The sequence below is a fragment of the Nelumbo lutea genome, chromosome 5, assembly GCF_056320005.1.
Source record: "Nelumbo lutea isolate HS-2025 chromosome 5, American lotus-T2T, whole genome shotgun sequence".
In the NCBI taxonomy this organism is placed as follows: Eukaryota; Viridiplantae; Streptophyta; class Magnoliopsida; order Proteales; family Nelumbonaceae; genus Nelumbo; species Nelumbo lutea.
In genome coordinates this window covers 24,430,469-24,502,557 of record NC_142688.1, presented here as the reverse complement: position 1 = coordinate 24,502,557, position 72,089 = coordinate 24,430,469, and the positions used below count along the sequence as shown (strand labels likewise).

Genomic DNA, 72,089 nt, shown 5'->3' with positions numbered 1-72,089 from the left:
AATTTATCGGTCAGAGAGTTTTGGGTTTAACCTGAATACCATATCCTACCATAGTAAATTCTTGAAACCTATTCCCACCCTAAATACCATATCCTACCATAGTAGGGATCCATGGCAGCCGGGAATTCAAATTTATTCCTCACAGAACATGCCTCACAGCAACCTGATAGTACATTGCAGCTAGCAATGAAAACATCTTCCTATAAACAATAACTAAGGGAGATGTTCTCAATTCATAGCTGCCATGCGCTGTGAGAATGGTGTGAGATACACTCTATGAGGAACAAATCTGATTTCAGCTGCAGGGTAGGGTGTAAAGCCATTCCTTGCCCTGGTTCTGGATGATACAGATGGCTTGTAGATGCTCTTTTATGTGTACATGATATATTAATTGCCATAGCAATTGAATTGAAAAGTCTACTTATAATATTCTAATCGAAGAGACAATGAGCCATGTTCGTCGAGGACTAATGCAACTAATGTGCATTATTGATGTGGAAATTGACATAAATAACCCTCAGCTTTAATAGCATTTGCTATGCTGCCAAAGGAAGCTTCCACTAAACTACTGATTGTGTTGTTAGCTGAAGAAACGCAATTCAAAAGAAGAAAAAGGAGAGGTCTTGATCCCTCTCTGTGTCTCTGCCCTCACTAGCTTCCTCAGAATATTTTTTTCTAAAAAAGAAAACGAAGATTGGGAGAATAACGATTCAACCCAGGATCAGAATTACAGGCCCAAAGTACTGTTGGGGTAGGTGTCAGTTTGGAATTGATGTCAATTCATGGGTGGGCATTGGTGCATAGAGTGTGGATTGTTAACATTTTGAATGTTTATAACTCTACAGTGAAAATTAGAAATCTGCATTGAATCTATTCATACTTTTCTCAAAAAATTCGAATATTAATGGATTTTTGACAAACTTGAAATTAAAATCACATCATTGGAAAAATTAAAGAAGCACCCAAAGCAGAAATGGTTAAAAAGGAAATATGCTTATTATACCCAAAATATACTTTTACCCACACCTTAGACTTTGGAGAAAGCTCAAATCAGTTGTTTTTACTGGTTTTGAGTCTTTTGACCCCATTGATGCATTGTTAATTAGGTATAGACAGGCCTAATACAAATTTCTGAATTTCATTGTAGAGTTATAAACATTCAAAATATCAAAAATTTCATTCCATACACTAATACCAGCCCATGAATTGACATTAATTTCTATTTGACACTTACCTCAACTATACTTACCTCAACTGAACCGTCTTATCATTTGGTTTTAAACACAAATTCTTTTTATAGACCCTTTTCTCAGTCACATCACTTTTTGACAACATTGCTCTGAAACTAAAGCAAGGGGTTGAGTTAATTAAACAAAATGCCAGCATGAATCAAATCCCATTGATCAAGTCAACCTGATCTGTTGAGAAAGCAGGTGGGTCAGCTTTGTCCTTAATGAAAACTTGAGAGACTCATGTTCGTTGGTATTTTAGTTTGGTTGAATCAGGTTGGATTGAAACGACCAACTCATTCCAACCTCATATTGGCAAATAGCAATTGGCTTTACGGTATACCAACAGAGAAAAGAAAGAAGCGTGATGATTGAACCCACTGCCTCCCCTTAATTACCTATATATCATGCTATCTACTGATGTCGATGTTACGCGAGATGATTTGTTAATGCCTTAAAAAGGCAAATTTCATTAAAAATTGCTTGGAATCCAGCTAAGTTGGACGAGATCATGAATTAGAATATCGGTATCACATTGCATATACAAAGTCGATTAGGAGGAGACTTGTAAGGATATGTGGGAAAACTGTAAAAGGATTAAGATTTAGGCAATTAGGAAACATGTGTGTGGCCTTTACAAACACCCCAAATTAATCAGTTCTGTGAAAGACAAATGTATCAGCCTTAAGAATCACTTCTATAATATAGATCCAAAACTGAACCAATTATTAATCAGGATAATCAGGTTCGACCCAATTATATTAGATATTGTTATGACTTTAACATAACAATAATTACAAAAAAAAAGAGACCTCTATGGGAAAATTCCCGATCAGAGTACCTTGTATTTTGGTTCGAGTGATAATTTCGTTCCCAAACTCTAAAATGTGACAATCAAGTATCTGAATTTTCAAAATATGACAATCTAATACCCGGACTTCCAAAATGTGACAATTTAGTACCTGTCGTTAATCAGTCCGTTATTTAGCTGTTAAGTGGCATTTGAAAAGTCAAAGATGCCCTTCAAATGCCATCTAACTGTCTTTGTCAACCATCCAAGCGTTGGCAAAAGACTGAACAACTCAAATCCTAGCCTCTTCTATTCAAAAAAATTGGTGACTGTTTAGAAGAATCTAGAATTTGGGACTGTTCATTTTATTATCAATGTTTGGATGGTTGATAAAGAGAATTAGATGGCATTCTTAAAGAATTTTTGACTTTTCAATCGTCATTTAATGGCTGATTAACAGACTAGTTAACTACATGTATTGGATTGTCACATTTTGAAAATCCAGGTACTAGATTGTCACATTTTGAAAGTTCGGGCACTGAATTATCACATTTTAAAGTTTGGGATCAAATTATCACTCAAGCCAAAGTACAGGGAACTAATTAGGAATTTTCCTTATTATTAACTATATAATCAGTTCGAATAGTTAAACTCGTCTTGATTCAATTATTTAATTGCATAAACCACATGACTAGAACCAACATAATTAAGCAGTTTGGCTGGTTTGGTTCAATCAAATTTGGCTTCATCAAGGAGGTGTTGCAAAGACTATACAACCTGCCATATAGAGGGATGATGATTGCTGATTCCAGAAAAAATTGAAATGATAAAAAATACCCCGACAAGATGCATTATCTGGATAAATTAAACAAAAAATAATATAGACAAGTGCACTTAACTGAAAAAATAGATTTCTGAAAGACAAACAGGGCCTTAACTATGATAAAACTGTATTTTTATTCATAGTGGGGAAGAATCATAGTTACAATGAACTGTTAGATAACATGCTGAAAAGAGGTTTAGCGGCATGGATTATTTCTTGATTTTAGTTTTATTTTTTATTCGAGTGCCCATATATTTGAGTTTGGATGTGTTGTCCATGAGAACCCTGCCCATGTCTACCCACAACATAGCATCGATGTATTGGGTGTTCCTAGTTTGTAATAATGGACCAGTCTGTAACACTATAGTGATGAGCCCGGAGATGAATGAATATATATCAGGGAAATTATACGACCACTATTCCGTATCCTCCCTATAAAAGATACAATATAATTCAGCCAATAGGAGCCAAAACTTACGGATGCCAATTGCCTCAATTGTCTGGTTAGTTATCTATCACTAGAAAAAAAAAAAGAACATCCACCTTCAACTCTCTACCAACATAATTTTACACTGTACATCTCATATATGACGAGTCCCAATCTCATAATGAGATGTATGGTGTTAGATCAAGAATTGATAGAAGGTTGGAAGATGTTTTATTGACACAAGATCTCAACTCCCTTACATAATGTCCACACACTATACTTACAGTACATCCAGCCGTGCAATGTCTGAGGAGTGCTCCTGAGTCTGCAATGTACTGTGAAGATCTCTGGGTCTTGAAACATGTTGATATTTTAGACCTTTTTGAGTCAGAGATAACATAAAATGGAACTAATGGTGACGTATTAATTGAAACCATGAGAGCCATCTTATGTAATAATTAAAGTGATGAATGAAATGGTTATGATGTACTAATAGTACAAGGGCACACATTGCATGTGAAATTTTTTTCCCAATGTTGGCTTTTGCATTAACAAAATTTAGCAATTGTAAATAAAGAGGTTTTAATTACTATGACCTTTTTAATAGTATGGCTTAAAACCGTGCCATTTAAATTAAAATGCAGAGCATCTAAAGTTAGATGTGTATATTAGGTGAACACTATGATTCAAGTGGTATTAGGTGACCAATATTCAAAACTAGAAGAAGAATATTGCTAGCTAGATTCACCACTGAAGTGGTTGGAAATGATTAAAGTCTTCTATAGAGCTAAACCCAAGTCCATTTGCATCATGGTTTCTCAAAAAGTGAAGGTTTAGCTCTATAGAAGACTTTAATCATTTCCAACCACTTCAGTGGTGAATCTAGCTAGCAATATTCTTCTTCTAGTTTTGAATATTGTTCACCTAATACCACTTGAATCATTGTGAATGGTAGCTTGAGTTGAGGGACCAATAGTTTAGAGAGCTGAAAATATTTGTATTTTTACAGTATAAATACAAATATATATAGTATAAATAATACAAAATAGGAGGCTTTGCACTCTACATATTTGTATTTGTATTCCTTTCAAGTTGAATATAGATATTAGGGATGGCAATTTTCCCCATCTCCGATCGATGGGGAACTGACTTCCCTAACCCGATGGGGTTGGGTATGGGGATTGTTTTAGCAGGCGGGGACGGAGATTAATAGGAATCCCCAATCAAGGTCAGGGTAGGGACAGGGATTATTTATAATTTAAAATTTTTATTTATTTTTCAAAAAATATTATTATCTAAAAAATTTTGGGGATTCAAGTCCCAATGGGGAACCCATCCCCGTTGGTGATCAGGGTTGGAGGACAAATTTTATCCCCAGCGGGGATCGGGAATGGGGATGGGAGTTAATTTTAGAATCGGGGGCAGGGACGGGGAATATGATCCCCATGCTGAATCCGCCTCGCTGCCATTCTTAATAGATACAATTACGTCTAGTGCAAAATCTTGTATATACATTGTATTATGAACCTTGTATTTCTACTGTACATATAAATTCAATCAAAGATTTCCCAAGTAAGACATGAAAGTTTCATTCAATGCAACTAAAGCCACATAAAAACAATTAAAAGCATCAATGACACTTTTTCATATTAACTAGTGAGTGTATACGTGCTTTGCACATGGCAATTCTACATGATGATAATGATAGTAATTATATATTTAAAATTTTTTATAAATTCATGTTTTTTTTTCATAATGATTAAATTCAAAAAATGAGTCTTTTAGTCAAAAGAAAGTTCAACAATGTTATTATATTTTTAATAGTAGTGTCAATATAGAATTATAGATGTGTTCAATTTTTTATAGTTTTGTATTCTATGTATGTAAAAATAATTATGATATGTCACACTTATTTTTTGTTTAATATGAAAATGTGCCTAAATGTTCTTCTATAAAATTCATGTGTTTTTTATTTTTGTGTTTTTAGTTTTTATTAATTTTCATTATTTAATTGTAACATTAAAGGTTGACACATTTGACCCAAAAGTTGAACTATTGATCTCTGGCGAATAGGAAAATAATTTCATTTTTGGTTAGTTTTAGATTATTATTTTATTTTCATCATCAATAAAAATAATTATTGTTTATTACACTTAATTTTAGTTTGACTAATAAATGTGTCTACTTTTTGTATATTTTATAGTTTTCTATATTTATTTCTATTTAAAAATTTTATTATCTGATTATGATTTCATGGATTGATCAATTTGATTCAGATGGTTGAATTGCTTAGTCATCACTTGAATAAAGAATGATTTAGTTTTTGAGTTGGTTTTAAAAGTAATAGGTCTATGTAGTTAAAAGTAATGGACATAAATCTAACTAATTAGTAGCATTTTAAATGTAGGATTTAATAAAAAAGAATGTGAGTTAATACATTAAATATAAAAATAAAGACTTAAGGAGAGGGGATTAAAAGAGTTAAAAAGCAATAACTGAAATTACATTTTCAACTCTCGTAATTAAATATGGACTAAACACACAAATATAAACATTTTAGTGAAAAAAAAGTTTTACACCCTCATTCTCATTCGTACTTTTAATAATAATAATAGTATAGATTATTATTACTGATGCATAATATATACACGAAAAAGAAAAGCAAAGGCATTCATTGATTTGGTTCTAAGTAATGAAACTATTGTATTTACTTATTGTTTTGCATTATGGGCTACACAAGGGAAATAGCCCATCCCCCTCCCTTAACCCCCACAGGGCCACAGCACCCCACCCGAGATCCCAGGTCTTTATACCAACAAGTTAGAGATGCTACCAAATGAGTCACCATCAGTTGGCATTTTTATCGTAATTTTGCCTTTCCTAAAAAGTAGTTATATGGTTGCAGTGTTGGATGTAACCTTTCAAAAAGTCATGATCTGGATTAGATGTAACCTTTTCAAAAAAGTTATGATCTGTACCAAAAGTCCAGTCCAGTAGTTGCAATCATCCTAACAAATACAGCCACTCTGGCTATGCAAATTTTCAAAGTTAACTTATAGCCTTGAGAGTCAGAAGAATCTCTTAGCTTCTATTTTACATTCACAAATATTTAATTCAGTTTATATAAACTATAAAGCACCAGGCCAAACCTCATAATTAACTTGTAAGCAAATCAAAACCCATTATCATTTATTTACAAAGTGTCATTTTTTTATGAATATACAAGGTTTGTAAAAGCTTTTCTATTTATATATATATATATATTTTTTTTCATTTTCCTACCTTTTCCTTTAAACCAAACACAGCCTTAAGGAATTAAGGAATAGGATATAGAATGGTGCATGTGAGATGTACTACTGAGAGCCGGTATTTAGATATTGTTTGGGTAATTAACTGGGCATGAGCCATACATAAAAAAACTAGGGACGTGCGCTAATCATCATCAGTTCCCAATAATAAACTTATTTCCAAACAGCTCCAAGGTTATACTGGACAAAAGTGAATTGGTTCTGCAAAAAAATATGTACACTGGCAGTTGTGTATAAGCTACCATTTGCTTATCAACAGGTGGTTGAAAACTCTACATACAGTACAAACCCCCCTCCAGAAGATTCTTCTCCTTCTCTTACCCAATTAAGTACGTTCATGTATCTGACTGTACATGATCATCCGCATAAACAGCCAAGTAGACTTTTGGGAAATAATTTTCAAAAAAACTAATAAATAAATATCAGAGTACTTTTCATCCTATAAATAAATAAAATAGTTCGTTAAGTTGTTTCCCTTAATAAAATAAACAATAAAATACAGTGGCAGGTAAAGCCGCTTATTTTATTAAATAGTTTTTTTGTTTTTTCCCGACATACTCTCAAGGGAGTCAGGTGATATAACTGGAGCGGTGGAGCCATCTGTTTATATATATTGAGAAAGTCCAACCAATATGTCATACGACAAAGTTACATTTTTGCCCTCCACACCATACTGGACTACTTGCAAAGCTGTCCCTCACTCCCTCTCATTCTTATATCCTATCTAAACCAAACAAACTATGAAATTTTCTTAGACCTCATTCCAATTCTGATTCTACTAGATTTTGGTTCTTTGCATTAATCGTTTTTGTGTATGGCTACCTCCATTCTTTATATGCATGTACCCACTCCAAAAGATTCCATTTAATTTGCATAGGTTAGTTTTATGCTAATTCTAAAGAAATATGTACCCAAGCACGGTCTGGACGCTGGACAAGATACCCAAGTGATTAGATTAATAAATGATTATAATTAATGGTGGTGGTGATGTTATATGAAATCAGACTGCAGATCAAAGTTTGTCCACTTTCATGTGATTTTCTCCCATCTAATATATAAGCCTTTCTGGCAACACTGGGATATAATATATAAATATATAACATAATCTATAAAGTTGACTTGAAATGCATGATTGAAGGTTTGTTCAATTATCAGTTTCTAAGAGTTAATGGACTAAAAATTTTGAATTTATAATTGTTTTGACGTGAGGCCAAGGCAAATAGATGCATGGTGGAAAATCCAGAGGATCCCATACCCATTAATCAGGTTCGATTAGATGGATTATATCCATCCACATGGCAAACTAGGGTACCTCTAACTCTAATGTAGCAAATCTCCCCCCACTGACCATATTAGGAAACGTACTTTTTCTATAGTAACACAACTTTGTAATAGTAGAAAACAATTTCAATGAACTTGGTAAAAGTAAAAGGGAAACAAAGAGATTGTGATTGCCAAGCATCAATCTATGTCATGCTTAACCAAAAAAAGTCTGTATCAATGTTTGTGTCACGATGCATGAATCCAAGAATAAAAGTAGTAAAAAAGTATTTGGCAGAGTACAACGTATCTGATTTTGGAAAATGACAACCAACTTGATCAAAAAATAACACCACACAGCTGCCAGCTCCGCCTTCTGCACCCGTGGGTGCATTAGACGCGTGAACACCCGCCAATCGTTTTCGATCACGTCGTTCATCCAAACGTTAACGGTTAAATGCATATTAACGTAAAACTAGCGCTTCAATTGGACACGAGCCAGCTACAACATGACCTATGATGCATCAAAAGTCTCTCAAACCTCATAATGCGGGATTTTTCTTTTCTCTTTCCTTTGTAAGTTTTCCTCCTTCCACCGGACCCTCCCTCCGTCGACCGGGCGGTGACAAGTTTTCATCATTGTTCTTCCTTTTTTTTTATGGAAATTTTTCAACATTATTCACTATTTTATGAAAACCCACAACGAAAACCTCTCATTCTTTCTAAATTTTCATCATGATTCCTTCAATGAAAGAAATTTTGAAAAGAAAAAAGCGATAGAGCATTTCTGAAAAAAAAAAAGTTATTTTGCAAAAAAGACCTCAACCATGTATATGATCTGTTTAAGTTGTAGGCTATCTGTTAATTATATGTTTAGTACTCTTCACTCTTGACTCATCTTTCAGCTTTCAAACCAGTGTCCTGAGGCTGAGGTTTTAAGCAAAGAACACCCTGAAAACCTTGCGAGTGGGTTAATCTAAAAACAAAGAAAAAAGACAAGAAACACTTGCAAACACACAAGAAATAGCCATGAGAACTGTAAATACCAGAAAGGAAAACAGCAGGAAAAAAGAGGAGTGGAAGATGGTTGCAACACTGATACAACCAAACCAACAATTAAGAGAAAATAGTTTCTAAGGGAGAGTTAGAATAAAAATAACTGCAGTCAATCATAGATTCAAACTAAAAGTGAGAAAATCCAGAGATGTGCATCTCATATTTCTTCTCTTCTATGATGTATATCAGATTTTAGTATGGAGGACGTGAGGTGGGAGGCCACGACAAGCCTTCAGGGGGGATCTGGCAATTCAAAGGGAGCAGAACTGTAACATTGTAAACAGACATGGACATGCTATTCGTGCAAGAATCACTTCCACTGACCATGTTACCAACTTTAACGTCTTCGCTTTCTTCGTCTTCACCACCAGGAAGACGATGGAAAGTAGGATCTGATGTAACCGTTCCTGGTCACGTATCAATTTTTTGGCTAAGTACCTCGTCAGTGACGTCTGCTCCCAAGTGGCCTGTGACTCAGAGGCTGAAGTGGAGCTCTCTAGTGGCGAACTACCTGGTGGTGAACTACCTTGATGAGATGCTTGGTGGTGAGCTACCTAGTGGCGAACTATCTTGCGGTGAGCTACCTTAACGGTGAGCTACCTGGTGGCGAAGCCTTGTGGTGAGCTACCTTGATGAGCTACTTGGTGGTGAGCCACCTGGTGGCGAACTGCCTTGTGGTGAGCTACTTGGTGGTGAACTACCTTGATGAGCTGCCTGGAGGTCAGCCTACCTTGATGAGCTGCCTAATGGTGAGCTACTTGGTGGCTTGTGGTGAGCTACCTAGTGGCGAACTACTTGGTAGGTGCCGAGCTGCCTGTGAGGTGTTGGGCAGGTATCGAACTGACCAGGTGCCGAGCTGGCTTGCTCTTTAGAATCCTGTAAGGAACCAAATGTTAGAGGACCCGGGGTGGCTAACCCAGCGATGTCGCTCCAATGTTTAAGTCAGTACTCTCATAGTAGACTGCGAACTAAAAATCATAAAGTATGAGAGCTAGAATATGATTACTTGCTTACTTGTCCTCTTGCTCTTGGGGTTGGTGCCTTTATATAGGCATTGTTTGGCATGGGCTTCACACATCATATCCGAGATTTCTACGAGATCGTCTAAGTGGTTCGAGATTCCTGGAGGTAACCGCCATGCACGTTGACCACCCTCCTAATTGTTCAGCACATGGGCCAACTTCCAAGGATCGTGAGAGTGTTAGGATATGCATGTCGAATTTGTTTGTGAGCACGTCTCGCAGGTCGCCAAGTCGGCGCCTGTGCCAGGCCGCTAGGTCGCGCCTGTGCCAGGCTGCCAGCTCGCGCCAAGGCCAGGTCGCGCCTGTGCCGAGCTGCCAACTCGCACTAGGGCCAGGTCACGCCTGTGCCGGGCTACAGCTCGTGCCTGTGCCAGGCTGCCGGCTCGCGCCAGGGCTAGGTCGTGCCTGTGCCAGGCTGCCGACTCGCGCCAGGGCTAGGTCGTGCCTGTGCCAGGCCGCCAGGTGGAACATCATCAACTTGGCTAAAGCAAGTTGTTGCTAAAATAGTTTCAGGTGTCATCTCTGAGGTGCCATATGTCACAATATCATTAGAGGGCCAAATATTAATAAAAGATGATGCAACTAGAACCATGGTGCTCCCGCGATGAATGACCCTACAAGAATCCCTCCAAACACCTGCCGGTAACCTCCTGCAAGAGAAATAGTAAACGAAGATGATTTCGTAAAGGAAGATGAAACGGTGACCTCGTGCAAAACATGGCGCAGTCGTTGTCTCTGGGTAATAACGATTGGTGGCTTGGGTTTGTTCTTCGACCCAGGTGGTCGGTTTCTCGATTTCCGAACAACTTCCACTGTCAAGTGTCAACCCAGCATCTCCCCCGGTTGAACCACCGAACCCACGTTAATGTGCATTTGATTTGACCGTTAACGTTTGGATGGACGACATGATCGAAGACCATTGGTGGGTTCAATCGTCCGGTGAACGCGGACTCCACAGGTGCAAACAACAGCATGCAGCTGCGAAATCCTATAATCTATATAGTCTATACCAGAAGAGGTTTGGGGTTGGGGGTTGAGTTACATATGTCCCCTAGTTCAGCACTCAGCAATGAAAACGATATGGCAGTTGAATATCCTAATTCCCGATGAAAGAGACCTCGGCCGTCAACGCTCGACAGTCTGCATGTGCTGTCTACAGTCTATAGCACATTAATCCCTATAGGCTATAGCCATGGCTGTGGAGTCTGTTTCTTGTAACCTGAGAATTTTCAATCAAAAACAGCCTTAATTTCAAAAAGTAAATCCAAGGATAAACAACAGTTAATTTGAGAATTCTTTTTGAATTTTAAGCCCTCAATGCTCAGTTTGAAAAAGAACATAAATACTTTGCATTCTACATATTTGTCTTTGTATTCCTACTCCTTCCAAACTGAGTCTTATACACAAAGATTTTTTTAATTATTTAGGGAAGTCACTAAAACAAGATGAATCAGAGTTCTGTGGGCTTCATTGTTAATTCCTGCCCAACCCAATCTTAAATAGGCCAGAATCCTTTGACATCCCTCTCTATGATCCTCTCTTTGTTCACACGTTAGTTAGGCATCCAATCCTCACCCTCTAGTCTTATGGGGAAGCGTGATGCGTATTAATTGCTTGGATGATGTCGAGATCCCAAAGAGAGATGTTAGATGATCCTATTCATCTAACTTATAGAATTGTTATTGAATTTAATTACATAGTAGGTGAATTGTCCTAACCCTATTGTCTGAAATACATATTTTTATACAGAAAATAAGCGTTGAATTGAAGTTTTGTTCGTAAAAAAAAATAAAAGAAAATTTTACTTTAGTGCCCATAGTGTCAAGTTAATATCTAAACTTTCGAATGTATCACTGTAATACCTAAATTTTTAAAAAATGTTAAGTTTGTCTCTTCCGTTAATCGACCTTCAGCTATTTATTGAAAATGTCAAAACTACCCTTCAAAAGAAGATACTGTTCATTATCTTCTACCTTGACACTAAACCGATTATCTTCAAAGAAAAAGAAAGAAAAAACACGAAATATGATATAAGGAAACAATAACTGAAAGCAAAGAAATAATTAAACAAGAATGTGTTTCCGATCTAAAAGTAGAAGACAATGACTTCATTAGTCTAGAATCTCAAACACCTCAACCAGTTCAGTCTCAAGACAGAAAACAATGACTAGTGTCTTCTTTTGAAGTATAGTTTTAACATTTTCAATAGATAACTGACAGTTGATTAACAGAAGAGACCAACTTAATACTTTTTAAAAGTTAAAAAACTGCAATGACATGTTTAAAAGTTAGAGTATTAACTTGACACTAGCCCTAAAGTTCAGGGTAGTAAAGTAGGATTTTCCCAAAAAAAAATGTTTTTTTGATAGGCTGCAAATGAATGGAATAGTATGGGATATATTTGGATCCAATTCTAATTCATTAATATTCGGATTCAAAGGGAATCTTATCCATCCAACTACTATAAGACTTGAATGTATGATTTTCACTGAGCATACAACATTTAAAATCTTCAAAAAAAAAAAAAAAGAACATATAACAGTCAAACCGGTTTTATTATTAGATATTATATAAAGTTTACGTAGTAAATGGACATAATCAAATTAGATCAGATAAGGGTGGGTCCCTATTCCACCCAATTATAAACCGATTCAATTTTGAATCATACCATTTGCACCCTGCTTGGTGGGGTATCAATATGGATTATAGTGTCTTAAAAGATCTTCAACCAACTTTATACTTCAATAAAATGAGAGTTGTGAAAAATTATTTTTGGTGGATAATAGCCTCTTTGGCAGCATATTTTGCAAAAGTTCTCCCACTCTTCCAAACTCAAACTCATTAGGTTGTGTTTGGTTTGAAGGAAAAAGTAGGGAAAGGTAGAGATATCTTTATAAACCTTGTATGAGTTTCTCTGCCATTCCCTTCCTTTCCCCACTTTTTCTTTCAAACCAAACATAGTCAAGGAAACTCAAGAAAGTTCCCTAACAGCTAAAGTAGCTAGCGTGATGTGGTAGGAATGGAATGTCTAGAATGAGACAAAATCCTCTTTCATATAGTTGATTTCGGATCTCAACAAGGAAAAAATTTACTATCTAGATTTTTCACTTTTCTTGTCAAGATAGAATTTTTCTTTTAAACCAAAGCCTTAAAGTAAATTATTAGGTATCTATTAGGGGTGAGAATGGGTCAGTTCGGTTTAGTTCTATGGCAAAACCTGGAAGTCTGGAATCTATCTTGTAGGGGTTAATTCCAAGTTTTATGACCAGAACCTACCCTGTGAAGGTTGGTTTTGGCATTGGTGCTTTTGGGGTCAGTTCCAGGGTCTACTTGTGGAACTTATTCTCCCCCCCCCCCTCAAAAAAAGAAACATGTTCTTTAAAAACTTGATTTTTAATAAATATAATATATAATTTAAATTTTCTATTATCTTTATTGATTAAATTGAATAACTTAATATGTAGATTATCATTATATGGTTCAAAACTTATAATTTAAATTTAAATTTTGTAAAAATTACTTTTTACATTATTTATTGTACACATTCAAATATTAAAATGAAAACAAATGATCAAATAACTTAACTCAATGGTTAAGTGAGACCATGGCCTTTGTAACCATGAATGCTTGGGTTCAAATCTTCACACCCCCAAAAGTATTTTAGGGTTATTTCAAGACAAGTTCAGTTCCAAGGCAGGTTCCACCAAGGCCAACCAAAGTCAGTTCATCGGGTCGGTTCAGATAAGGTAAACCCCTAGACCCTGGAACCAGCCTGGGTTGGGGTTGTTCCAAGAATTTGGAACCAAACCCTACCCTATAACAAATTGGGTAAGATTAGTTCAAGTCCGGTTTGAAGTTGGTTCCATTGGGTTCCAGGTAGAACTTAACCATTTGCTCACCCCTAGTAGTTATTATGCCAATGTAAGTCAATCGGTGGGATAAGATTAGTCTAAAAGCTTAAAGGTCCAGACTCGAACACTAAGGATAAGGGAGAACAAAAGGGGCTTGAATCTGAATGTCAAGGATTGAGGAAGAAGGAAAAGGTTCCTCGACAAAGGGTTTGGTTCCAGAATTATAGGAGGTTACCATGGAACGTGTATGGCTCAAACCTTTCTAGAATCTTCCTTGCTTTTAATGAACAAGTGGGAAGCAAATTTTGTGTTTCTATGAAGTGAGTATGTGTGTCCTGGGAGATCATAAATCGGTTACGCCACAATCTTGGAGATCGGATCTCATGCTAGGTGAGTTCTTTAGGTTGTGTTTGGGAAAAGTTCAAATGCTAGTTCAGTGTAAATATTCACTTTGGCTCAGTTTTATTAGTGTTTGGTAAGAATGCATTTGTGTATTGATAATGATAGAAAACACAATTTTCAAGACCTGTTTACACCTAAAAAGAGAGGTAATTTTACATCAAAGAAAAAGATGTAAACATTTGCACAATGTTAAAAAAGTATATTTCAACAACTAAAAATCAATTGACAAGAAAGTAAATTTATCAATGCAAAACTAAACCAACTCTGCATTTGCATAGAATAGAATGCACTCTGGATTTTTGCATTTACACTCTATTTGCACTCTTCCCAAACACAGCCTTAGAAACATACAAAGATGAAGTATTCCTTATCCTTAAGGCTTCGTTTGGTTTGTGGGATGGGGATGAGAAAAAGGGAATATTCTAAAATTATTCCTTTTTCTCCCATTTGTTTTGAGGGATATAAAGGGATGGAATGAGAAAAATGTGGGATGTCAGATCCCAAAATCGTGGATTTGGGGTCGCACCAAAACCATGTGATCCCGGTGGAATATTTTAAGAAACCACTGTTACCATCGACAACGAATAGAGGAGGGAAAGGGAGAGAACTAGTGCCTTCCCCGTTACCATCGGCAATCTGCTACCTCCCCTTCCCTGTTCGAACCCAGAAGTAGAGCAACGGCAGTGGCACCCCCTCTCAACCACTCCCTTCCTCCCTCTCTCCTCTCTTCTTCTCTTTCTTCTTTCATCTTTTGTTTTTCACCCAAAAAAAGCATTATTCATCGTCTTCTCAACAACGAACACAAGAAATACCAACAGCGCTGACCATGATCATTTACCCTCTAGTACCTCTCTATTCATCATCTTCGCTTTCCTCCGGCGAACTACTGTCTCCGACAGCACTGTTCATTGTCTTAGCTTTCCGTCGGCGAACTACTGTTCGTCTTCCTCTTGGTGAAACAAAGCACCCCATAGTGGCTATACTCTATCATTCCTACCGTCTCCGACAACCGTTTCACTGGTTTTGACTAGTTTCTCCGATCATCCATTATTTCTGATTCCCTCATTTTCCCTCTCTCTTTCTGATCGCCACTGCAGTCATGGACCTCTCTTCTTCACCTAACATGAATCCGACGAAGAAATAGCTCATCACAGTGATTTTCCCATTATTTTCTTATATATAAAACCAAACAATGGAAGTATAATTTTTTACACTTTCTCATCCCATTTTTTCTCATCTCACCCAAATCCTCCCACAAACCAAACGGAGCTTAAACTAGATGACATGCTATTTGGAAGACAGTCTCGCGAAACCCATAAATCTCGCTAGATCACATCCATCATCTTGCCTTATCAATGGAATACCCCAATCTCCAATGGTCATTTCCGCTAAGTTTAGTAAAATGCTAGCATCCTATACTAAGAATATGATATCATGGTCCCGCTATGGCCATATGCTTGTCCACTCTCCCGCATCCAATAGTGCAAATTGTCAAGCCAATTATTTATATTCAGTTCAGTATGCTCACTAACCATTTTTTGCATTGCATTTATTTCACATCCCTTATCACTTCTCAATTTGGAACCTCACTACACATTTTGCAATTCGCACTTATAAACCCTAGATATATCAATTTGACCTATCCCCATGGGGCTCAGATCTGCCCCATCTTTAGTGAAGGGTGGGTTTTTTACCATTAATCAGGTTTGGGGTGGGTTTTGGGAAAATTTAAAACTTTCAATGGTATTTGTCCACCCTGCCCCAACTAAAAGTGTTTTATAAAATTAAAAGTTGTATATGTATGTATCTATGTATTTATATATAAATATAATTTTTAATATATTATATAACATTACATAATATGATATAATTGTAGTTAGTCTTAAGAAAAGGAGAAAAAAGACTTGCATGTAAGATAGACGCGATGCAAGGTAAACTAATGGATTCCATTCCCTACAAGGGCATTGCGATTTCTAGCCATGTTGGGGTATGGGACAGGGTATTTGAGTTTGGGGTAAGGGGTAGGACATGCAAAATTTGACCCACCCCTCCCCATTGTCATTCCTAGTCAATAGGGTGTTCATGGGTCAATTTGGTTTGGTGCGATTTCAAGTTGTTTAGCCAACTGAACTGACCTGGTTGATTTGGGAGTTGGTCAATCAAAACCGATCGATCAATGGTGAAAACCAACCAACTCAGGTTGTATCGGTTTGGTTGATTGGTTCAAAAGATTTAAACATAAAAAAAAATTAATTTAAATAATTGTAATGGTACTATTAAAAAAAGTTAATTAAAAAAATATCATTTACAATATAAAATATTTTAAACTAGGAAATATGAGAATTTTTCCATTTTCCATATTTAAAAATATATTTTTTAAAAATATAAAATATTAATATGTATCTATGATTAGATTAGGTCAGTTTTGATTGATTTACAAATGGCTAAACCAAAACTGACCCGACCTCTTGGATTAGCACAAAAGTTGAACCAAAATCAAGTCAAATTAGATCAGATTAGTCGATTTCATCGATTTGATGAGCAGCCCTACGCAAGGTTCAAAATATCGATACAAACCGATATGCCAGTAGGGCATATTAGCTTGTATCGATACTATTTTTTTTTTTTCAAAACTAGTTTAGAGGAGACAACTTAAGGCCGGTCTACCCTCTGAACCACTTGCCGACCCAAAACACCCTTTGTAGGAACGTATTGAGAAGACTCTAATATGATTCTTATTTGCATACGGGCCGATACATAACAAAATTTTGATCTTTGGCCCTACGTAATAAATCCATTTACAACCTATGCATATATGGAAATTCGCACTCTTAAACCCATTCACTCCAAATATGGCTTTCTGTTTTTCTTTTTATTTTTTCAATTTGACTTTCATGGTTGGGATGCTTAGTTCCGTAGTCTCTTGTTGAGTCATCTGAGTTGGAGAGTTGATCCTCCTTTTTAGCGTTTCATCGATTTGCGCCATTTGCAAAGGCCTCACAAGATCTCTCTCTCACTTTCTTGGACTTGACTTTTCATACTGTTTGTTATATCTTGTATCCTGAGCATTAATTCATGAAAATTGCCATATTTAACTTGAAAAAATAAATAAAGCAGAGGGTGTTTTGATATAAGATGCATGGGCCTCTCTTAATAGATTGAAGTCAAAGACCCAAGGGTCAAATATAAAAGTCCAAACATCGTTGGCCACAGTTTACCAAACACAGCCTTGGTTCCAAAGATCCTCGGCCACAGTTTCCAATTTCTTCATTTCCATGATTTTGAAGTAATTGATACGTAGCAAAAACGTGTACGCCATTCTTGATTCTGTTTTGTCGCCAAGTTTGAAATCCAACTATTAATTAAGCATGATGCTCCAAATATTTCTTGTTATGGGCAATCAATACAAAGAATACTTTCTTGCTTTGAAAAATTAATCAAATACCAAAATTACTTTGTGGGGGGTGGGGGTGGGGGGGCTCTCTGTACTGCATTCCTTTGAATTGATGAACTCCCCTCTTCTTAAAGCACTGGATGATCATATGATTGATTCCCAATCAACATAAAGTAGCTCGGCGAGCCAATACCCATAATCTAAAAGCAAATACAGAGACTATCAATCTTGAGTCTTGACCTCATGAAAAATTTACTTTTTCTCTCTCTGCTAGCTCTTTGTCTTCTGGTTGCTACGAATGGAATAGTGCGAGGTGGATGAGGATGTCATCAGCCGATTATCTCTGTTTTCTCTTTCCATCGGAATCAGCTAGCCAATCAAATCAGAAGCAAGGTTCAATAATGATGTTTTTTGTAGGGTAACGAGGAAAGCGTTTTGTTGTTGAAAATGAATGAAGTCAGAAGATGAAATTGACAAAAGTATCCAGTAAAAGTAAAATATCGGGAGCCTAAAAAAATTGGCTCGTCAATTCACCACTGTAGAAAGAAAAGTAAAGTGAGCAACTGTTTTAACCATCATCATACATATTACATATGATGTGGCTGTGGCATTGGGCCACTGGGCCACTGGGCGCTTCTACTTCTCCATCCAACTCTCACCGGAAACCGCAAATCCCGTTTTTCGAAATGTATAGATAGAAGGGTGGCCGCGACCGCGATGTTGGGCTTTGAACGACCTCGTTTCTTGCACTCCCCCATCTCGTTCACAGACATGAGAGAGAGAGATACAGACACCAACCACCGTTTTGACTGTGTGGGATTCCTTTTCCTTGGTTAAAAATTTCTTCTGCGTTGTAGACGGTAGACACTTACTTGAATGACGAAGATAGCAGGAGGAGGAGGGGATATACGGAAAATCAAATTTTGTTTTGGCTCAAAATCATCGCCATCTCTTCATTTTGTCTTTTCTTCACTTGGATTTTGGAATTCCTCGGCAATTCATCGGAATCCTAAGTAAATTACTGCTGCTATTCTTCATTTCTTTTATTTTTCTACCGAAAAGGCCAAAACTATCCAAACCCCATGAAATAAAATAAAATAAAATAAAATAAAATAAAAAACTACCCAACCCCTTGTGGCAATTGGCCTTGTGTGAAGGTGAGACGTGAGGGTGGGACTTGGGAGGGAGAAGACCCTATAAAATTGAAATTCCTAGGGTGAAAAAAAAAAAACAATGGATTTAGAATTCAGCGACCCGACCATCCACTGGGAAGCGTACCCCTTCAAAGTTACCAAATATAAATTTAGATTTAATGGCAGTTTTTGGAGCTTCGTGATGGTGAAGCATTAAGTACCACTACCAGTAATCGTGCAATTAACTACAAACATGTTGTTCACTAAAAACTATAATTAGCACATAAAACGTGATTATGAAGCTGTATTACAATTAAGCAACTAATTAATAATAAAGCTAGCCTAGAGACTAGAGAGATGCAATGCAGATTTGCAGGCCACAAGATTTCATCAATTTGTTTGTTAATCAATAATCAAAAGGGAGTCAGTAACAAAAACCAGCGTTGACCAAGTTGGATTGATTTGATTTATTGAGTTTGACACTGCAGACGAGACGAGGGAAGTGTGGGAGTTGGATCTCAACACTTGTTTAATAAATATATATATATATATATATATATATAGTAAAGCCCTTATCTTGATAATCCCCATTTTGGGTTGACTAAACACTCTGAAGTCTGATCTCATCTGATACCTTAAGAATCCAGACAATGGGACACATTACGTATTTACCCCCTCTCCACTCTAACCGCATTCCAAGGGGAAAAAAAGGAATCCTCTAGCTCTAGCAGCAGCCCAATTAGTAAAAGTCTTTCATCTCCCCCGCAACTAACGGAATTAACAGCCTCCCTGGCCTGCTACATAAAGTCTAAATTGAGCACACCCTAGGGGTATCCTCGGAATTGAATAATCCCAATTTGTTTGTCAAGTCTCAAGTGTCAACCCAATCGAGAAGCATTTCATTCTCAGCGCGTGGCTCAGTCTCCACCCGTTTTGCTTGCACGAGTTGTTTGTTTGTGTTCGAGGCTTTGAGCTGGGACCTGGGACTGAGAGATGCCAAAACCTAAAAAACAATCCTTCTTTTCTTTGAATTTTTTCAGTTTGGCCCATCAGAACTTCAGAAGGAAAATGAAATACAAAAAGTTTGGAGTGAGAGGGTATTACTAAATTTACTATTTTAGCATTATTAAGACAGGAAATGAGAAAATAGCTTTACAAAGTGAGTTCATTTGACTTTAAGCTCAATGCCAATTGGAGGAGGAAGTGGGTGGACCACCCAATAAGCATTTCCCTGGGCAATGATGTAGGAGAAAATACAAAATACTGCTTAATTTTAATTATATTATAAAAAATAAAATTCATTATTTGAGGTTTACAAAAAGTCAATGCTTTACTCTTTTTTTTTTCTTTTTTGCTATTTACTGATGGTAAAAACTAAAATTTAAGGAAGGAAAAGGGAAAAAAATAAGGATGAAGGAGGTGGATTGGTTTTTGAGAGAGAGAGAGAGAGAGAGAGAGAGTGGAAGGAGAGTCATAATGAGAGAAGTAAAAGAGCAGGAGACAATCAATGCAGACATGTTTGGATTGACCATTTGAAGTAATGAGAAGTAGAAGGGAAGAAGGGTTTGCCTTTAATTCGGTATTGGGAGCTGAGTGAGTGAGAGAGGTTGGTGAAAGGGAAGAGGGGGTGGTTGGACCCGTTTCTACCGCTGCTTTATTTCTTCCCAGCCCTGGCCCTGGGGTTTTGATGGGGTTCTTTGATTGATGAGATTCTGGCTAGGACCACGGGTTCTATTTGGTGCTGCCTCCTCTTACTTTGCTAATCCACTGTGAGTTTTCTTAACAGTTTTGGGAAGTATTTTGGACTCTTTGCTGGATCTGGGGTACTTTTTCTGGATTCCAGCTTCGGTGCTCTGGTTTTTGTTTTTTTAATTTTCCCCTGTTTTCATACAATTTCCGCTTAATTTGGGTTTTCTTAGAATTTGGTGTCTGGGTTCTGGGATCTTGTAAATATTTTGGATTTTGGGTTTGGGTTTTCCTGGATTTTTTGTTCCTTTTTCGTCGAGTTTTGTGGTCGTACTGATCTCTGGTTTTTCTGGTGGCTTTTGTTGGGATATCTGGAAGATTTGGACTTTGTGTTTTCTGTGGGATTGAACTCGGGGGTACCTTTTCATCATTTTCCGGGTTGTTGACGATGTGTTCCGCTTTCAATTGAATCCTAAATTTGGGGTTCTTGAACCAGGGGCTTAAATTAGGGTTTTATCTAATTACGGTTAAAGGTTGGATTGGACACAGATCTCCATCTTACTCTTTTCCTTTTTACTTCTTCCGATTTCTATTCTTTCTCTTTTTCCTTTTCATTTCTTTCGGGCCAAGTCCTCATGATCTAGTTAAAGTTGTGGCCGTTAATGGAAGAATATTTTGAGTTTGCGTGTTTGAATATTTTGGATAAAAAGTAAAAGACCCCTCAACCCGGTTAAAGTTCGGGAATGTTGCTGAATCTCTGCCATCTTCCCTCCTTGCACCAAGATTTTGATTTTTGAAAGCAGAGGTTTGATTTTGGGAAAGCTCGGATACCTTTTGCTTTCTGTTGAACCTGGTAGGGTCTGAAACTGAATCTGTTTTGTTAGAGTTTTGTTTAATGGGCTAAAGCCTGGATGAACTCAGGTTGGTTTTGATTTCTTTGGATTGGCTTGTGACAGGGGAGCATTCATGCATCTTTCACTATGGAAACCTATATCTCACTGTGCGGCCTTAATCCTGGAGAAGAAGAGCAGAAGAAGAGATGGTTCTGGTTTGACAGAGGAAGAAAAGCGAAAGCCCTCGATCCTCCGGCAGTTGCAGGAAAACAAGCTCAGAGAAGCACTGGAAGAGGCATCAGAAGATGGGTCCCTCTCTAAATCGCAAGACGTAGATTCTGATGCATTCTCCAATCAAGATGGGAGCTTTGGGAGGTCAAGATCCCTTGCTAGGCTCCATGCCCAGAAAGAATTCCTCCGCGCCACATCCCTTGCAGCCGAGCGAACCTTTGAAACCGAAGAGTCCATACCTGACCTTCACGAATCCTTCTCCAAGTTCCTCACCATGTACCCAAAGTTCCAATCCTCTGAGAAGATTGACCAGCTGAGGTCGAACGAGTACAGTCACCTCACCGATTCGGCGTCCAAGGTATGTCTCGACTACTGTGGCTTTGGGCTTTTCTCTTACTATCAGACGCTTCAGTATTGGGACTCTTGTGCCTTTAGCTTGTCAGAGATAACTGCGAATTTGAGCAACCATGCTCTCTATGGAGGTGCTGATAAAGGCACCGTCGAACACGATATAAAGTCAAGGATAATGGATTATTTGAACATCCCCGAGAATGAATACGGCCTTGTTTTCACCCTCAGTAGAGGGTCTGCCTTTAAACTGCTAGCTGAATGTTACCCTTTCCAAACGAACAAGAAATTGTTAACCATGTTCGATTACGAGAGCCAGTCTGTGAGCTGGATGGCTCAGAGGGCTAAAGAGAAAGGTGCAAAGATTTACAGTGCGTGGTTTAAATGGCCAACCCTGAAACTCTGCTCCACAGAATTGAGAAAGCAGATCTCTAACAAAAAGAGGAGAAAGAAGGATTCTGCAGTTGGACTCTTTGTGTTCCCTGTTCAGTCTAGGGTGACTGGGGCCAAGTATTCTTACCAGTGGATGGCACTTGCTCAGCAGAATAACTGGCATGTTTTGCTTGATGCTGGTTCATTGGGACCCAAGGACATGGACTCTCTTGGTTTGTCACTGTTTCGTCCAGATTTCATTATAACGTCCTTTTACAGGGTATTTGGGGCTGACCCAACTGGCTTTGGATGCCTCCTCATCAAGAAATCAGTGATGGGAAGCCTGCATAACCAGTCTGGCTGCACTGGGTCTGGCATGGTGAGGATTATTCCGGTTTTCCCACAATATTTGAGTGATTCTATGGATGCTCTTGACGGATTGGCTGGAATTGAAGATGAAGGGATTGATGAGAATGACAATTTGACACTCGACACTCGTCGAGGATCACAATTACCAGCCTTTTCAGGTGCATTCACTTCTGCTCAGGTAAGGGATGTGTTTGAGACTGAACTGGATCAAGATAATAGCTCAGACAGGGATGGTGCAAGCACAATATTTGAAGAAGCAGAGAGTATTTCAGTTGGGGAGGTCATGAAGAGCCCGGTTTTCAGTGAAGACGAATCACTTGACAACTCATTCTGGATTGATTTGGGTCAGAGCCCATTTGGATCTGACCATTCAGGTCAGTTGAACAGACCGAAATTGGGATCTCCCTTACCACCATCATTTTTTACTGGGAGGAAAAATCATAAGCAGTTCTCTCCCAAAGCAGCATCAAAGATATCTAGGAGCCCAATCTATGAGGATAGACGGGTAAATCTTCGATTGCATGAAGATCATGTGTTGTCTTTTGATGCAGCTGTATTATCAGTCTCACAGGAACTGGACCGTGTCAAGGAAGTTCCTGAAGAAGAGCAGTTTGCAGAAATAGATCCTATGTCAGGAGATAATGGAAGGAATGCAGATTTTGAGCACATTAGGGAGATTGAAAAAGAATCTGAAATTAGAGAAGAATCAATGCAGACTGGGTCCAAGCTGAGTCATGTAGTTAATGGATCTGGAATTCAGCATGATAGCCTTCAGAATGGCTCAACCTCTGAAATTTGCCAAGAGACAAAAGAAAGCGCTATAAGGAGAGAGACAGAAGGTGAATTCAGGTTACTGGGAAGAAGAGAAGGTAACAGATTTGCTGGAGGTAGATTTTTTGGTGTGGAAGAGGATGAAAGAGTTACAAGCATGGGCCGGAGGGTATCCTTTAGCATGGAGGACAACCGTAAAGAACGCCTAAGCCATGCTTTGGAGCCTGGGGAAGTTTCAGTGACTATCCTTGGTGATGATGACTCCATGAGTGATGGAGAGGATGGACAAGAGTGGGGCAGGAGAGAGCCTGAGATAGTATGCCGACATCTGGACCACGTGAACATGTTGGGTCTCAACAAAACCACTCTCAGACTGAGATATCTTATTAATTGGCTTGTTACCTCACTTCTCCAACTCCGATTGCCTGGTTCAGATGGGGAAAAAGCAACGCCTCTTGTTGGCATATATGGGCCAAAGATTAAATATGAAAGGGGTGCAGCTGTAGCTTTCAATGTGAGGAACAGTAATGGTGGAACTATCCACCCAGAAATTGTTCAGAAGCTAGCTGAGAAAAATGGCATTTCTTTGGGCATCGGCTTCCTTAGTCATATAAGGATTGTAGACGGCCCAAAGCATCATCGTGGAGAATTAGACCTGGATGACACTGTCTTGTGCAGAGCAGTAGCAAATGGCCACCTTGACAGCAAAAATGCCTTCCACCGCATTGAAGTTGTAACTGCATCTCTTGGCTTTCTTACTAACTTCGAAGATGTGTATAAGATGTGGGCTTTTGTAGCTAAGTTTCTTAATCCATCATTTGTGGAAGAGGAGAGGCTACCCACTGTCCCAGAGGATTCAGAAACTTGAGATTTTTCTGTATGGATGTTTTTGTTGCAAGTTTGAACTTTGAAGGAAGACGGATCCCACCTCCCCTGCTGCAGCACCCTCCTCACGTGGATATATGTAATCCCTACTGTTTGAGGTGCACGTTCTGGTAGTCAGGGTGTGGGAGATGCAGAAGCCCAGCCTGTTCCTTCCAATTCTTCCTTGAGATATTTCCCATCCAAGCGGGTGAATTTGTTTATTCTTGTTTTGTTTTCTCTATTCCTTGGAATGTATTTTTTTAACCCTCTTTTGGGTTCATGTAGAGTTTGGTTTAGAAATTTGTATCATCTCAGGAAGCCATTTGGAACTTCAAGCAGAACTGAAATTGGCCGAAGAAGCTCCATTGTTTTAATTGTCTCGTGCTTTTTTAGTCACAAAATCACAGTATTTTGTTAATTTTACTTACCCTGCGTCTGTGGCCTATATTGAAGTAATACATTTTTTAGTTTTGATAGTCCGAATGACGATAATATTTCATTTAGGCAGAAAACGGTTATGGTTTTACAGCCTTACAGGATGTCGGGATACCTGACGAAGCACATTTCTGCGCCATACGGTTTCCTTTGCAAGTTTGCTTGGGCTCTTATTAAGCTAAGGAAACTCAAAGCACGGATGCATCCGCAACCTGTGATATGGAGTTAGGGCTCGGTTTGATAAAAATATTAAGGATTTTGTCTAAGACAGATCATAGAATAGAACAAGAAAGATTTGTTTGGGTATGTGTCAGTTTCGTTGATCGACTGGTCCCAAAGAGAAACAAATGTTAAAGGTATTCAACTATTGGTGTCTGTTAGACTGATAGGGATCATGTGATTTGCGGGGGGTTTTGACTTGCCGCTCATGTTTCTGAAGGATAAATATCCTTCATAAATTGATGATCATCCATCCAATCAATTCGTGAACCAACCAAGAGAGATGTAGGATCCTTGACCTTGTTTTTTCTCTTTTTTTACTTAAATGTTAAAACCTTGTCACATAATCCAAAACGAACACAAAATATAAAGCAACATGCCAACCAGAAGTCGTTTTTGCTTACCCAAAATTTTATCTGAACCACAAGATAAGGTAAAATTTTGTACTCAGTTTATGAAATGAAGGTTTCACTGATTTTGCTGCCTTCAGAAACATGAAAAAAAAAAAAAAAAAAAAAAACTGAAGATGGGGAGATAATGAGAAAAAAAAAAAAAAAACTAACGATGTAAGGTGAAAGTTTTATGAACAGGAGCTTTTTCGGTTCAGATAACCCTACAATCTATCTGTTTTAAGATTTTTTTAATGGGATAGGAAGAGAAAGAAGCATGGACTTATTTGCACAGCATCGAACCCAAACCTCTTTCCCTCTCCCCCTTGGCGCCTTCCCAGAGAGAGAGAGAGATCCCCAAAGTGTACTAGTACTAGCTGATCATCTATCTGATTATAGGGCCCCTTTCTCCATTCTTTTATCAATAATAGTTGCTGGGCCCTGCCCACGGAGTTGTGTTTGGCATGAGATAATGGGGTTAACATTCACTTTCTGGTTTTGATAATTGATTTGTTACATGTCTCAAAAAAGGTTGCGTGGGTCCTCTCCTCTGGCGTTGAGGTGTTTGTACTCTCTCCCCTTTCAGGATCCATGACATCTGACAAAAGAAAATGGCTGTACCAGTACCAGTGCATGTTGCATTCTTCTTCTTCGCACTAAAAGGTGAATATTCACATCCAAATGGCTGACCGCTGACCTTTTTAATTGATCGGTTCGGGAACGTCTAAACAGGTCAAGCCCTAGTATGTTTTACACCGTTAACATCATTCATCCCCATCATCATTTAATTCAAGCCTTATTCCACCCATATAGGTTCGGATTCGGCTAAATGAATTTATTTTTTTTAAATAAAAGGTAAAATGCGCGACTCGTGCACCAGCCGGGAATCGAACCCGGGTCTGTACCGTGGCAGGGTACTATTCTACCACTAGACCACTGGTGCTGTTATATGATTACAGAGACTGGATTTCTAAAAACTGACAAAGCGAACAAGTACAACATCATAGAAATGTAAAAGCTAAATGCATTTTTAAATAGTTAATCATCCAGGTCGATCGATAAGTACAACGAAGCCAGATTTCCTACCTCTCTACCCGCCGTGAATTGAAGCCACATAACTTTACCATCTTACTATCTTGGGGAAAATTAAATTAAAAGGATAATTCAAATACTAATAGCTTACACAGTAAGTTTGTTTCTTTTCAAGTCCAAACGTTTAAAACCCCATCGGTTAACTTTACAAAGCGAAACACTTGACATGGCCAGATTGTTCATTGCTAACGAACCATAAAACATACTCTCTAATCTGGGTACCATCCAACCAGTACTGATCTGCTTGAGGATTCAAACGGTATTCGCTATTAGCTTTTCATCCAGCACGACCCGATTAATGATTTTGTGATTTCACAATAGAAATACAGCCCCCCAAAAGAAGCATTTTACAGATTATCATCTTCCTCGCTAAAGACGTTGGATATTTTGATTGTCAAGAGATCCAATAGCAGGGCAAAGGAGGATACAGGAAATTTACCTATCCATCATCTTTATAAGAAAAGCAGTCTCTAGTGCTGATTCCTTGCACTGCAAATACCTGTTTTCCTCAACTATATCAGTGGTTAAATTAAGCAATATCGGACTTTGAGGGTCATAAATGGTGCGTTCACGGACCCGTGCAACCCATTTTGCAGCTTCCCACACACCAAACCTGAAATCTCAGATACAAACATGGAACATATTCCCATTATTATCTGTTCAAAACATAAACCCTGGCCCATCAGTCATCACAAGAGCATCCAAAGAGAAATTTGACAAAATAAAGATATACCAACTAAGAATTAATGAAAAAGATAACACTTCAAAGATACTTCTTCCGGAACATGAAGACAAAAAGATTTTTAATTATTTACACCAATGAAATTATATTAGTGGACTGTTGCATATGTAAATTATATTAGTGAAAACTAAAAGAACAGCCAAGAGATTAGGGAAGAGAATCACCTACATCTCTTAGGCACCCATAGTAGAAAAATGTGTTAAACGTTTGGCAGTGTGGAACAGGAATTACATTGTTAGGTTGGTTATGGAGATGGCCTTAGGAGGAAGGATAACGCTGATAAAATCCACTAGCAAATTTGCCAGTCTACTACCTTTTAGTCTTTAGAATGCCATGAAGGGAGGTATTGAAAGTGGAGAAAATTAGGAGGGACTTTTTGTGGGAGCCAGGTGAGGGTAGGAAGGATCGTTTGATAAAATGGGATAATAGTGTGTAAAGGCAAGGAGCAAGGGGCATTGGGCATATGGAATTTCGGAAAAAAAGAATTTAGCATTGTTAGATTGGTTATGGAGATAGCCTTCGGAAGGGAGAAGTCATTGGCATGAAGTGGTGGAAAGTAGGCATAAAGAGCAGGTAATGGTTGGGATGCTGGTCTATCTCAAAGAGCTACTCTGTCTTCACTGTGGAAAGCCAATGTAGCATGCTATCTCAATTTCTAAACCTTATCTGGTATGATGCATGTACTGGAGATAACTCTACTCTTAAGGACCTTTTCCCTCTTTGCATTCCCTTTCCTTGCTTAAAAATGAACCTGTACAAAGATTTGCCTCCTTTTCCCCTTCAACTGGTACCAATTGGGACCTAGGATTCAGACGAAATTTAAGGGATCATGAGTTTGATCAGGTTGCTTTAAACTTGAAAATTCTTGAGCCCGTTGTTTTGGACCCTTCCTTACCTGACTCTTGTGCCTCTGGTCCAAAACTGGACCCGGAGCCATGACCAATTCCCGGGTCAAATGGTCCGGCCATCCAGTCCGGTCCAATTTTCAAAACCATGATATAAGGAACCTTTGGCAAAGGAGGACAGCTAACACGATAGCAGACTACTTTATCAAGCATGGGGTGCATAGGGAACAAATGTTTTGGGTCCGGTTGTAATTTGAGTTGCTTCTGAGGCTGCATCTCGTGCCTCCTTTTGGGAATCTTCTTTGAATATTTCCTGTTTTTATTAATAAAAAATTTCTTTACTGATTAAAAAATCACCTATACCTCAATTGATTGTTCTGTGGCTTTAAATAAGAACAACATGAATGGAGTAATCACCGGACTAACAAGTCTCAAAGGAACCCATCCAGGATGCATGCCCAATCTATTGCTTTGGAAGAGATTGCCATAACCAGGGAGAATGAAGGAGGGCCACAACTTGTAAGTCTCAAAGTAAACATCAGCTTTCTACTGTACAGGATTTCATGATAGGAAAGCCGGAAAAATCAGTGGCTGTTGATTAGGTCCAATTGTAAAATCTTGGAATGGCAAGTGTGGCAACACTAATTCAAACTACCTTGTGCAAAAGTGGCAAAAATTAGGCCTCTACCAGGCCCATCCCTCCCAATACCCTCAGTAATAGGGACCAACATTGGGTAATGGTCCTTCAATAACACCAGAGAAACCCTTGAAAGCTTCATTTTTGGGATTTTAACACATAATTGATACACAACCTCAAACTTTAATATAACCTCCCCAGAAATGAGAGAGAGAGAGAGAGAGAGAGAGAACATTAAGGCAAACCAGAATAGCAATAGGAAGGTAATGTGTCTTTGTTTGGTCGCAGTTGGTCTCCTCCACCAGATGTACAAAGTCTCTTTGCTCCTCCCTTGTTTAGTTGGTCAACAAAAAGAGAAAAAGTTGTGGAGATGTCTCAGGGCTGCTATTTTCTGGACAATATGGGAAGAAAGAAACGGGAGAATTTTCTCAGATAGGGAAAGAAGACTGTCAGAAATTCTGGAGCTGGTTCAAATTAGAGCGGTTCACTGGCTGAAGTCTCTGGGTCTCTTTAAAGACTTTTCAGTGGATGATCTGCTCAGAAATTGGAAGGAAATTGCAAGTTCAGATCTGGTCAAAGACACTTCCATCCCTGCTTGGACTCCTCCTAGAGGGTTTGTTAAACTTAATTTTGATGGAAACGGCATGGGTAATCCGGGTCCTTCAGGTATTGGGGGTGTCTTAAGGAATGAGGGAGTGATAATTGCTCTACTTTCGGGATCAATCGGTTTGGGTGATTCTCTGAAAGCTGAGATTTCAGCCGTTATTGAAGGAACTAAAAGGGCAATCGACCTGAATATCACTAATTTAGTCAGAGGGCGATTCTAAATTGGTAGTAGACTGGCTGAGAAATGAGTCTGCTAACTTTTGGAACTACAGCAATGAGAAGAGGAAATTCAAATGGTTAACAAAAAACATTGAGGTGAAGGTAAATTGAGTTAAGAGAAGTGCTAACTCCTTTGCTGATGGGTTAGCTAAACAAGGGGTTTATAGGGACTCTTTGTTTTGGGCTATATTGTAACTGTCTTTTTGTTTTGTTGTTCTGTATGGTGAGATAAGAGTGTTTATCTATTTTTATAAAATCTGAGTTATTGATAAAAAAAAAAAGTAATGCGTTCACTATAGTATGGCTTCAACTAGCTTTCACCATGTAATAAGAGACCTCATTGTCTTCTTCTCTCACAATTTGTGAAAGCAAAACAAAGCATCATCAACTTTCTCTATGGCAAATCAAGAGCTTTGCCCCTCCATTTGTTCTTTTTCCCCTTTTCTGTAAGCAGCCGATACATTGTATTTTGTCGAGGGCCCAATACAAAAAACATATAGAATTTGTATGTTTTGTTTCTTTTCATTAACATCATTCTAATACGGACCTGTATTCGACTATTTCGGGTTTGTATTGGCTGATACAAGCCCAATACAGTCTGATGTTCTCAAATCAAATTTAATTTTGGAAACTTTTAAATATCAAATTTTATTTCCCTCTTTCTCTCTCCATTTTAGTAATTTTTCACATTCAAATTCAATTTATATCACATTTAATGACACAACATTAATCGCAAATTAAATACTACATTTAAGGCAATGTTCAAATTCGAATTTGAATTTGACGTGCCACTAAATTTGCTTATTAAAAATCACATGTAGGAGAAAAGGGTTTTGAACTCTAGCCATTAGTTTGTAATGACTACAAATCCACCACTATGCCAGACCCTAAAGTGCTTGTCATATTAATATGTATTTTAATTCTTAACTAAACTCTCTTTTTAGTGGATGACCGTCAATAAAAGCTAAAATTCTTAATTCTTTTCTCTGTACTCTAATGCATACAACATCATAAGGGTTCCATCCTTTTGGTTCTTTTGTCATTCTTCAATTTATCACAAACACATTTATTCTCTTTACATATTCCTCTTGCATGATAAAGCTCCACTCTCTAATTTAACTTTTCTATAGGCTATTAATTCTACCATGCTTGATTCTTTCATGTTAGATTACCTTTAGTGTTGGTTGCTAATTCAACTAGAGAAACAACCTAATTCAGAAAAAAGCCAAGGAAACAAAGTTCAAACTAATCAGATTTTTTGTATAAAAAATATCACTAAGACAAAGCACTCTCTTATCACCTAGGCTTACCTTGATGCCTTGACAAACCAATTGGGTTGGGAGACTTGATTAGAGTTTACACCCTAGTGCACCAACAAGTGCTCAAAAGAATAACATGGACTTGGGGTGACTCCCAAGTTGTTGTCAGTTGGAAGCAGGAGAGTAGAGGTTCCTTGGTCCAAATGCCACTACATTAGAGAAGCTCATGCCATGTCCTCCAGAACGAGTGTCATTCAGATAGAAGCCATGGTCAGCATTCACAATAAGACAATTTACAGGGAGAGTTGGGACAAATGAGATATAAATTTCTCCTTTGTGTATATTACTGCTTACATTTTTTTTATCAATAACAGAAAGTTTTATTAATGAATAATACTTGTGAAATTTAATTACAGAAAAAGGGGAGGTATGCTATCTTAACTCCCCAACTTCAAAATGACAAAGAATCCTTAGCCACCCCTTGCTTAGCTAACCCATCAGCCATTGAGTTAGCACTTCTCTTCACCCAGCTTATTACTGCTTACATTCCTTTGTGGGGGAGGTAAATTTCTCCTTTTTCTCCTATGTTTCTCATAAAATTTCTATATAAAACCTTCCTATGGTGCATAATCCCTTAAAAATTAAAAAAAAATAAATAAAAAAAAAAACTCTTGCAGTGAGCTATTCAACTTCATCCAATTAGTCTCCACAATATAACTTTTCACCTTCAATATCCATAGAATGATTGAAGCCTTCTATGGAGTCACAACAACTTACTTCCAATTTTCTATAATAATTAATATAAATATAAACACCAAAAGTATATGTAAATATGAAATAGAAATATAAATAAGAATTCATGAAAGATAACCTTAAATCATTTTCATTGCTTTTATATCTTACACATTTTACATTTTAAACATCAAGAATAGAATTGCTATTCTAATATGTCTGGCATACCAACATGCATCAGACACCATCTCCTACATCTCAGTCCAAGTAAATATCATGTTTTTTTTATAATTGAAATAATTTTATTAATCAGCAATAGACAATAGTACAAAGTCCCCAAGGAAAGGCACGAGTTGCAACCTCTCCGGGCTAGTTAAGTACAGATTTTCAAATTAATAACAACTTACATAGAAGCACAAAAAAGATCTTCCCTAGAAACCCCCTGTTTGGCTAAAGCATCAGCCAAAGAATTAGCAGACCTATTAACCCATTTTACCTCAACTCTCATATTGCTAGTTAACCACTTTACTTTTTTTATGAGATCTTTGTAGCCCCAGATGGTGGTATCCAAGTTTAGGAGACACCTTGTTACCACCTGAGAGTCTCCTTCAACTAGGAGATGCTCCACCCCAAGCTGGTTGGCGATCTGAATTCCTTGTACTGCAGCAAAGATTTCTGCCCTTGTGGAATCCCCCACTCCCACCGGTCCTAAGAATAGGGAAATTATGTTGTTATCCTTATTTCTCAAGATACCCCCTATGCCTGAAGGCTTAGGGATGCCTTGGCTGCTTCCATCAAAATTCAGCTTGATGACACCTTCCAAAGGTGGAATCCATTCTGACAGAATTCTATCCTTCTTTGTTGAAGTGTTAGCTATTACTAGCAAATTCCTCCACAAGTCATCAAAGAAGAAGCCATCAAAGATATCCACAGTTTTCAGCCAATGGATTGCTCTTGTTAAGATACAATCCTTCATTTCATCTAACCCTCTTTCCTTCTCTAAGAAAATTCTTGCATTCCTTTCCTCCCAAAGAGTCCACAGAGTGGCTGCCCTGACACATTTCCACATGATCTTACCTCTTCTAGTGTGCTAAACAAAGACAGATGGGTTGAATAACAAGCTTAAATCAAAAGGCATAAACCACCTACCTCCAAATAAACAAAGGCTCCACCTCCATATAGCTGTAGCAAAGGAGCAGGAGATCAGCAAATGGAAACAGCCCCCATTCTCAGCCTTACACAAGGAACACCAATTTGGGAAAAGACAAAGCGAGGGTCTCTTTTTCTGTAAGTTTTCCAAAGTATTGATTTTCCCATAGAAGACTTCCCAGCAGAATACAGCAATTTTTGGGGGAATAGGTCGCGTCCAGACTTTTTTGACAGAGAAACCTTGGGAAATGGGGTTAGAACTGAGGGGTTTTAGAAAAGAAGAGCAAGTAAAAGTACCTTTTGGAAGAGGAGTCCAAACCCTTTGATCAGAAGAAGTGGGGTCCAAGCAAACGGATTCTAGTAAATGAATTAGCTAAATAACACAACTCGACTCACCATCCCTTAACCCTCTACGAAACCCAAAGTCCAAGTAAATATCATGTTAAAGCATCTCAACTACCAAATAAGAGGGAAAAGATTAACATGGTAACCTCAAAATCAGAACTATTTAATACAAGCATTCATGGAATCAAACTAGAAAGAGAAAATAAGACTTTCTGGAATGATTAACAAAACAAGGCCTAAAGATGCATTCTAGATCAAGACGGTTGTCACGTGTTAGGTTCCCTACAGAACTAGAACAACAGTAACACTGTTAAGTCTTCTAACTTGGAGATTTCCCTTTGGATATGTTCAGTTTGTTCACCCAAAAAGTGTCCCATGTGGCAATGTCTAGAACTTAATATTTCCAAATTATATAATAGATATAAGAGACACTACACTTCTATCCAGGTATATATTTTACGTAGAATTATTAGTCAGATGATATCAATAACCAAGGTAGTAGAACAAACCTACAGATATCAACAGTAAATCCACCTAAGCTACCAGATCTTTTTTGATAAATTTAAGATTGTATAGTATATTAACTGTGGAAGGGACAAGGAATCACCCAAGCTGTCAGAAATATTACCTTGTACTAAAAGATGATGTCACCAAGACGGCAGGATAAAGAACACCTTTCTGAATATTGTCATAAGGAGAGTACTTTCGTATAGCCTGAAAGTCTTCAATATCACCAGGATACCCAAACTCTTCATAATCAATAGGTGTAAGTGGTAAAATTGGATAGAGAAGAGTGTTGGTGGCATCTAAAAATGGAACCTGCAACAAAAATAGAAGACAAGGAATCATCTACCAAATATTTAACTTATTCAGAAAATTTTGCACACACTGACTCTTGCTATAATAATGAACCCCAAATTGTTCAACAGCTTTAGAAGTTTATCAACCTACAGCTATGCTACCCAGATAACACAAGGCAAGGTTTTGGACACAAAGTCGCTAAAAATGAGTGTCTAACACAGACTTGAGACCCATTTTGAAGTGCTCATGAAACACAAACCTACAGATAATACAGAATTACTATGGAAAAATGAAGCAGACACTTGTCACATATTATGAACGAACGGGAAAAACTAGGAACCAGATGAACCATTGCGGGCCTACTTTCAGAACTGCAGCATGAAATAACTCTGGACAAGAATTAATAGCCGAAGCAACCAGAAGTCCACCAGCACTATAACCCCAACCTGCAAGCTTGTTTTCTTGCACAATTTCCTTTTCAACGAGGAACCTAGCACAGGAAATGTAATCTTTGATGGAATTATCTTTTTTTGTCCGCCTGCCATCGTGAAACCATTTTTTACCACCACCACCTCCACCTCTGAGAAGAAACAATTTAAGTCATTACAATTTGTCATCCAAACACATGGTAACAATAAATACTAAGCTCAAACTTCAATATATGAGGTCTAAAGATTTTTTTTATCAGTAACAAGCATTTCAGTAATGAAAAATGAAAGGTAAGTACAAAGAGAGTAAATCATAATAAACTGTTGACTAAATATCAATCAAAACTAAATTGTTGACTAAATAAAATGAACTTATATGAAGTTGCTATTAAAGGAAAAGGCACCTCTTAATTTTTCATAATATTTCATGCAAACTGAAAACTTGAAAAGGAAACCGATGCTGAACAAACCTAACATCAGCATATGCAACCACCCAACCACGATCAAGAAGGCTTTTTAACTCGCTACGCCACCTTTTGTCTAATAATTCACCATAAGCTCCATGCCCATGAAGTAAACCTGGATTTTGTCCATCCTGTTTGTGTTTTCGCGAATATACAACGGTTAAAGGAATTTCCAACCCATCATGTGAGGAGACATTATAATGCTCACAAGCATAGAACTCAGAGAGATCATTCCACAAGTGGTTATTTTCATAATTGAATTCATTTATGAAACTACAGTTTTTGGAACTTGATTGATTCCCCTTGCTGCTACTAGAAGTTATGCCATAAAGAGTTTGTGTACTTTCATGAAGCACATTTTGTTGTTGAACAATAACCCACTCGCCATTTGATAAGTTATAGTCTACCACAGCATCAGGCATCTGCAAAATGTTTCCAGTACTCAAATTTTGACCATATAAATCATACATACAGACTTCCATAAAAACTAAAATCAGATGGAGGTAGAACCATAAAAAAGTATACCATTTTACATCTCAAACTATGAAGTTGATATGCACAATATATGTCAGTAACAAAACATAATTTCTTCTACAGTGATGCACAAGCTGCAATATACTTTCTTAGTCTAACAAGTTTGAACACAAGTTGGTGAGAGTCCAAAATACAAATCTAATCATTTTTATTCATCAGAAAAATATAGACTTTTGGTACAACATCTTGTACCAACACAGATGGTCTTAATTACAAATGGGCCTCCTCAACTATTCCAGGCCTGCACAGACTTGAAGTCCCGCTGCTACCAGGGTTGGGGTGACTTGGTAGGATCTGACTCGTCAGAGTAGAGACCTGGGATCAAATCCCACTGCCACCAGGGTTTGGGGGGTTAAGGGAGGGGGATGGGCTACCCCCCGGTTGTGTAGCCCCATGAAGCCAAAAGAATCATTAGAAAAACTATATAAAAAATATAAAAAAAAGAAACTATTTCAGGCCTGCACAGACTTGAAATAACACCCCAAAATGTGGAGGTTCTACTTCTACCTTCTCAACAACAATCCTTTTTCAATGTAGCAACGTAAAATCCAAATTTCACTATTCATTTTTGTTTTCAAGTACCCCTTCTCTGCATGGCAGTGGATACCAATTTGTTAAAATTTTGAGACCCTGAAAACCAGTTTTTTTATTCATTTCTTTCAAACTGGACACCATGCTTAATTTATAAATGGAGGCTCTTCTAACTTCACTCACAGAATAAATCAGGCAAAACTTACAGGGGAAGAAACCATATAAATGATTTACGTACCACAGGTGAAGATATTGTAAACCGCATGGTAGAGGAGTAGTAATCATAATTTGGTCCAGGTGAGATTTGAGAAACATATCTTGGAAGAGGTAGTAAACGTGAATTAAGTTCTTTCAGATGAAATGCTCCCTATCCAAAAGCACAAAATAGAAGAAAGAAGAAAACCAAGAATTAGCAGGGAATGCAACATAGAGTATTGAACATGTTGTAATGATGATAAAGCAAATAATATCTAAAAAAACTGAAAACTGAAAGGAAATGGCACAAATGGTAATGACAATTTTAGTTTGAAACACAATTTACATAAGAATAAGAAAGAAAATAAGTATAATAAATTGCAACCAAACATTATTCCCTAAATGATAGTCATTCAGGAAAAGCTTTTTCTCAAACAAGTCAATGCATCTAACCTTTTTTCTTTTCTTCTGCTTCTTTCTTGGCTTCTAGCAGGCATCCTTTTTGGGTGGAGATCTAATACCAGGAGCTACCTCAAGCTAAAGACAAACTGGAAAGATTGACATTGTTGAGGATGTAAAGGTACTGTTCAAATAGTTTCAGCTTCATATACTTATTTGGTTTAGTACAAAAGTGTAATCCCCCATCAAGTCTAACAATTTCATAAGCTTGGTACAGTTTTTCCCTTGACATCATTTCTCAAATCAGTGATGTTATCTATAGCTATTGCATTTAGTCAGTTGAGTGGTTTTCTTTTTCTATATCAGAATAAATAGTTTGATAAGTGTTTAACAACTTTCTTTGATTGGAACTGTTTTAACTGTTTAACAATTTTCTGGCTCCGAGGTAGTAGACTTCTCAAAAATAATTGTCATTCTAGAAAGGAAACCTTCACAAATAATGGCTCAGGAAATTAGAAAACAAACTTAACTTTTTATATTCTAGGGAATGCTTATCAAGGAAGTCAGTATCTTCAATTCATGAGTTAACATTTTTTCCTTTTTGTTGGGGATTCAGCAGATGTAAAGGTGGGCATGTACAAAATACATATGAGCTATAAATAAAGCAGCTCCATCAAAACCAAAACAATGCTTGAGCATGGAGTTATGTTGGGATTCTGCCCAACACAGACTCTTCTTCGAGGGAGAGTTCCTCCTACAGAAAGTTAAAGGCTTGAAAGAATAAGAACTGAGATTCTTGTCATTCCCAGTAATTCCTTAGAATCCCTTTTATACTTTTTGGTTACACTAACAGGCCCACCATACTTGCACTCTCAAAATCCTACAGACCAGGGCAGGATTGGAGGAGAACCAGAGAAGTTCTTTTCATGTCATCTGTCAATACTCCTTTGTTCATAACCAGCTTCCTAGATGTGAAAAGATATAGGAAATATCCATGCAAAGACTGAGAAGATGACTCTTTGAGTTGAAAGATTATTTAGTTTTGTTAGTGGTGTTAGTGAAGGGGTATTTCGGTCTTTGTACTTGTTGAGAATGTTGATGTGTACTGTTATGTTAGTTCAAGTGCCTCTTACTTAAAAAAGGGCACTTAAATCTTTTCCAATAAGTTAATAATATAATAACAGGTCTGGCCGAATCTAGGGATAACTTTTTCTCTAATTTGAACCACCCCTTCTCTCTTTTCTTTCTTCTTCTTTCCTCTCCTACTTCTTGCTGTTTACTTTACTTTACAGTCAACGGACAAGACAGAATTCTAGGGCAGGTCAAACTTCAACATGGTATCAGAGCAAGGTTAAACAAATCAGACTTGCTAGAATTCTGTCTTCTGTGCATTCGAATTAGGGTTTCTATTGGGCTTCTCAGCTGTGAGTTGGAGACTGGGAAAAGGGCTGAAAAGGAGTGATCGCCCTCTTCCCTAGGAGGTTCCTATGCCTCCGATTGTGTCGTTGGTGATTGGTTGCTGTGGTTTCTAAGCCCTAGTTAGGGCTGGTACGTGTGGTGCAGTGGTGTCTCAGTCCTTCGTGTGGTTGTCCTTCAAGCGATGAGGTAAAGTTTTTTTATGCATATTTTCTGTTATGGAATACATGAGAGGTGTAGTACAGTTCGTATGATGGGTTTTCAGATTGCAGTATGTTAGGGTTTATGCTAGGGTTTATTCTGGTTTGTGTGTGATTCGAAGGGCAATAGTGTGTCTACTTAATGGTGAAACTTCCGGTAGCTGTGGATTAGGGTTTGTGGTGTTACAAGTGTGGTTTTCAGCATTTGACATTGCTGAAATCAGTGTGTAGACTTCGGTGAGTAGGGTTTGTGGTGTTGCAGTTCAGCATTTAATACTGCTGAAATCAGTGTGCAGATTTCGGTGAGTAGGGTTTGTGGTGTTGCAGTTCTCAGCATTTATTACTGTTGAGATCAGTGTGCAGATTTCAGTGAAGTGTCTGTGTGTAGTGTGCAGTGTGTAGTGCTCAGGATTCAGTGATAAGGGAGTTCGGCAATGGCAGATAACAGTGATAGTAAACCTAGTGTCATGATATCTACTGACTACCTGAATGTCCAAATGACCTCCACTAAACTAAATGGAGAGAATTATGTCCCTTGGGCCAAGTCTGTAGAGGTTTTTCTAAAGGCGAAGAAGAAAGTGAAGCACATAAGAGAGGAGAAACCCCTTGCTAATTCTCAGGAGTATGAAGACTGGGAACAGGAAGATGCACAAATCATTATATGATTGTGGAACAGTATGGAACCCAGAATCAGTGTGAACTTCATGTTTCTTGACACAGCCAAAGAGGTGTGGGATCATGCTAAGAAATTGTATTCAAGTCAGGATAATACCACTAGGGTATATCAACTGTATCAGGAATACTTCAATCTGCAACAAGGAAATCAGAGCCTTGAGGAGTACTATGCCAGTATGAGGAATATCCATAATTAGTTAAATGTCTACCATCCTCTCACTTCTAATGTCAAAGTTCAACAGCAACAACGAGAGCAGCTTGATGTGACACGGTTTCTGGTGGGGCTGAAGTCTGAATATGAACTAGTACGAGCCTAGATACTAGGGGGATCTGCTCTTCCATCTTTAGAGGAGGTGTTTGCTCGTCTTCGGAGGGCTTCCATTGGATCTATGGATTCTAATGTCTCAGATAAATCAGCATTTGCAGTGTCGAGAGGTCGAGGTGGTAGAAGTGGGGCTCGAGGAGCCCAGCCTAGCAGGAGTGGTAGTGGTGGATCTACACATATCCGTGGTGGTGATCGTACTAGAGGCAGAGATTCAAGGGGAGCTTGTGGTAGAGGACGTGGCTCGGGTCCACGGAAGTGTACTCATTGTGGTTTGGATGGACATACTATTAACTACTGCTATGACTTACATGGTCCTCCCTCGACGTGGGCCAACCATGCCATGACTAGTGACACCAGTTTCAGCTCTAGACAGGAGAACCGGTCAGCTGACCCGATGCCTTCTACTCCCTCAAATGGTCCAGGCAAAGAGATGGTGAGTGTTCCTCGGGATGAGTATGAAAGGTTTGTTCAATCCAAGTCGCAGCAGAACACAGCTACCTTTGCACACTCAGGTATGGCTTGTTTGGCATCCTCACCCAACCCCTGGATTATTGACTCTAGAGTCTCCGATCACATGACAGGAACTCCATGTGTGTTTTCATCTCTCACTCATTGCTCAACATCACAATCTGTTACCCTTGCTAATGGCTCCACATCATCTATCTGTGGTGTTGGTAATGTTGACCTAGACCCTGTATCCCTATCCTCTATTTTATATGTACCTAAGCTTCCATTTAATCTTATGTCTGTTAGTAAGCTGACCAAGTCCCTTAAGTGCTCCATCACATTTTACCCTTCTATGTGTGTTTTTCAGGATCTCAAGACGGGGATGAAGATTGGTGGAGGGCATGAAGCCGGTGGACTGTATTATCTTGATGGTGGTGGACGAACGTCAACGGCCCTTCAGTCGTCCATTTCTCCTCTCTAGTGGCATTGTAGATTTGATCATCCTTCGTTGAGAGTGTTGCAGTCCTTAGTCCCTTCATTGAGTCAACTTTCTGTTTTAGATTGTGAGTCATGTCAATTTGGGAAACACCATCATGTTCCCTTTCGTTCTAGGGTCGATAACCGTGTGTCGAGTCTTTTTTCTTTAATTCATTCAGATGTTTGGGGTCCTTATAAAGTGATGTCATATAATGGATACAGATATTTTGTTATTTTTGTTGTTGACTGTTCAAGAATGGTGTGGCTCTATTTAATGAAAGAAAGAAGTGAATTATTTGCCATCTTCCAGAAATTTTATGCTGAGATCCGCAATCAATTTGGCGTTCACATCAAAATTTTCCGTTCTGATAATGGTCGTGAATACTTGTCTTCATCTTTTCAAGAATACTTGGACCAACATGGCATTATACACCAAACTTCATGTACCTACACTCCACAACAAAATGGGGTTGCTGAGAGAAAGAACCGCCATCTTGTAGAAACGGCACGCTCCCTCATGCACCACATGAATGTTCCCAAAACCTTTTGGAGCGATGCAACGCTCACCTCTTGTTTCTTAATTAATCGGATGCCAACGTCTATCCTTGATGGTCGTTCTCCTTTTAGTGTCTTATTCCCCAACATGTCTCCATTTCCGCTTTCTCCTCGGGTATTTGGGTGTGTCTGCTTCGTTCACAATCTGGGTCCTAGGACTGACAAGTTAGATGTGCATTCCCTGAAGTGTATCTTCCTTGGCTATTCCCGAACTTAGAAAGGGTACAAGTGTTATCATCCCAGTTCTCGTCGTTCCTTGGTATGTGCTGATGTTACATTCTTCGAGTCTACTCCGTTCTTCGTGGGGTCTGGTGCTGTTGCTTCCTCCACATCACCACCTCCTCTTCCTCTTCCTGTGGCTAATCCACCTCCTCTGGTTCCAGTCATGCCTACGTCCTTCCCTCCAGTGCCATCGCCTGTTGACCGTCCACCCATCCGTCACGTGTATACACATCGCCCGCGTGTACCGGCTGCAGCTCCTCCAGCTTCATCACCGTCGACAGATCCAACTCCAGCTCCGACACCAGCCTCCGACCTAGATCTTCCTATTGCCTTCCGAAAAGGTAAACGTACTTGCACCCTTCACCTATTTCCAATTTTGTTTCACTTACCCACCTCTCCGCCTCCCATCGCTAGTTCATCTCTTTGTTATCCTCCGTGGTTGTTCCTAAGGATGTCCAGGAAGCCCTTACCTCTCCAGAGTGGTGTCGTGCTATGGAAGAGCTCTCTGCTCTGCATCATAATCACACTTGGGATCTCATCGCTCTTCCTCCTAGGAAACAGGCTGTCGGTTGTAAGTGGGTGTATAGTGTTAAGTACTTGCCAGATGGTCGTGTTGAGCGCCTGAAGGCGCGGTTGGTTGCCAAAGGGTACTCCCAAACCTATGGCATTGACTACACAGAGACATTCTCCCCAGTTGCTAAGATAGGGCCAGTTTGTGTCATCATCTCCCTTGCAGCTATGTATGATTAGCCTCTCCATCAACTAGATATCAAAAATGCTTTTTTGCATGGTGATTTACTCGAGGAGGTCTACATGGAGCAACCACCAGGGTTTGTTGCTTAGGGGGAGGATGGTAAGGTATGCAAACTGAAAAAGACTATTTATGGACTTAAACAATCCCCTCGAGCATGGTTTGGTAGGTTCAATGAGGTGGTCAAGAAGTTTGGTATGAAACAGTGCCAAGTTGATCACTCTGTCTTCAGTTTTGACTCTTCGGCAGGCAAAATAATATTGGTGGTGTATGTGGATGATATCATTGTGACTGGGAATGATAAAATGGGCATTGATAGATTGAAGGCATTCCTACAGGAACACTTTCAGACAAAGGACCTTGGCAAGTTGAAATACTTTTTGGGCATAGAGGTAGCAAGATCTAAGCATGGCATTAATTTGTGTCAGAGGAAATATGTGCTTGATTTACTGGAAGAAACAGGGTTGTTGGGTACTAAACCGACTGAGACACCTATGGAAACAAATACGAGGCTGAGCAGTGATATAGGTGAAGTATTTGAAGACCCTGGCAGATACCGACAACTTGTAGGCAAACTAAACTATCTAACCATTACTCGGCCAGATATTTCATTTGTGGTTAGTGTGGTGAGTCAGTTCATGCATAAACCTTTGGTCCCACATTGGAATGCAATGCCAAGGATTGTGAGGTATCTGAAAGGAGCTCCTGGTCGTGGTTTGCTGTACAAGAGTGGTGGAAAACTGGTAGTAGAATGATACACCAATGTTGATTGGGCAGGTTCTATGTCTGATAGACGATCTACCACAGGCTATTGCACCTTTTTGGGGGGTAACCTGGAAACGTGGAAAAGTAAGAAGCAAACAGTTGTGGCAAGAAGCAGTGCAGAAGCAGAATATAGGGCCATGGCACATACTACTTGTGAATTAGTGTGGCTGAGGAACCTTCTACAGGAGATAGGATATGACATCAGTACTCCAATGAAGCTCTATTGTGACAATCAGGCAGCGGTTCATATCTCTTCCAATCCGGTGTTTCATGAAAGAACCAAGCACGTCGAAGTTGACTGTCATTTTGTGAGAGAGAAGGTGCTGAATGGGGTGATAGAAACTGCATATGTTAGTACAGGAAACCTGTGGGCAGACTTGTTTACAAAATGTTTGAGTCGGGGGAGAGTGGACTACATATGTAACAAGCTGGGATTATATGATATATACTCACCAGCTTGAGGGGGAGTGTTAGTGGTGTTAGTGAAGGGGTATTTCGGTCTTTGTAGTTGTTGAGAATGTTGATGTGTACTGTTATGTTAGTTCGAGTGCCTCTTACTTAAAGAAGGGCACTTAAGTCTTTTCCAATAAGTTAATAATATAATAACAGGTCTGGCCGAATCTAGGGATAACTTTTTCTCTAATTCAAACCGGCCCTTCTCTCTTTTCTTTCTTCTTCTTTCCTCTCCTACTTCTTGTTGTTTACTTTACTTTACAGTCAACGAACAAGACAGAATTCTAGGGCAGGTCAAACTTCAACAAGTTTCTTTCTTCCCACAAACCACCCCTAGCCTCAAGTCCAACACCCTAGTGGTTTGTGATTTGGCTAAGATTAAGAAGATGTGATTGTGGCACATGCAGGAACGACGAGGCAAGATTTTTATTTTCTTGTTTTGATCAGGCAGGTTTGGTGAATTAGCAAGAGATCATGTTTTCATCATTGTCCAATACCTCAGAATATATGCCCCTACTGGGGTATAAGAGGATTTGTGGTAGAGGCTGATCTCAGATAGTCATTGGTAAGATGAAAGAAGAATTGTTCAATCCTTGGAGCATTAGGCTATGTTTGGTTAAAATTCTGCTCCAAAGAATCAGTATTTGAAGAATGAGTTTGAGTTTTAAGCCAAAAACAATTCTATCTTGAAGTTAAATTTGTTAGCTCAAAGAATCAATTCTTAGAATATTTTTGAGCCTAAAAAAGGAATTAGTTCCAGCAATTTTCCTATATTTTTTTTTGGAAAAAGGTAAAGTAATTTATTCAGCACATAAAAAAGAGAGTTACATCAAGACCCAGACCATTAAGACTGCTTGGGCACAAATCAAATTACAAGCTCATCCATGACTGAGAGCAAAACATAAAAGACATATTCTGGTTTTTAAACTCCTCATTCACCGCCACCCAGGAAAATAGCTTGCCCACAGCTCTCTGCACTACTTCATCCCAGCTTCTAAATTTACCACAGAAGATTCTGTTATTTCTTTCAGTCCAAATGGACCATAACACAGCTGCCAGAATGGTACTCCAAACCAGCTGTCCTTTCTTGCTGAGGCCCTCAATTCTCCAACACATCAGCAACTCCTCCACTGATCTTGGCATAGTCCAGCTAATCTCCAAAGCCTTAAGGAAATGCCCCCAGACCATAGAAGAGACTGGACAGTGGATACACAAATGCTCTGTAGTTTCTGCAAGAGTTCCACACAAACCACAAGAAAGATCCAGAATCTGAATACCACGTCTCTCCGGGTTAACTTTGGTCAGACATTTATCAAGAGCCATTGTCCAGACCAGAAAATTGATCTTGGAGGGACTAGTTGGATTCCAAATCTGACTGGCAGGGAAGTCCACTTGACCTGATCTGTACAGCTTAAGAAACAGGGATTTAACAGAGAAGCAACCATTTGCATTCCATTTCCAAACCCATTCATCCTCTAAACTCAAATCTATCATCAGATTTTGAAGCAGCCCCAACAGCACCACATACTCTTCCACCTCCCAATCAAACAAACTTCTCCTACAAAGAAGAGTCCAAATAGTGGAGTCACCAGAAATATTAAAGTTTTCAGCTACTGAAGAATCTTGGTTCACAGAGATTTGGAATAGAAGGGGAAAGGCATCTGCCAAGGAACCCTCTGAACACCAGGGATCCTTCCAAAACTTGATTCAATCCCCTTTACCTACCTTAAAGGAGGGTTCTTCGAAATACCTGCCCAGAGAGATCTACCCCAACTTGGACGAGGTTCCTTAGATCTCCAATCACCTCATTCCACCCCATACTTTGCCGCAATAAGGATTCTCCACCATGCATTCCTTTCGGAAGCAAATGTCCATAACCATTTACTAAGTAAGGGCAGAATAAAATTTCTTCAGATTTCTTATTCCCAGCCCACCAACTTTCTTAGGGATACACACTTGCTCCCACTTTAAAATGTGAATCTTCTTTTCACCTTCCCAATCCCTCCATAGAAATTCCTTTGGATTTGCTCCAGCCTATTCCTTTCGGAAGCAAATGTCCATAACCATTTACTAAGTAAGGGCAGAATAAAATTTCTTCAGATTTCTTATTCCCAGCCCACCAACTTTCTTAGGGATACACACTTGCTTCCACTTTAAAATGTGAATCTTCTTTTCACCTTCCCAATCCCTCCATAGAAATTCCTTTGGATTTGCTCCAGCCTATTCCTTTCGGAAGCAAATGTCCATAACCATTTACTAAGTAAGGGCAGAATAAAATTTCTTCAGATTTCTTATTCCCAGCCCACCAACTTTCTTAGGGATACACACTTGCTCCCACTTTAAAATGTGAATCTTCTTTTCATCTTTCCAATCCCTCCATAGAAATTCCTTTGGATTTGCTCCAGCCTACCTCCGAATGACAGATATTTTGCCTTCCAAGAGGCCAATTTCTTCTCCATTCTCTCAATAATTGAACACTGGATCGAGGAGGAAGAGTATTTAGCCCCAAGAGGCAGTCCCAAATACTTTACCGGGAGGAAACCAGTTTGACAAGCCATCACTTTTGCACATTCTTCTAAATTTGAAACATGGCCCACTGGGATGATTTGACTTTTACTCGGGTTAACTTTGAGACCAGACACCAGTTCAAACCAGCTCAGAATCCCAAGCACTGATTCCAACCGAGCCAGAGAAGCATCAACAAAACATAAGGTATCATCTGCAAATTGGAGGATATTGACTGTTTCCTTTCCAGGGGAGATTGCAAATCCATCCCAAAAAACAGATTCTGCAGCCTTCTTGCTAAAAAGTGTGAGAATTTCCGTAACACAGATGAACAGAAAAGGGGACAGAGGATCTCCCTGCCTGAAACCCCTAGAGCTACCAAAAAACCCCGTAGGTTGACCAATAATTTAGGATTGAAAATTTTGGGGTCTTAATATAAACTCTGGTCCAATTTCTCCATTTCTGCCCAAAACTCATTCTTTCCAACACAATCCAGACAATTCCAGTTGGCATAGTCATATGCTTTCCCAATATCAAGTTTACAAATCACACTCGGGGTTCCCTCTCTTCTTCTGAAATCAATTAGCTCATTGGCAATGAGAATTGAGTCTACCATCTGCCTCCCTGGAACAATGCACTTTGGTTATTGGAAATTACACTGCCTAACACCCCCTTCATTCTTTCTGCCAGAACTTTAGCCAGGATTTTATAGAAACTGTGCAGGAGGCTGATCACAAAATCCCAACATTTCAGATAGAATAGGTTTGTGAGACCATCTGGCCTAGGCGATTTGTCTCCTTCTAACTTCTTAATTGCTGCACTAATTTCCTATTCTGTAAAAGGTCTCTCAAGCCAAAATTTCTGTTCTTCATTCAACTGCCTGAAGGGAAGATTAGTAGGAAAGGGTCTACACATCCAATTTTCCTTATAGAGCTTTTTATAAAAGGAAGTTGCTACTGGGTTAATCTCTTTACATGATTCCCCACTCCTATCTTCCCACACCAACTTGTTAATAGAGGAAGCTCTAGCTCAAGCATTTGCCATTTTGTGAAAGAAGTGTGTGTTTTTGTCACCCTCCTTTAACCAAATGATTTTAGCTCTGTCTCCACTTAATTTCCTCCTTCACAACCAACTTATCAAAACTGCTTTTTGCTTGGGATCTTTTCGGCCTCAACTCTTCAGATAAGGGACCCATCTCTTCAGCTCTATCAATCTCTTCAATAATACTTAGTAAAGCTTTCTTTTCAATACCCAAATTTAATTTTTTTTCTCCAAGTTCCAAATTTTTTATTTTCTTTTGATAGCACCCAGTTTTTTTGCCATGATAAAAGATCTTGAACCCCACTTCAACGTCTTTCTACACAGATTTCATCAAAGGAATAAGATTGTCTTCCTCATACCAAGCATTTTCAAATTTAAAAGGAGCTCTGATTCTCTCTCGATGACCACATATTAGTTGGATAGGACTATGATCAGAAACAGGCCTAGGGAGGGTAATCTGCCTAAAATCAGGAAAGATATCATCCCAGTTCAAAGAAACCAAAAATCTATCTAGCCTCACAAGGGTGGGGTTTTCTTTATTATTGGTCCAGGTGTATCTGTTGCCTTGAATAGGGATATCCATAAGTTCCATATTATTGATAAAATCTGCAAACAGCCTCATCGACCTTGTTCTTCCACCGATAAAGTTACATTAAAATCACCACCAATGACCCAAGGATGGATCAAGGAGCCTCTCATATCTGATAAATCCTCCCAAAAACCCGCTCTGAGATTTGAAACTGTTGGCCCATAATCATTTGTGATTTGGATAACATTGCCATCTTGAAGCTTCATAACTAGAGAAATTGAGAAATTTCCAATTCTACTAGAAATTAGGCTACAAAAAGAGGGATCCCAAAGACTCAAAAGGCCCCCTGCACTCCCAATAGCTGCCTTTGCCTTCCATCTAACCTGACCTTCCCCCCAAATACTTCGGATAATAGCAGCATCTAATTTCTCCAATTTTGTTTCTTGGAGCAAAACAATCTTCGGCTTTGGCATCTTCAGAAAATCACAAACCACCAATCTTCTTCTAGCCGACCCCAAGCCTCTTACATTCCAGGATAAAATTTTCCTATATCCAAACTTCAAAATGATTCTTAGAATCACAATATTCATCAGAATTTTTCTTAGCTCTGCAATCTACTAGCTGCCAATGCGCTTGTTAAGGGAGGAGTTTTGAGGAATTATTGTTTCTTGTAGGATTTGAATTACCTAGATGATTTGTACTCTTAGATAAATTTCTATTATGGCACTCTTGGACCAAATAATTGCTATATTAGATGTTAATTTCTTAGTTTCCTTGTCTTATCAAGATTGAAGACATGCTTTTTCTCTTCACATTAGAAAAAGTTTGCATCTTTGATAAAAAAAAAACGAGGAAAAAAAATTGCATCATCAATCAATTATAAATTTTGAAAAATAAGGCAAAAGTTAACTTTTATTAATCAGCAGAAAAGAAAACAAAACAGTACAACAGGCTTCTCAAGGAGTGAGACACACACACATAGGCACCATCCCAAACAGTAGCAAGCAACACAGTTACAAGTCTCACAAACTTCTTGAATTTAGGAGAAGAAAAGCATTCTGATAACTGAACAGATTCAAGACTGAAATCCAGGAGCCAATCTTGTCCACCAAAATTCTGATCAACTCATCAACCTCTCTGCACTTGTTACTAAAGAACCTCCTGTTCTCAGCCCAGATTATCCCAATGATAGCCACAGGAATTACCATCCATACATGCTTCCCTTTTTTATTAAACCCAGGCAGTCACCAAGCTGACAGGAGCTTCGCAATAGATTTAGGCATGACCAGATCAAGAAATTACAAAAAATGTTTATGGTAGTACCAGTTATAGACTTTAACAACTTAAACCTAGAGACCTCCACTCTTTTAGTGCTTCCACCTGCTATTGAATGACAATTGTCAAATAACACTAGGAGACTTTGGAGGGCACCATGGAAGATGATACAGAATTACAGACTAAAGAGAATACTTGTGGAGTCCATCCTCACTTTCACATATACCAATCAGTTATCATAAATAGAAATTTAAGAAACCACAAGTGAAGAGGCCTTCTTTCTTTTGGTGCACAATTTGTTGGGTTTGGGTTAGCTTGCTGTATTGCCTTTTGAGTTGTGTGACATAACTGTGATTCTTTTTGGCCTTCTGCCAGATACATGTTTAGGGGATTGCACATTTCTCCATTTAAATTACTTATGCAATTTCAATATTAAGATGCATATAAGTGACTATTGGTGTTGACACTGATAGTGAAATGTGGGTATGATGCTTCATTTCTCAAAATCCATGACACAAATACCAATACAAATGTCCTAACCTACATGCTGATACCATGCCTTTGTTTTTGGTTTTTTAAGATGTATTCTTCAATGCTAAAATCATCAAATTTATTGAAACTTAAAATACAAATAAAGCTTTTCTATGGTAAACATGTTGACTATCCAATTTATGCTACCAAAAAAAACGCGTGATGGTGATGGTGGTATAAATTCCTGAAGTATCCATGAAGTATCTGGTTTTGGTAACATTGTAGTATCCTGATGATAGGTGTAACTTTACTTTTATAATAACTTTAAAAAAGAATACTAAAACAGAAAGGGAAAAAAGGATAATACAAGAAACATACAGATCTCAGGCTCAACAAATCCAAGTAAAAATGGCTGAAAAACAACCCAAAAGGTAACATCAATAAGTAGCCAACCTTGCTTACAAAATGAAGCCCCCAATGACTAGATAGCCACGCAGAAAAATGTGTGCCAAAACCTGGACTTAAAAGCTAATTAATCAAACAAAACAAATCTGCCCAAAAGACACCCTATAGCACTAGCATATGTAACAACTACAGCACATGCATGGAAACCAATAAGGCATTTGTTCCCTGCCCCTCCTATGTCTCTCCCTCTTTTTCACTTAGAACATCCCCCCCCCCCAAGACTTCATACAACCCCCAACCCCTCCCTGCCTTCATCACCATTACTAACCACCCACAGGCAAGGTTCCTTCCAATCTTCTTACACCTTCTGCCTTTTGAGACCCATGGCTCCATATCTCTCTCTAAGTTGTTGTAAACCTCCTCAAACTCCTCCAGACTACGCAACTGTTCTACAACACTTTTTCAATGCAGAACATGTTGATGTGTATAGTTACCATAAGTCTGGAACACCTTTTCATCATTAAATTGTGAATGGCAATAATGAACTCACAAACAGGATGGACCTGGAGTTATCTATATAAATAAAAGTAATTGCAAGGGCATGATGCGAAAAATGGTGCCTTACCTCCTTAACAGGCAATGGTAGATCAACTGAACAAATTCTGAAATTTCGCCCCTCCCTTAAAATAAGTACCAAGTATTTATCACTGAAATCAACATCCTCAATCACAAAATCTGAGTCATCAATAAATACATGCTGCATAAACAAGGAGGAATATTAGCAAGAAATTTGTATAAAGGAAAGCAATTCAAAAGAGGTGAAGGAAGCTGACATGTACCCAAATAAAGAGAGAGAGCACATATGAACCATACTAAAAGAAAGAAAGTAGTTTTGCAAGTTCCCCATTTAAGTTTTGGAGGAAAGAAGAAAGAAGGATGGAAGAAGAGTCAAGCACCCATTCTATAATTATCCAGAACATGGACATGAATAGCTTAGTATATTTTGGTCATTTAATTGTCTAATGAGCAAACCTTCCAACTTTTTGAAGCACAAGATTCAACAGGACAACGAAGAAGATAATGAAAGTCAACAAGTTGGTCATCTCTTGCTGCATCTGTGAATAGATAAAGATATCCTTTATGATGTTCAATTATGCAGTGCGTCTGTGTTTCACATTCCCATACTAATGTCATCCCAGACAAAGGATCGGCTGCATTTATCAGGTATACCTACAAAAGTGAAAATAAAGAAATAAATAAAAGATAAGAAACAATTAGTTTACTGATCAAAAAAAAAAAAAAAACAATTGTCGCTAGTAGAAAATTTGGACCAGGACAAGGGACGTATAAGCTATGTGATATGATAATAAAAGAGGAAGTTAGGATTCACTGATCAAAGTACCTTAGAAAAAGTATTTGAGAAGGCATTTACAGTCACAAACCGGAAATCCTTAGTGTGTCTGATGTTAACATAAACGCCTTCATCTGATTCTTCTAGCAGCAAAACATCCTCTTCATGGGATCCAAGCATACTGCAGTAGATCCTATTAGGGAGAACAAAGAAGGAAACAATCGATTAGGATTCATTGTGTCAACAATTAAATGTCACTGGAATTCTTCATTTGTTAGTTTACCAACCGATAAGGTCTTTTATTGTCGTCGGTCACTGCATAGAGCAACGACTTCCCGTCCATGGCCCATGCCAAATTCGAAACTCGGTTGGCTTGAGGCTTGCTACATAGCGAGCCAGAAGATAAATCCCTCACCGATAACCGAAAGAAGTCGGTATCTTTATCGTACATTGTGTATGCAAGAAAACGGTGATCCGGAGACACTTCAGAGAGTTCTTCATAAGCGTAGCCTGAAAATTTTGGAAACCCATGATTATTTATTCTTTCAATTTTGAAATTCCGAAAGAAAAACCGCATTACCGCCAAATCTCTCTGCCTCTTGATTGTAGTCGAGTAACTTTTGTTCAATTCGCTTCCCAGAGGTGAAATCAAAACCAGCGGAAGGGGAAGTATACGAGATGAACTCTTCGTTTAAGTTCGCTGACCTCCGACAGAGAACCGGATACTGTTTTCCTTCTTCGACACGCCGGTAGTACAACCTGCAAGGATGAAAGTCCGCCTTGACATAGTATAACCATTCAGGCTCTGAAACAAATACAAGCAGAAAATGGATTGAAGTTAATGTGATTAAGGTGATGAAGGAGTTACTCACCAGGGACCCCACCGGACGGGCGGAGAGGAGAGGTCGGATGTCATGCGACTGGCCATTTCGGACTGAAGTTTACGTTGGAGGCGATCGGAGTCGGACATGACAGCTTCTGTATACTTCTCTTCCTGCTCCATGTAAACGTCCATATGGCGCATGGCCACTTTATCGCTCAGGTTTGACATCCAGCTGTAGGGATCTTCCCACGTTTCATCGTGAAAGGTAAACGAAACGGGCTTTTGAGGGGGTTTGGGCGGTGTCGGAGGGGATGGAGGTTTTGGGGGCTTCGAATGAGCAAAGCGGATATACGAGACAACGTTTGATAGGTGAAGGAGACGCCGCTGCTGAGTCAACATTTTGGTGAAGCCTGGCATCTTTCCTCTTCGTCAAGAGGCTGCGGGTGGAGTACTGGAGTGTGGAGGTGTAAATGAAGTGAATTAGGTCCGACCAAGTCTCGTCGACTTCCCTTCTTCAGCAAAATCTCAAACCCTGTAATATCTACTTTCAGGCGTAATGTACATCAAAAGCTGCTGTACTTGGTTAGAAGAGTGGGAGAAAAGACATTGGGTTGCAATTAATGTGACTCGAGCTAAGAGAAACTTGTCAAATAACATAAAGAGAAAGCTGAGGTATCGGGAACTTGGCTAAAGACATCTTCTCTACGGCTTCTCTCTGATGGTGGGGATGTCGCAGAAGAAAACCAGCAGAACGGGAGATACCGAGAGAGAGAGGCGCCAGTTGGTTGGACGACTTGGGCGTAGCTCGTTTTGGAAGACGACAACACAGGCTAATGGTGGTAGAGGTTGACGGTGACCGGCGGGGAGAGCAGAGGATAAAGCATAAAGGGGAATAGAAGAGGCGAAGAGTTGTTAGGGAAGAAACCGGCGGGGAGAGCAGACGGGACTACAGCCGCAAGGACCTCCTCACAGGCCGGGTTTGGGCCCGACTGCCATTCAAATTTTGCCAAAAGCCAAGCTCGAGCCTGGCCCACGAAGAGGTTTTAAGCTGGATTTCATAAAAATATGGACTCAAAGGTGATTTAATAGTGAATTGAGAGCGCGCCTCACTCCGATCTCACAGAAATATCTCACGATGTATTGGAAACATCTCCCATGAATAATATATAAGAATGGGAGATGTTCGCAATGTGCGGCCAAGAGACACTATGAATTTGGTTTGACGCGCTTTGTGAGAAGACTTTATTTTATAGTCATTTTGCAAGCATTCCCAACTTGGAGGTGAGCTGCTTTGGAGGAGATGACGTGGTAGCTCATCACGTCCTCCATTCACTAACCCATGAAGAAGGCTTCCCGTCTTTTGCCCATCATTGTTGCTAATATTGTTGTTGTAGATTAATTTTTTGGTAAATTTTTTAAATTAACTTTATGATTTAGGAAATTGATTAATTGTATTCATATTGTTTACCTATTGTCTTAATATATCTTTAGCAATCGTCTAAAACTTCATCACATTCCATTCATATATGACATCGTGTTATTAAAATATTTTTTTAAATTTTTCTAAATTACTCTATATTTGAGAAATTGATAATTACTACTAATTTGGCTGTACCACTTAAATGAATCGAGGTCCTCCACACCATCCCGATTTCTTTGTTCAAATATCATTAAAAAGAAAGAGTAGGTATGATTCTTCATCTTAAATTTGTAACAAATGGTTAGTCCAATGGTTATCCACAACCTATTCCAACCAAACCCATTTAAATGGGCGGGTTGGGTGGGTTAGATACTGGGTGGGTTTCAATAGGTTGGGTGAAAAATCGCCACCACTATCCGAGCTGAGGAGTTGAGCGATTGGAGGCTTGAGGCGGTCCTATAAGGAGTAAAGAATTTATAATTAATGCAATAATTTTCTATTAATTATTGACTAAAATTAGTTTTGTCTTGAATCAACACACTTCACCCAACATAAATCCATATCAATTTGACCCGAGTCCGGATAAGTTCAACGCGATCTAACCCGACCCAACATATACCAATCCAGGTTGACCTGAACCCAAAATAGCCCCGAACGAGATGGTTTGGTACCGGTTGTCGTCTAGTCCAACCATTATTTGCACAGTCTGACCTGACCGACACAAATCATTTCGGGTCAACTCGAATTCGAGATGGATCGGGTCGAGTGGGGTCATAACCTTAAACTCATCCCACTTGATTTTCCCGATTTGGATTGTCCGGCATGGCTTGTATTCGTACAACCCGACCTGAATATGGTCTGGTCCAGTCCCGATTTCCTTCTCTTGACCCGCTTTCGGGCCAGTCAGTTCGATCCCAAACCCATGCACAAACCTAGCATGAGCTGACACAAGTCAATCCACCATAGACTAAACTGGCTATGCCTGGTTTGACCGAACTAAACCGGTCCAGTTAGGATCTATTCCGACCAAACTGATCCGGTTCTAAATGGTTCAACCACTCTTGATGTGATTAGCTCAAAGACAATCCAATTAGATAGGTCTGATTGGTTTGAACCTAAGTGGCTCATCAAATTCGAAACCCGAACATAGTTAAATGACTTTGCTGCTTGTGTAAAAATAGCATGCATGTAATGAAATTTGAACATTCACCACTTGTGTAAATAGAAATTGATATTGCCACCAAGCTATGACCAACTTATTTGTTAAGAGGGAGTTAGTTTTTTGCTTTAAGTACATAAATATAAGATTAATGGGTTTGGGCGGGTTGGATTGGATTGGGTTAAAACGGGTTTGGGTTGAACACAACCCATTTAATTTTATATAACCGTGTCATTAACGGGTTGGTGGGTTAAATGGGTAGGGTTGAAGCTCAACCCAAACCAAACCCAACCTAATTTGCCCAATTGCCACTGCTAAGCTCGAAAGCAAATTATAGCATTGCCCTCAACCCATTTCAACCGACAACAATTGCATAGTTTGTGGGAGCATTGCTAAACCAATCAACTACTAAGCTTTAGCCAACATGGCAAGAAACACCATGAACACCCATAACCTAGTCACGATAACAACCTCACACAAAGGCTGAACAAGGTGAGGCACCTGAGAGGATATAAGGTTGAGCAACTCCACTAACCAAATGCCGCCTTTATTGCTAAGGTTGAGAAGGTATATATAACATTTTGAAGTGAGATAGTATAGTTACTCTTTTATAAGGTGAAATCAGTTAGGCCACCTTAAAATAAAACTTGAAATCATGGCTTTTGATGTATATTAGGGTCAATGACAAATACCTCCTTGAAGTTTCATCTATGACAAAGATTCCATTGAACTTTCACTTTGTGACAAATATATCCATGTTTGTCAGATGACAGATTGTACTAAGTTACCGAAATGCACACCTAAACATTCCTTATTTTATTTTCCCCACCCTTTTCTCTTAAACCCCAATTGGCCAAAATACCTCCATTTTCTCAAAATAATTTATTGTTTCTTTTCAATGACATGAATGTATCCACTCCATCCAACAAATAAAGGAAAAAAAAAACAAATGAAACCATAAACTTATATCTATTAGAAAGAATTCTCATTTCATTTAAATATTGAAAAGAAATCTACAAGGATCTATTTGATCGAGAGCACTTCATGTTCTATTTAGAAAACTAATCGAATAACAAACTATTTAAATAAATAAGAAAAGGGTAGCTTGAGGGTTAAAAAAAATGAAACAACTGAATGAAAATCTTTTTTCTTTCAAGTTAATTGCATTTTAATTTATTTTTATTAAAAACCAAACATGCCCAGAATGTGCCCAGCCCAGAAACTATCTACAGAAGTTAACAAGACCTTAGCCTAAGGCTATGCAAACAGCGTAACAGAACTTCAGATAGATTGTATATCCCTACCTCAACAATAATACATCAAATGGCCATGTTTCAATATTTTAGCCCAAGGCTATGCCAATGGGCATAACAGATTTTTTCTCATTATTTTACTCCACCAATGCTAAGCCCCCACAATACCAATCGCATGGCTGATGTTCAAAATATTCGTACATTTGCCAACAAAAAATATTCATACATTTGTTACATAGGAACATGTCCATGGGGTGTTTTGAGTGAATATATATATTGTCATATTTTAATCGTCGGATGATATTAATGCGTTTAACATTTAAAAGGACTCCCCTTGTGGTATAGGGTCAATGGCAATTATCTCTTAAACTTTTATTTGCAATAAGCACTCTCTTTAACTTTCAGTTTGCACAAATACCCCATCTGTTAGAATTCTGCCAGATAGCTTTGAAAAAGATTAATCATTCAGCTGTTTAAAATATTTTAAATTCCCAAACCATATCCTTTTTTATTTATTTGAACAATTTATGATTCCGATTTGATTTTTTCTAAATATAATATTAAAATCCTCTCAGTTTCTCTGTTGGATTCAATATTTACATGAAATGAAAGAGGTTTTTGATCTTTTTGATATATATAAGTTTAAGGTTTCATTTGGTTATTCTTGGTTTATTGGAGGAAAGAGTGGATAATTTTTATATATTAAGATCAAGAAAGGCATCTATGTTAGTGAAATGAAACAGACATTTAAAGAAACTTGTTTTCCTATCTATGTTAGATTGTCAATGAAATGATTATTGTTGTTTTAGCTGGTTTTGTTGAATAAAACCCAACCCCATTCCATTTGCACGCTAATCCAATGTCACCTTAAACAATCCAAAAACAAGAAATGAAAACAAGTTTCCATCAAGATATACAATTTTTCGAAGAACAGCAACATAAGTGAACTCAAGAAACCACATGAAAAATATGCAAATAAGAGAATTCGAACCAAGTGCTAACACTAACTGACATTCAAGGTGAGACTTGGCATGATTGACATTGTGCGCGTGCTTCAAGATAAGGGTGTTAATAGACCGGTTTTGGATTAAGTCCCATTCAGTCCAAAATTAATTTGGATGGATTTGACAGACCAACAAGAAATATTGGATTGTACCAATCCGGTCCAAAATATTTATTAGACTGGATTGGATATAAGATAAGAACACATGTCAATGGACCGGATTTCGATTGAAACCAATCTAAATCAAAATGAATTTGAACAAATTGGACGGTCCTGATATTGAATTGAACTGGTTCAAATTGGTCCAAAACATTCATTGGATTGGACTGGATGTGGTCCATTTATAATGGACTCACATTGGACTGGATTGGATTGGACCAAATCCAGTCCAATTGACACCCCTACTTCAAGAGAAGACTCACAGTCCAAAGCTGAACGTGATCTTGATAATCACAATGAATGATATATACATGACTCTATTTTCAAAGGTCCTTGCCTTGGTTCATATTATGGGCGTCAAAAATAAAATAGTAGCTATCCTTCCATATGTCCACTGCCTATTCCAAAGATCAATCTATAGAGGATTGGGTTTACGAAGAAATCTTGTTGATAGCATTTTTTTTTTTTTGGCATAATTTGGAAGAAGTACAAATACAAATATGTACAGTATAAATACATACAAAATAATATAAAAACAAGGTTTTTTACTCTATATATTTGTATTTTTACTCATTCCAAATGGAGCCTTGACTCCAAGATCTTGTTGATTTGTTCGAAAGGGCATTTGTAGAACTCCCCATCATTGTTAAATGTTTATCCAGGAAAATCTCATAGCACATTACACAAAAATGCCTCATTCGTTTGTTGTAGTGTGAAGAGCTCTGGTACATTGGTTCTATTACTTTTGTAATTTGTATGATATAATTTATTTTTTATCTTTTGAAGTGGGTTTTAATTTTAGGCAAATCCCTGAAGGTTTTTGAAGAAATGAGGTCGGGATGTTGGTTTTTCCTACCCTTCTAACAGCAGACTCGATAGTGTTATTGGAGACAATGTATAGGTAGAGGTATTGTTGAAAATTTTGATATATTTTGAAATTTTGATGAATAATGGAGGGCAAAATCGATCAGAAAAGGGTAATATTGAGATTTTGAAACATTATATACATCACATGGTATCACATGTGAACATATTGTGATGGAACACTAATGAACATTTATAGTAGGGGAGGATTTAGTCAATTATAAAAAAAAGAAACAAAAAAAAAAAAACTGATGGTAATTTAAGACAATTTCCAAACAGTATGGATGGAGTATGTCAATTTCCTAAAGCTTAGGGATACTTTAAAAGATTTGCCCAATCTTCTTCCACCTTCTGTTGAATTTAGATTTTTGTCCTCACAAAACCGTCCACACAGTCTTTTGCAGTTGTGCATTCGGGAGATGTTTCCAATGCACAATTGCAAAAAGTTGTGAGGACAAAATCTAAATTCACATTTATTGTTGATGCTATCACATTGCCACCACAAATGACACTATAAAGTTGCACCCACATCAATAAACAAAAATTGATAGCCCCTTACCAATTTGCAACCCAAGTGAATAACAGGATCATTGTACTTTGGAAGACTCCTTTGTATCACGTGGGTTAGGTTGAAATGGCTCAATATTTGTTTTTGTGCAGGGTAAGATGCTTTAAGGGCTCCAAAGGACACTACTTTAAAATTGTGACTACCCCTTCCCCCGGTATATCCATGTAATTGGTGGTGACAAATGGCACTAAAAATTTATTTTTCTTGGAATTCCATCTGACCACATCTTTTTTTGGAACCAAATAACAAAGTGGATTCTATAGATACTTTTTCCGTTGTACATTTCCATTTCCATCGAATCCGAACACAGCCTCAGTTTCTTTGTTCTCTCATGTTGACTTTTGTTTTTTAAATTCATGTTGAATAGAATATGCTTTGGGTTAATAAGAATGCAAGTATATTATTTATCTTAATTATTCATTCTTTACTTATTTGTGGCAGTAATATATATCTTTATGCTGAACACTATTGTCTTCTTGTTTATAGTATGGCTCTATATTCACTTCTACAGAACTTTGGTAAGTGGAACACCTCGTAGGGCAACATAAATAATTTCCACAAGCATGCAGACTGCTGAATCTTGTCTAGCTTCTACAATAAAATCTGTATTCATGAAATCTTGTCTTTTAGGATTTCCCTATACAGTCTACATGTACTTTTTTAGTTTGTTAATATCATACTAACTAGACATTCTAATGCAGAGAATCCCTTACTGCTCTGCTAGGGAACATATTTGTTCATCTGCAACTAAATTCATCCTTCGTAATTCGAAAAGAACTTGGATTGTGCATTTGGTTCGAGTTAAGGGAATGCATATTTTTCGTACAGGATGGGCAAACTTTGTGCATGATAACATGATCGAACAAGATGATACCTGTGTTTTTGAGCTTGTCAATAAAGTCGAAATGTAGTACAACATTAAAGAGTTCTGACAGTTCTGCTCACCTCTACCAAACAGAAGCTTTGAAAGATGACCCAAGCATTGGTAATCTTTTTGACCAAACTATGTGCTGGAGTAGATTTCAGTTGATCCAGATACGTATGGACATCTCACTTCCTGAAGATCTAATATTTGTAAGGCTACCGTGATGACATTGTTGTTTTATGAATACAAGTTCATGGCTAACCAACAGAGAGGACAGGGCAGTAACACTCTAATTGCTTGTTTTCTTTTGAGCTATTGTGCATACAAGAAGTTCTTTTAATCAATGCATACAAATATTATTTTTTTTGTTAACTATTTTTACATAACACAATCCAGTTCCTCCTCTGATTCAAATGAAATTGTCAAAACTAAAACAGATTTTGCGATGAAAGAAAAAGTAGAGAATGTTAACCTGCCTATGAATGAGATGGATTCATGTGTAAGACATTGATCTCCAAGAAGACATTTGACAGATGGAAATCAGTTCAATCTTTCAAATCCAGTTTTCCTTACTTCGTGAGATGTATGCTAAGTTTTAATATGCGATATTTTGTAAGTTTACCGTGCCAATATATTCTTCAGTTATTCTTATGTTGCGTTTTCTAATTAGACTGACTTTCAGCCATGGATGATACAAATGATGTAATAAAATTTATGTTTCTATTGTTTATTATTATCTGTAACAACTAATCAAATATAAGGTAGATGCATATTATGACATGTTTGTCAGTGTTAACAAAATTTGGAAAGATAAATTATTTGCATGTGATGTGATATTCATTATTATATTGGATATTCTCAACGAACTTCTCAACTTAAAAGTTTAAGCTATTGATGTTCCTGTTTTATTCTCTTAGCAGATGTAAATTTTTTATGGTAGCCGATAATTAAAAAAAATTCACACAACCAGGAATTTGCACCGGCGAGGTTTCTGTTTTTATTCTCTTAGCTGGAATTCTCACTGTCAACTAAAAATTATATTACGAATATAAGAGTGATAAAGTATAGAGAGATGAAGAGAAGCAAAGAAGAACAGGAGAAGAGAATGAAAGAATGACAGGGGAGGCAAAAGATTGTGCTGCCGCTCCCTAGTCAGGTATTTATATTAACAAAATAATGTACAATGACAATGTTGCCCTTCATACAATATAAGAACAAAGACAAATCAGCAGCAATAAAAAACATACAATAAACATAATGAAAATTGTATGAACATCATAAACAATCCATGGTGCACTATCTCAGCATTTCCCCTTAAGTTGGGAATAGATATTTGTTATTCCCAAATCCCAATTTTTGTAATTCTATCTCAAATTTAGACTTATGACACAGTGAAAATATCAGCCAGTTGCATACCTAAAGAAGACACATATGGTAGGTAGACTTCATTGTATGCAATCCTTTCTCTAATGAAATGCTGGTCCACCTTCATGTGTTTAGTCCAGTCATGCTGAATAGGATTATGTAATATTGATGGCAGCTTAATTGTCACAATACAGTATGAATGACTTTACATAGTCAACACCAAACTCTTTAAGAAGATATCATGGGTAGTCTGAATTTTGGGTGGGGTTGGCTGGTTGGGGGAGGTGGGCTGCTTGTTGGTTTAGCTGCTTTCTCTTGATTTGTGCCTTGTAAGCATACGATTTACCAATCGCAGATATCTATTTTCAAACTTGTGTGATATGTGATTCAAAGATGAATTTGATGTTTTGATAACTAAGCCCATACCCATCGAAAAAGGTTATATAAGTAGCGTCATATAACCATTGAAGTGTCCTTTTGGAGTCTTTGAGGTGTTGAAATCTTTTAAGCTTCAAACAAACATTGATACTCAGTCATTTACGTACAAGCAACACCTTGACGAACACAACAGAGGGTAGGAACGAGGAGCCTTCATATTCATCATTTACTGGAGAAAATCTTGTCTGTCCACATTTAACAGCCTGGTCTGTCAACAGGGCTCTTCTTGCATGACATGTCAATTCACCCAGCCATGCATCAAATGAGGAGGGACAAAGTTTTCTCCCTCGGGGGGAGTTGAATCTAGAATCCTTGTGTATAACTTGAGAATTAGGTGCTGTTGAAACTCTGTGATCTGCCACTGCATAATATGATGCTTCCCACCATGCCTCTGAGAAATAATTAAATACCTTTGTGTTGAAGCAACACAAATAAAGCAGAAATTCCTACTGCTAAACTATACTACTACAATTTGTCAATGGCACATGATTAATTAAAAAAAGGGAATATAATAATTAATTGATCATTGAAATCGGTATATTATCTGATTTAAAGTCATATTTTAATAATTCTACCATTTTCTAATGTTTCTAAGTATCCTAGTAAGTTCATATTTAAAAAATAACTTGTTACGTATATATCAATGTTTTCAAACCGTTGTTGACTCAGACGGTTGGACCGTTTGGCCCAGAAATTGTTCAGGCAACGGGTTTCATTTTATCCAAAACCTGGAATTTGGTAAAAAACCGTTGACCTGTCGACCTGTTCAACGATTTTGATCATTTTTTTTTATTTTTTAATCTTACTATCAGAGCAGACCATCCGCTCAAACCAGATGATTGGACCATTGACCCGGAAACTGATGGCCAGAACGCCACTTTCGAGTCGTTTTTTAAAACGTTGGTATATATTCACTTGATATTCGGATTCATTGTTATTGATGCACTTTTTGAAATTTATTTGAGTTTCCTTGGTGTATCTGTGTATATATTTTAAAATTGTTTCTTTGGTACTTAAATTTTGTCATAAGTTATTTTATTTTATGGTAAATTGTTTTTGGTAAAGGATAATTAATTTTTGTTAAACAGAGGAGGAGAAGCATTACAAAAGTAACCGATTTTTGTCCATCCACGGAGCTAGTTAGACGGGCATGGCCTGTGTGTATACCTTTGATTCCCTAAGACCTTTACATGCCGGCTGATGAGCTAATCCATTACATTCCCTTTTAACAAAAGGAAAACAGGAATTAGCTCCTTCACATAAAGCCAGTAAATCTATACAGAAAAAGAAGACTTCTTTAACAGCCTTCAGAGTCAAATTATCACTTTTAAGATAAAAGGACCAGAAAAATGCTGCTTTGCCAGAAGCTCCCCCTCTAAACAAGCAACTTTTTTCCTATTTCAAAGGAAAACAACTTGCACAACGGCCAAAAGACATTGCAAAGACCTAACCAGAGTGACTTCTGATAACAGTTCCAAAAGTAGCCACTCCTTCCCTTGCGAAATCTTCAAAAAGTTTTCTGGTGGGCTTGCCATAAAAGAATTTTATGGTAAATTGTAGAATAGTACCTGTACTTCGCCAACAGTCTCACTTTAATACCTAAACTTCAAAGTGTTTGGTTGTACTGGATGGCACGTGAAATGATAAAAGGACACAAATATCCTTTGGGCTTTAAATAGATGAGAAAAGCATAAATTTTAAATGACTAAAATAAACTTGGCTTAAACTTTTTGCATTGTAAACGACACCAGGGCAACTACATGGAAAAAAAACCTCGTCAGGAAAAGAGTTGTAGAGAACGTTGGAGAGAGAGAGAGAGAGCTAGCAGAGCTGAAATCAATGTTTTAAAAATACTAGGAAACGGAATCATTTTGGTCATCAGTTTCTGGGTTAATGGTCTGATCGTCCGGTTCGAATGGACAATTTGTTCTAACAGAAAATTTTTTAAAAATAGAAAAGTAATTAAAAATAAAAAAATGGTAAAAACAGTTGAACGGATCGACGGTTCAACCACTTGGGTCAACGTCTTATTGACTTTTTCAACAGTTTTTGACTAGATTCTGGGTTTATGCAAAAATAGAACCAGTTGCTGGAATGGTTGTCGGGTGGTCTGACCATCTGGATCAACGGCGGTTCAAAAACACTGACTGAAATCCCCAAGATGAATGGGTTTTTCGGGTCTAATAGAGATTTCATGGAAACCCATGTGAGGAATTATAGAGCTGAAATTCTCAAGATGAATGGGTTTTTTGTTTTCATTTCGGCCTTAACTTTCCATTTTTTTTTTGTTATTTTAAATGACTAAATTTTGTTGCTTGTTGAGTTGGGTAGTTTATTCGTTGAATTCTCCTTTTTGGTATTTTAGAGGGCGTTTGGGACTTATGCGTTTCACGAATGTTTTGATTCCACTGACGTGGATTTAGAGTCTCATCAGGAAAAAAAAACGGAATCAATAAAAAAACTGCATTTTGATAGTTTGTTTCCCAAAGAAAAAAAAAAGTTTTGCAATAATTAGCTTGGAGATTCAGAGAATGAGGGGGTTTCTTGAAACGTCAAATTGAAGTTTCTTGAATCATCTGAGTGATCTTGAATTGTTAAGGTGATGTGGCACATTGAAATTTGGAAAAAGCTTACTTCTTTTTGAGATGTTACACAAATATCATTATAAATATATCATATTGATAAGCCAAATCAGTTCAGCCTTCATCCTTTTTTTATGTTTTTCAGAGAAAAACAGATGAAATGGAACACTTATAAAACGCTCCGGTGCCAAGCATCCCCTTGATTCAAAAGCTATCTTTGTGGCTTGATTCGTGTGAACTTAGTGTTTGATTTCTAGGAATACCTCACGCCCCTGTCTGATTCTAATTTGGATTGTTAAGAAAAGTTTGATTCAAATCCCGGGCTTAGATTCCATGCCATGATGGTCAAATATTGACCATGAAATTTGATGGATGGTTTCTGGCAATGACTGGTGAAGGTGGTGTTGTTTGGCAAGTAATGGAATGTGAAGATGGTGTTGTGCGTGTCTTGCAACAAGTAGTTCATTCATTGACACTTGTTCAATCTTGAATGGAAAACATGAATCACTGGTTCAAAAACGTCTTTAGTCACTTGCACAAATAAGCGTGAATGAGATAAAAGTAAAAAACCTACCTTTTCCAAAGTTTATGGTTTTGAAGAAATTTGTCTCAAAATATATTTAAATTTGATTAAAAAATAGAATATTGAAGTTAAAGGATGAGAATAGTGAGTGGATGGAAAGGCAATAAAGTATAAGGAACATTATAGTAAATCATTTTAAAAAGATCTATACTTCTTTTAACCCTTCAGATATAAATGTGGCCCTTCTAGGGATTCAGCCAATAATAAATGAAGAAATAAACGTGAAGCTTCAAAAGGATGTAACAGAGGAAAAGATCAAGGAGTCACTATTTTAGATGGCTCCAATAAAACCTTCAAAACTAGATGGTTTTCCAAATAAAGTGAAATATTTCTTTATTACGGGACAGTTAAACAGGAAAATCAATCACATCCTCATAGTCGTAATCCCAAAAGCAAAAAACCATAAAGATGCGCCACAATTCAGACCTATAAACTTGTGCAATTCCGTATATAAAATCATTGCTAAAATTCTAGCAAATAAATTAAAACTAGTCCTAAATGAAATCATTTCAGATATGCTTTTATTCCAGGAATGGCTATTCCTGACAACATTATAATAATCCATGAGGTAATGCACTTCATGGCCCACATTAAAGCTAAGAGTGGTTTTATGGTAGTGAAATTTGATATGAACGAAGCTTATGACAGAGTAGAACGGAATTTTCTAAAATCAACTATAGAAAAAATGGGCTTTGGGAGCAAATGAATCTCTTGGGTAATGACTTGTGTATCTAAAACAATATTTTCCCAAAGAGGTCTTAGACAAGGGGACTCTCTCTCTCTCTTTACCCCTTTTTACTATGCTTTAATGTTTTCTCCTCTATTCTAAAGCAAAAGGTTGCCCAAAATTAGATTTTTGGAATTAAAATCTGCAATTTAACCCCAACTATCTCTCATTTGTTCTTTGCATATAACATTGACAACTATATTTTCTCTAAGGCAAATATTGAGGCAAATGCTCTGCTAGAGGCCATCTCCTTTGAAAGAGCTCATCCTCTAGACACTAGGTGAATTATCAAAATTCAAAAGTTTTATTTAGTCATAATTTGCACCCGATATTCAAAAAGATGGTATCAAAGTATCTAAATACAAAAAGAAAAAAGTAGAAAATCCATTCGATGTACTTGGACTCTCACCTTCTCATTTATAGGAAGAAAACTCAATTGTTTGAGTACTTGGCTGAGAGAATGACAAATAGAGCTTGTGGATGGAGAGGTTCCTTGCCGTCTCAAGTAGGAAAGAATGTACTTCTGAAGTCAGTTCTTACAGTTATCCCAACCCACTGCATGTCCTGCTTTCTAATTCCAAAGAGTGCCTGTAATGCCATGGAGATGATTCAAAAGAAATTCTGGTGGGGAGATAGTGAAGATATGAGGAAAATAAGACGGGTCAGTTGGAAATAGATAAGTTAATAATAAATCGAGGGCTGGAGGTCAAACAGCCAAGACCATTCAATTCCATCTTGTTGGCTAAGCTTGCTTGGAAAGTAGGCAATGAGATGGAAATAAAGGTATAGGGTGATCCTTGGATTCCGGGCCTAGAGGGATTTACTCCAATGGGTCAAAGACGGGAGGATTCAGAAAACATAGTTGTCTCTAACCTTATCAACCAAGAGAGTAGAACTTGGAACAGTAACGCTATAAATGATCTCCTTCCCCAGCGTTAGCTCAAAAGGTCTTTGAGCTGGATATTCCTTCTGATCCTTGGAATGACAAAATCATTTGGATGGGTAGTAAAAATGGGAAATTCTCTATTACATCTGCGTATTTCATTGCTAAACAAATGAAGGAAGAGGAAGATCATCAAATTATTAATTCTGAGTCAAGAAAAAGCTTTTGGACCCCTTTGTGGAAACTCCCCATTGAACCAAAAGTAAAACACTCCCTTGGAGGCGCTGTGTTAATGGAGTTGCAGTTAAAAAAAACCTGTTTAAAAGAGGCATTGGGGTTTCAGACATCTGTGACAGATGTGGTAAGGCAGCTGAAACTGTAATTCATGCTCTTCTTATTTGTGATAAACCAAAATGTATTTGGTTAGGTTCAGGCTGTGGTATTAACCCAAATTCAGGTACTTATTTTCAGAATTATTTTGACTGGTTGATGCACATTTGTGTGAATGTGGGTTTTGATGAGAGCAGATTTGGCCCTTCAATGATATTGTGAACATGGCACAGGCATGGCCTGACAGCCTAGCGGCATGGCACAGGTGTGAGTTGGCAGCCTAGCATAGGTACGACTTGACGGCTTGGCCTAGGTGTGACCTGGTGGTCTGGCACAGGCGCCGACTGGCGACCTGCGAGATGTGCTCATTGACAAATTCGGCATGCATATCCTAATACTCCCATGATCATTGGAAGTTGGCCCATGTGCCGAACGATCCGGAGGTTGGTCAATGTGCATGGCAATTATCTCGAACCACTTAGATGACCTTGCAGAAATCTCAGATATGGTGTGTGAAGCCCGCCAAACAATGCCTATATAAAGGCACCAACACCAAGGGCAAGTAAACAAGTATGCATATTCTAGTTCTCATACTTTATGATTTTTAACTCGCAGTCTACTATAAGAGTATTGACCTAAGCATCGGAGTGACCTCGTTGGGCTAGCCACCCCAAGTCCCCTGACACTTGGTTCCTTGTATGACTCTAAAGATCAAGGAAGCTCGTCACCTAACCTATCCAATTCACCACCAAGTAGCTCACCACCGGACAATTTGCCACTAGGTAACTCGCCACCAGACAGCTCACCACTAGGGAGTTCCACTTCGGCCTCTGAGTCACAGGGATCGAACGAACGGATGAGGTATTTAGCCAAAAAAAATGATACGTGACCAAAAACAATTAGATCACGTTTGTTTTTTAAAAAGATAAAAATGACTTTGTTTTTGATAAGGAATATTCAAATCCCCTATCAATGATTGCTTCTATTTGTAGGTCTAACATCGGAGAAAAATCTTCTCTTGGGGCAGAAATTGGAAAGTTGTTCCAAAGCTGAGCAGCTTAGGGATAATGCTTTTTCGGTACCACCGAGTCTTGGAAAGCTGAAAGTGAATACTGATGGTGGTTTTGTGTCAGCCAGACAGGCCTCTTTTGGTTTTATATTTTTTGTTGGGGGGCAGGGTACGGGCCTACCAAAGTTTCTTCCCCGTTAATGGCGGAGGCAAAGGCTATCAAGGAAGCTGTATTGTTTGCTGATTTTTTGAACATCTCAGAAGCTTGTTTTGAGTCAGATAATGCTTGTATTGTGAATGCTCTAAAAGTGCAAGCTGATAGCGATCATCCTGAGATTATGTTTTGGTGCAGAGGTATAAAAGAAATTGCTAGGAGAAGAAACTACAACTTCTCTTTCTGTCCGAGAAAAGCCAACAATGCAGCTCATGAAGCAGCGAAGGCTGGTTTAGTTTCGTTTTTCAAGTCAAGTGTTTGTATTCCAGAACGTCTGTCAAATATTCTGAAGTTGGATTTTTTATTTTATTTCGGGTACTGGTAATAGATAGGTGTAGTTTCTTAGGTTCTTTTGTTGCTTTCTCGTTAGTTTGTTCAGTTTTGTTGATTCTGTTGCTTGGTAGTGCCTGTCTGTTGTCTCTGTGTTGGCGGAATGAAATAATATTTCTTTACCAAAATGGAATGGAAGCCCTCATAATGGCTGATCAGATTCAGAGGACTGAGATGGCAATCCAAATACACGCTCCTTGTGCTCTAATAGTCTAATGTTCATAATCAAGTTCAACCATGCTTCAATGCTCAAGAAACCTAGACAGATGGCTAAAATCTTGTGGTTTCATCTGGCCATTGGCTCAGTATTACAAGTAGGGGTGTCAATGTACTAGGTTTGGGTTGGAACCGTCGGAATCAAAATCAATTTGAGCAAATTAGAGGGACGAATAAGACACGTTGAATAGGATCAGTCCAGAACTAAATGGTCCAAGCTTTTATTGGATTAGATTCGATCTGGTCCATTTGTAATGGATTAAAGTTGGACCTGATCAGATTGAATCAATATTCGGTCCATCGACATAACATAGAGTACGGATGTCAATGATCAGGTATGGATGGAGCCAATCTGAATTAAAACCAATTTAAACAGTTTGAATGGTCCAGACATTGAACTGGAGCAGTCCGGAATGGTCTAAAGTATACAACGGATTGGATTGGACCTGGCCATCTGTAATGGACTCATACCGGACCAATGTCTGGTCCATTGACAGCCCTCGTTACGAGTAGAACCGAAGGGGTATCAAAATAGATTTTAGTTGGCAAAAAGGATTTAGACTGTACCAGTGACACTGTGGATGTAAAACAGTGACAAGGAAAGAAACGGACAAGAGTCGATACCTTACAGTGTTACACTTATTAACAAACTTTTGAAATGTTGTGTATTGGATGGTGGTGAGGTATGTCAAGTTGTCAAAAACGGAACATTGATGATCGTTTGAAATCCCTCTAAAACCCGCAAAAAAGCTAAACAATTTGAACTTTTAATTTGAGGAATAAATATGGAAATGACAAGCTGATGACTGATGTGATTTCTCACAAACCCAAAGCTCTATTGACTAATGACGAATTCCCATTTGGCCGCCAAAAGCTTATTCAAATCGAACCCGCTGGAGCTTGCTATATATAGAGCAGAGTATTCGCGCTTCTGTTGGGGGAGACGAGATCAGAAATGGCGAGAAGTAATAGGTTCTGTTCAGGGAGACACCCTTGCTTCTTCAAGGTTTTCCTCCCCAAGCCCAACATCAACTCCGAACGGCTGGTAATTTCGTTTTTCTTTCTTTTCCTGGTTTTTTTTTGTCCCCCACCCCTAGCTTTTCTGTCGTGTTCTGATTCATCTCTTCAACTTCAGCAGTCTCTTTGAATGCAAATGACCCAATATCGTTGTTGTTGCACCATTGAGGATGGGCTGACCCAGTTCTGTTCTTTTCCATTGCAGAGAATTCCATTTGGTTTTCTGAAACACATTAAAGGAAAAGGTTCAGGAACTGTTTGGTTAAGAGGTCCTAGTGGGAATATGTGGCGCGTGAACTTGACTAAGAACCCCGATGGATGGTTTTTTGAAGATGGTTGGGAAGTGTTTCTGAAAGATCACATCTCAAAACCAGGAGACTTCTTTGTTTTCAGATATATTGGTAACTTTCATTTCTCTGTGCAAATATTTGATCTAACTGCATGCGAGAAAGAAGCTGCTTTTCGTGTCAAATGCACCCAGGAAAATAACGCTTTTGTAGAACGCAAAGGGAATAAGAGAGGGAGAGAGATTATAGCAGAGGCCTTGAAAACCTCCCCATTGAAACCCTTTGAAATTGTATTGAAGAGGAAGAGAGTTAACCCTCCTCAAGTTCACTTAGAACGTAGAACCAGAAATGGAGCACATAAAGTAAATATTGTTAGTAACAGGGGCCGTGGAGGAGAAGATGCAGTTTCAACTAAAGCAGACAAAGACTCTACCTTGCCCTGTCAAATCAAGGAACGTGGTAAGTCTCCCAAGTCTGCTCTTGGTTTTGTCCCTGTTTCTCAGCCAAATGCTTGCAAATATACTCTAATGAGGTATTTGCCTTATTTTTGTTTATACTTGTCAACATTCTATCTCATATTTACGCAACTAGAAAAATATCCAAGGGGTGTTTCAGAGACAGGAATTTTTGCTTATGATATATATATTTTTTAATTTTTTATTAGGAACCTGAAATGAGTGATAACCTTTGGTTGAGATGATGCAGACAAACACTTATGTCTAAGATCAAGCAGACATGTAAAAATTGAAATGGGGCCGGTCACCAGAGGGAGAAAGAAAAATTCTGACCTGCCTATTCATGAAACGGTTTCGGATACCGGAGGATGCTGCACAAGGAAGGCAGTTGAATCCTCCTCGAAATTTCCATATTTCGTGAAGTGCATAAAAGCGTCTAATGTCGGCCGATCAAGCCATCTGGTGAGTTATTTTGACACTGATTTGTTGTTTCAACTAGTTTAGTTGTTGGGGTTTTCATTTGATTGTTGTAAAGGATGAACTCTGTATCTGGAGTGGTTTTCAATGAAGAACACCTTTTTTTTTAATGGATTTGGTTCTGAAAATATTCTTTATTCCTTAGTCCTCGTCATAACAGTATGATGAATCAAGATCCTTAGCCTTAAGATCCAAAACAACCAACTTTTGTGCTGCACAAGGAATACCGTTTTATCCCGCCTTTGGTCATTTATTTGTTAAATCTATGAATTTTGTACTCCTTCCAAACTGAGCCCCTTAGTAATTAATTCATTCTAGACGTTGTAGCTCTGAATATTGACTAAATGACTGAATGTTCTATTTGTTTGCCTTGATTTTGAGGTTTGATTTTTGCAAGCTTCGAGTTGCTTATTACTTCTTCTCTTATCTTGAAATTGCAAAAATAAATTATTTAAGACATTTTGATGATGACTTGGGTAGCATACCTCCTGAGGATACCCTGTGCAAATTCCACACTGATACTGGTAAGAGGTCAAATCTGGAGCATGCTTGTAGCACTATTTTATTTTTCTTGTAATTTTCTACTAATTATAGTAATTATTGGTATTATGGTTGTTATTTTGGTAACTGGATATCAGTCATGCAGTCAATCCCTGGAGACTTTGCCAAGACACATCTTCCCAGACGAAGAACAAATGCCATCCTTTGGAATTCAAAAGGATCCTGGATTGTAGGATTAGATCTAGGTAGGGAAAGATCTACCATTCGTGCAGGATGGATAAACTTCGTACGTGATAACATGATCAGAAAAGGAGATACTTGCATTTTTGAGCTTGTTGGTGAGCGAGGAATGCGAGTGCATGTTTTCCATGAAAGGAAGATACAGAGCATATCATCAAAGAGTCCTGTCAGTTCTGTTTGCCCATGTTGGTCAGAAGCTTGCGAAGCTGATCCGAGTATAGGTGAGCTTTTTGACCTCACAAATATGTGGCCAAATGTTTGTGTTGAAGCACATTTTTCTTTATTGGTACCGGGGAGTTGAAAGCAGTATGCAGTCCCAGGTCAGAGGTAGCTTTATTCACTGGCATTACCAACTAAACCAGGTGACTACTTTTAGTTGCACTTAAATCTGGAGATAGTTTCACTTTAAACTACCTGACACTCTCGGCTTTTCTTTTGCTTGTGGAGTCCTGCATGTACCAAGCAAATGTGCAATATTACTGACTGCACATAGTGCAAATTTCAGAAGCTCTACACTCTTGCCCGTTTGGCTGTGTTTCCACATGGTCTTTCGACTGTTTATAAACTAGGAAGACCGATTTTCAGTCTATTTTCGTTTGGCATGTGAAAGATCTAATCGTTAAAAAATGGGATTCGGAAAAGACATAATAAGTCCATTTTGAAAAGTTCCAAATGAAACTTCTCGCGTCTTTCACGTTTTAATCTCATGTGGAAAGATGCGGAAAGACGCGCGGCAAGATGCATGTCTGCCAAATGTGCTTTGGACTGCTTAGGTTCTCGTACAAAAGCTCAATGCTTCTTTTATATATCAGACTACCGGAAGATCTTCCCAAAAAGATGTGCCAAATGGGGTCTCGTAAATAAAAATTAGGGCTGTCAGTGAATTGCGTGTATCCGATATAATTAAATGGCCTAATTGATTATGCCGGTTCTGGTTTTATGTTTTTAACTTTTTGTCCGATTAGTAAAGAGCCTGGATCTTCTGAAAACAAAAACTGTCATCCAGCAGCAAATTTGAAACATCTCCCCATTAATATACATGTATGGACATATTTCCAATATGCAGCTATACTTTGCTTTTAGTTTGTGTGCGGAACTTTTGTTTTCAGGAGATCCTGTCACATTAAGAATTGGGTCTCGACTGGTTCTTATTTAGACCCAAATTGATTATATAGTTAACAATATGTAAAAGCCTCTAGGTTTTCATGTAATTTTTGTTATATTTTATATCCAAAAAGATAATTTTTGTAGATTATTTATGAGACAATTTTGGTTAAAAATACTTGTTTTATCAACACAATCATTTTTATTAAGTTATATCATCAAAAATAAAATTTTTAAGTTGTTATTATCATAGATAATTATAGATCTGAAGTATAATTGGGTTTAATTTGGTCAGACCTGATCGTCCTGATTTAAATTGGATAGTTCTGGGTCTGTCATATGGAACTGTTTAATAATTGGTTTCAGTATCACAGAATTTTGTTTATATTATCTGTATATAAGTGTGCTTATGTGAATTTATACTTGACATAATTGTGTATCCTTCTCTCTGTAAAGTAAAAAATTTGTAACTCCACCATGATGTTGTTTTATTGTCTAATGGATGAATGTATCGTGTCCCAGCATTTTCAGTTGTTCTCCATGCAATAAGAGCATTTGAATTATACAATCAAATGCTATCTTTACCATTCACTGGTTTGCTTTTTTCTAGTTATTTGTTTACATGACTTGGTCCATCATCTTCAATCCTCTAATTAAAACGAAACTCTGAAAACTGGACAGATCTTGTATCCAAAGAAAAGGTTAAGATAGAGAATGCTCACTTGCCTATTAATGAGATGGATTCACATACAAGAGGTTGCTTGTCGAAAGGACAGATGAGAACTGAAGGAAGGGAAAGAGTGCGGAGAACAGCCCAATCCTTCACTTCTGACTTTCCTTATTTTAAGTGGTGTATGAGGGAGTATAATGTGGGAGGAAGGCGGCTTATTTTGGTGAGTTTTCTGTGCCAAATCTTGTTTTGTTTCATAATTTAAATTAAATAACTCTTTTTTGTGTGCGATGGAGGATGTAATCAAATTTGTTTATTTCTGTTAACCAACTATATTTGATGGTTATGAGTGAACTAATTAAGGTGCATGTAAGGTCCTTGGTGTCTAGGTCGAGAAAAAAACATCTATGATTAATCAAATGTGGTGGGAAAATGGCTGGAAAGGTGTTGCGCTCAGAATTTTCACTGAAAGTTGAACTCTCTGCAAGATAATG

The 72,089-nt window shown here is 38.1% G+C and overlaps 3 protein-coding genes and 1 non-coding gene across 9 annotated transcripts in view; 2 read left to right on the top strand and 2 right to left on the bottom strand.

Moving 5' to 3' along the window:
* The first annotated feature begins 20,107 nt into the window (after window positions 1–20,107).
* Window positions 20,108–24,592, top strand: LOC148851063 (uncharacterized). Its single transcript, XM_088947426.1, has 2 exons — window positions 20,108–21,234; window positions 21,338–24,592. The coding sequence occupies exon 2, from the start codon at window positions 21,348–21,350 to the stop codon at window positions 24,171–24,173; it is 2,826 nt and encodes a 941-aa protein (XP_088803552.1). The 5' UTR covers window positions 20,108–21,234; window positions 21,338–21,347; the 3' UTR covers window positions 24,174–24,592.
* A 1,492-nt stretch (window positions 24,593–26,084) lies between these two features.
* TRNAG-GCC (transfer RNA glycine (anticodon GCC)) lies at window positions 26,085–26,155 on the bottom strand. Its single transcript has one exon. It is a non-coding gene; the product is annotated as a tRNA-Gly (tRNA).
* A 193-nt stretch (window positions 26,156–26,348) lies between these two features.
* On the bottom strand, window positions 26,349–51,933 carry LOC148851061 (Prolyl oligopeptidase family protein). Of its 2 annotated transcripts, none has more exons than XR_016099981.1 (11): window positions 50,926–51,891; window positions 50,634–50,812; window positions 50,341–50,563; window positions 50,105–50,246; window positions 49,735–49,932; window positions 49,328–49,459; window positions 35,835–35,963; window positions 34,538–34,953; window positions 34,086–34,219; window positions 33,467–33,657; window positions 26,349–26,917 (listed from the first exon to the last, which is right to left on the bottom strand). XR_016099981.1 is itself a non-coding variant. In XM_088947884.1 (11 exons), the coding sequence occupies exons 1-11, from the start codon at window positions 51,291–51,293 to the stop codon at window positions 26,740–26,742; spliced, it is 2,373 nt and encodes a 790-aa protein (XP_088804010.1). In that variant the 5' UTR covers window positions 51,294–51,933; the 3' UTR covers window positions 26,349–26,739. The 2 variants fall into 2 exon arrangements, 1 of the variants encoding a protein (XP_088804010.1); XM_088947884.1 differs by having other exon boundaries at window positions 34,003–34,219; window positions 50,926–51,933.
* A 15,723-nt stretch (window positions 51,934–67,656) lies between these two features.
* The window catches only part of LOC148851060 (B3 domain-containing protein Os01g0723500-like), a 5,417-nt gene continuing 984 nt past the window's right edge, over window positions 67,657–72,089 (top strand). For 2 of the 5 annotated variants that reach the window (XM_088942907.1, XM_088942905.1), the window contains exons 1-6: window positions 67,676–67,889; window positions 68,067–68,607; window positions 68,854–69,065; window positions 69,727–70,042; window positions 71,607–71,818; window positions 71,985–72,089. The exon at window positions 71,985–72,089 is cut by the window's right edge. In XM_088942907.1, the coding sequence (XP_088799033.1) occupies window positions 67,800–67,889; window positions 68,067–68,607; window positions 68,854–69,065; window positions 69,727–70,042; window positions 71,607–71,818; window positions 71,985–72,071 (1,458 nt within the window). In that variant the 5' untranslated portion in view covers window positions 67,676–67,799 and the 3' untranslated portion in view covers window positions 72,072–72,089. Of the gene's footprint in view, window positions 67,890–67,982; window positions 68,608–68,853; window positions 69,066–69,726; window positions 70,043–71,606; window positions 71,819–71,969 lie in introns of all 5 variants that reach the window. The other 3 variants (XR_016098766.1, XM_088942903.1, XM_088942904.1) reach the window with 3 other exon arrangements.

Excerpts from the sequence above, each read along its gene's own strand:
- LOC148851063 (XM_088947426.1), top strand. The coding sequence starts at position 21,348 with ATGCATCTTTCACTATGGAAACCTATATCTCACTGTGCGGCCTTAATC.
- LOC148851061 (XM_088947884.1), bottom strand. The coding sequence starts at position 51,293 with ATGCCAGGCTTCACCAAAATGTTGACTCAGCAGCGGCGTCTCCTTCAC. Across the intron at positions 49,460-49,734 it reads GTGCTTCAAAAAGTTGGAAG|CATGTATTTATTGATGACTC; the intron begins GTTTGCTCATTA and ends TTGTTTATGCAG. Across the intron at positions 35,964-49,327 it reads TACCATTGCCTGTTAAGGAG|GGAGCATTTCATCTGAAAGA; the intron begins GTAAGGCACCAT and ends GCTTTTGGATAG.